General features: G+C 43.5%; 1 protein-coding gene and 1 non-coding gene across 6 annotated transcripts; both read right to left on the bottom strand.

Annotated features, from left to right (window-relative positions):
- Positions 1–1,742: 1,742 nt before the first annotated feature.
- On the bottom strand, positions 1,743–1,814 carry TRNAC-GCA (transfer RNA cysteine (anticodon GCA)). Its single transcript has one exon. It is a non-coding gene; the product is annotated as a tRNA-Cys (tRNA).
- A 13,610-nt stretch (positions 1,815–15,424) lies between these two features.
- On the bottom strand, positions 15,425–35,162 carry PRDM8 (PR/SET domain 8). 5 transcript variants are annotated; one of them, XM_055588896.1, is made up of 6 exons: positions 35,073–35,162; positions 23,185–23,438; positions 22,078–22,214; positions 19,560–19,780; positions 18,179–18,410; positions 15,425–17,803 (listed from the first exon to the last, which is right to left on the bottom strand). In XM_055588896.1, exons 4-6 carry the CDS (start codon positions 19,776–19,778, stop codon positions 16,200–16,202), a joined length of 2,055 nt encoding a protein of 684 aa, XP_055444871.1. In that variant the 5' UTR covers positions 19,779–19,780; positions 22,078–22,214; positions 23,185–23,438; positions 35,073–35,162; the 3' UTR covers positions 15,425–16,199. The 5 variants fall into 5 exon arrangements, with proteins under 5 accessions (XP_055444871.1, XP_055444873.1, XP_055444872.1 ...); XM_055588898.1 differs by lacking the exon at positions 35,073–35,162 and adding an exon at positions 26,472–26,577; XM_055588897.1 differs by lacking the exon at positions 35,073–35,162 and adding an exon at positions 23,727–23,891.
- Positions 35,163–61,584: the final 26,422 nt, after the last annotated feature.

The following is a 61,584-nucleotide window of genomic DNA, read 5'->3' as shown; positions in this document are numbered from 1 at the left end:
TTTCCTTTCTTTCCTCTTTTCAGGGGGTGAGGGTAGGACAGAAAAAAGGAGAAATAAGGGAACTTACTGGTGCTTCCCTAGTGCCTCAGATGGTGAAGAATCTGCCCACAGTGCAGGAGACCTGGGTTCAATTCCTGGGTTGGGAAGATCCCCTGGAGAAGGGAATGGCAACCCATTCTAGTATTCTTGCCTGGAGAATTCCATGGACAGAAATGCCTAGTGGGCTAAAGCCCATGGGGGTCACAAAAAATTGGACATGACTGAGTGACTACTGAGAGAGAGAGAAGGGAAGTACTAGAAATAATATAATTAGCATTTCTGGCTGCCTTTTCTCTGGATAAAGCCTCAAACAAAAGTTTGCTATCAACCACTCGTATGTCTTCTATTTTCTTAAAGCTCATATAAATGCAATTTCTCATAGATATTTAAAAGTTGAATGATTATAGCAAACTATGTATCTGCAGTATTTCACAACACCTACTAAGTTAGCATGCTTATTTCCCGTAGAGAGATTGACATTTGCACAGTAAGTCCATCCCACTTGAAAGAGAAAGACTTTCTACATTAATGCTGTACAGCAAGAAATCATATCCAACAATTTGAGCCAAAACAATTTGATAACTTAAGCTCCCTGAATTACATCACCTGAAATAGGACCTTTTCAGAGAGCATACATACAGTAGGGTTAACCAGTGAAGGACTGTGGCATTCTTGGGACATACCAAGGGCTATTGAAAAAGAAGTATCTTTAAACTCTCCTTGCCTTCCCTGGCCTATGGTAAGAAAGTCTTCGTGCTTATTAAAGGTCAACAACAGTAAATCAGTTACTAGCAACTTCCTAAAACTTCAGGACAGGAAACAATAAAGGATGCTATATCCAAATAGAAGCTCCAAGGATAACTTAGCTGGATAGACTGTAATTCCTGAAGTTAAAATTAGCCAGGTCACCTTACTCTTACGGAAAAAAACCCTGGGGAACCTGGCAACCAAATAAATAGATAGGAACTTCCTTCCCATTAATAAGCTTCTTTCAGTTCTGTGCTGAAACATTACTCCAAAGACATGCACTTACTAACTCGCTAACACTGCTTTCTAAACCAAGTTTGGGCACTGTCCTAATTATTACAAAGATCCTGAGCTTAATAACTATAAATACGTATTATAGAGATATACGCTCAACATATTAGAATTGAAAATGTCTTATAAGTCATGTCACTCAACCTTACTTTTTTTTTTAGATGAGGACAGGGTTCAGAGCTGTGACTTGCCAAAGCTCAGTCAGCTATATTCACACTGGTTGCTTACTATATATTACTGAATTTTTGTGGGTGGTAAATGTTTTTAATATTTAGCTGTAAATGCTTTTGTCACTTTTGCTAAATATCTTTGATAAAAATAAAGTTCAGCTTTACCACTCAGCATTTAGTATATGGATATCAGACATAAGAGACCGGGGTTCAATCCCTGGGTCAGGAAAATTCCCCAGAGGAGGGCACAGCAACCCACTCCAGTATTCTTGCTTGGAGAATCCCATGGACAGAGGAGCCTGGTGGGCTACAGTCCATAGGGTCACAAAAAGTCAGACAGGACTGAAGCGACTTAGCACATAAAATGAGTGAAGTCACTCAGTCGTGTTCGACTCTTTGTGACCCCACAGATTGTAGCCTACCAGGCTCCTCAGTCCATGGAATTTTCCAAGCAAGAGTACTGGAGTGGGTTGCCATTTCCTTCTCCAGAGGATCTTCCCAACCCAGGGATTGAACCCGGGTCTCCTGCATTGCAGGCAGACGCTTTACCATCTGAGCCACCAGGGAAGCACATAAGTAATAACTAAATAAAAGTAAGGAATATATAAAAGTCAGAAATGGTATTGCAGCTGAACTTGGAAAATATCCTTTCACTAACAAAGCAGAATTATTTATGATTCAAAAACATTTAAAAACATTTCTTGTACTAACAATTTTGTAGTTAAAAATCTAAATTACAAGCCAGTGATTCTGCTTATTTTCCACTAGGTGGCAATATATCTTTTTCTTTACAGTTTAAATGTGTTTTCCAGGGTATGATGAAAATACTTCTTGGAGTAGTTTTCCTTCTTAGTTGACCCAACTGAAATGAAGACTTAAAGAAATCCTAAGAAAGAGAGGTAAGAAATTTGGGATGTACTAGGATAGGGGACAGAATTGTCTAATAAAACCCAGAAATAAAATGAATAAATTTTGCTTCACATAGGCTCTTATTAAAATTTAGATTAAATTTATATGACCACATTAAAAATTTGGTAGTGATTTATTGTTACATTGAAATCAGGTTTGTTATTTATTATTAGTAGCAAAAAGCACGAAATTTTCTTAGTCCTGCTTAAAACATCATCTTCAAGATGAGGTCATAGTATTCTCAACTATAATACGTATTTCCATAGCCTATCTCCAATCAAGACTTTGAAAAGAAATACACATTAAGTCACAGTGACTCAGTGGTAAAGGATCCACCTGCCAATGCAGGAGACATAAGAGACGCAGGTTAAATGCCCAGGTCAGGAAGATCTGGGTAGGAAATGGCAACCCACTCCAGCATTCTTGCCTGGAGAATTCCATGGACAGAGGAGCCTGGCGGGCTACAGTCCATGGCATTGCAAAGAGTTGGACACAACCGAGCCACTAACACATGCACACTAGAGATAAGTTGGTTCTGAATGAATAATAAGACAAATACTATTTTCTTTAATTAAAAAAATGTTATTTATTTACTTTTGGCTGTGCTGGGTCTTTGTTGCTGCATAAGGGCTTTGTCTAGTTGCAGTGCATGGGCTTCTCACTGCTGTGGCTTCTCTTTTGCAAAGCACAGGCTCAAGCTCTATGGCATGGCTTCAGTAGTTGTGGGCACAGGCTTAGCTGCCCCATGGCATGTGGAATCTTCATGAACCAGGGACCGAACCTGCCCTGGCAGGTGGATTCTTTACCACTGGACCACCGGGGAAGTCCAATATTTTCTGTAAAGTCATAGAATTTTCAGTAAACTGTTTGACTTTATATATATATATATATAATTTTTTTTTTTTTTTTTTAGCTTTCGAGGGCTATCATAACAAAATACCACAGACTGGAGGAAATTTATTTTCTCTCAGTTCTGGAAGTTAGAAGTCCAAGGTCAAGATGTTGGCAGGGTTGGTCTCGTCTGAGGCTTCTTTCCGTGGCTCCCAGGAAGCAGTCTTCTGTGTCCTCACACGGTTGAATCCCTGTGTTGTGTATGTCTAAGTCTCTTTATACAAGGCCTCCCGTCATGGTGGATTAGAATCCACCCCTAAGATCCTATTTTAATTACCTCTTTAAAGTCTATCTGAAAATACAGGCACATTCTGCGATACTAAGGGTTAGGAACTCAACACATGAATTTCACGGGGGGATGACAATGCAGACCATAAGGACTAGTAAAAGTACACACAGAATGCCCCGTTTTCTAAACTGTGGTGTGGTGGTGGACCCAAAAATCCTAGCTTGGAGGTCTGAGTTCTAGAGCCAAGGAAGGATCTTAGAGATAATCTATTTCACTGATTCTTCACGCTTGCCAGACATAAGAACTTTCAAAGCACACCAACGCCTGATCCCAGACCCAGACATTCTGGTGAATTAATTTGGGATGGCACCAGTCATGAACATTTTAAAAAACTTCCCAATTATTTCTGAGACCTGAGCAGAGAATCACTAATTTAAAATGCTTATTTATAATATTTATTTGGCTGTATCAGGTCCTTGTTGTGGCATTCCAGCTCTAGTTCTCGGATCAGGGATGGAACCCAGACCCCCTACATTGGGAACGTGGAGTCATAATCACTGGGCCACCTGGGAAGTCCCAAGAATCACTGATTTTAGATAAATATTTCCCAGAAGTGATTAGAGAATCACCCAATAGGTTTATGAACATGGAAATTCCTATACATGGGCCATTGCTGCCTTCATTCTGAATCTCCAGAAATGGAGCCAAGTCCATTTATCAAGTGCCCTAGGAATTATTATGAACCCCAAAGTCTGAGAAGCTCTGAACTAGTTTTCACCCTCTCATCTTACAGGTCAAAGGGCTGAGGCTCCGTGAAGTTAGTTTATCCAAGGTCACCCAGCTAGAGAAAGGCAGAACCAGAAGGAGATTAGATGTTAGATCTCTTGAAACCTAATCTAATTTTTTTAGCTGGATTCTCTGTGCTGGTAAAGCACTGTGTGGACGTTAAAACGATCTTGCAGCTCTGGTCCCAGTCCTAAACTGCAGCTACCCTTGAATTCAGGCATGTTCTGACAAATCTGGAAGCCCAATAGGATCATTACAGTGATATTTCCATTAAAAAGGTTCCAGGAGCCTGTATTGTGTTCAGGGACAATGGGCAGCATCAGCACTGATGGGTTATTGTGAATTCAGCCTTCTACCCTGCTGCCAGGCCCCGCTGGCCTCACCTCCTCAGATGCAGGCCTGAGTCCTGGGTGGCAAATTCAGGGAGGTGAAGCCAGTGGAGGAGACTGTTGCCCTGGCACCAGCGGTAGCAGCAGGAGTTGGTGGCTTAGAATCACTCGCCGTCAGAAAGCAGCAGTCTCTTTTCAGTCATCGGCTGGCAGAGGAGCAGCAGTTGTTGACGGGTGAGCTGGAACAGCAGCTCAAGAGATTTTCAATTCTGTTGCTACAATCCATCCAAAATCCATGGGCAAAGAGAGCTCTTAGGAGCTTGGTGTCAGGCTGTGAGCTGGTGGAGGCTGTGGACACACATACAAATAAGTTGTGACATGATTTTAGACAACCTAATGTATCAGAATCCAAAAAATAAGCATCAAATCCCTCAAGAGGTGATAATCCATGTATATTGAATTCTTTTCCATAAAGATGTAGCTTGAAGGTTTTGTTTAACAGAGGCTTTCTTATGCATTTAGGGGCTTCCGGGTGGCGCTAGGGGTAAAGAACCTGCCTGCCAATGCAGAAGATGTAAGAGATGCGGGTTCAATCCCTGGGTCTGGAAGATCCCCTGGAGGAGGGCATGGCAACCCACTCCAATATTCTTGCCTTGAAAATCCCATGGACAGAGGAGCCTGATGGGCTACAGTCCATAGAGTTGCACAGAGTCGGACACGACTGAAGAGACTTAGCATGTGCTCTTATGCATTTATATTTTGTTGTTACTGTTCAGAATAACCAGACTTGAAAGAGAAAAGAACAACAAAATGTTGACATGTTATGAAACACCAGAAATGGGGGGCGGGTATGGATCTGAAACTAAGATAGACGTCACTGAAGAGTTTTTTAATTTAGTGTATAATTCAGTTTAGCCTCAGTATTTCAGTACGGTTCAGTCGCTCAGTCGTGTCCAACTCTTTGCAACCCCATGGACTGCAGCACACCAGGCCTCCCTGTCCATCACCAACTCCCAGAAAAAACTCAAACTCATGTCCATCCAGCTGGTGATGCCATCCAACCATCTCATCCTCTGTTGTCCCCTTCTCCTCCTGCCTTCAATCTTTCCCAGCATCAGGGTCTTTTCAAATGAGTCAATTCTTTGCATCAGGTGGCCAAAGTATTGAAGTTTCAGCTTCAGCATCAGTCCTTCCAAAGAATATTCAGGACTGATTTCCTTTAGGATGGACTGGTTGGATCTCCTTGCAGTCCAAGGGACTCTCAAGGGTCTTCTCCAACATCACAGTTCAAAAGCATCAATTCTTCAGTGCTTGGCTTCCTTTATAGTCTAACTCTCACGTTCATACATGACTACTGGAAAAACCATAGCTTTAACTGGATGGAACTTTGTTGGCAAAGTAATGTATCTGCTTTTTAATATGCTGTCTAGGTTGGTCATAACTTTTCTTCCAAGGAGTAAGTGTCTTTTAATTTCATGGCTGTAGTCACCATCTGCAGTGATTTTGGAGCCCAGAAAAATAAAGTCTATCACTGTTTCCACTGCTTCCCCATCTATTTGCCATGAAGTAATGGGACCAGATGCCATGATCTACGTTTTCTGAATGTTGAATTTTAAGCCAAGCTTTCACTCTCCTCTTTCACTTTCGTAAAAAAGCTCTTTAATTCTTCTTTACTTTCTGCCATAAGGGTGGTGTTATCTGCATATCTGAGGTTATTGATATTTCTCCCTGCAGTCTTGATTCCAGCTTGTGCTTCATCCAGCCCAGCATTTCTCATGATGTACTCTACATATAAGTTAAATAAGCAGGATGACAATATACAGCCTTGATGTACTCCTTTCCCTATTTGGAACCAGTCTGTTGTTCCATGTCCAGTTCTAACTGTTGCTTCCTGACCTGCATAAAGATTTCTCAAGAGGCAGGTCAAGTGGTCTGGTATTCCCAACTCACAAAATGTGGTCCACTAGAGAAGGGAATGGCAAACCACTTCAGTATTCTTGCCTTGAGAACCCCACGAACAGTATTTCAGAGACATAGCAATTTTCTAGACTGAGGACACATCTGTTTTAATTTAAGTTTCTATAGGACTGGTTGCTGTTCTAACCCTGCAGTGTGTTTCTCAAAGTGTGGATCCAGAACCACCTGCTCTAGAATTACCTAATGATTATCTACAATGCAAGATTCTCATGCTTGTTGTTGCTGTTGTTCAGTCACTAGGTCAGGTCCAACTCTGCAACTCCATGGGCTGCAGCAGGTCAGGTCCCTTTGTTCTCCACTATCTCCCAGAGTTTGCGCAAATTCATGTCCATTGAGTCTATGATGCTATCTAAACATCTCATCCTCTGCAGCTCCTTCTCATGAAATCTACCCAATTTCTAGAGATGAGTTTGAGAATCTGCATTTTTCACAGCTACCTAGGTGATTTAATGAGATCACTCCTTCTAGGGTGTCTATAATGTCTGAAGTTATTACAGAAGTTGTTACCTGAGGTCCCCTTTTCCTCAGTATCCTTACCTGATTTTTCCAGTTGACCGTGCTCTTGGGTCCCTGAGTTCAGTTCAGTTCAGCTCAGTTCCTCAGTCGAGTTCGACTCTTTGTGACCCCATGGACTGCAGCACATCAGGCTTCCCTAACCATCACCAACTCTGGGGGCCTACTCAAACTCATGTCCATCATGCTGGTGATGCCATCCAACCATCTCATCCTCTGTCATCCTCTTTTCCTTCTGCCTTCAATCTTTCTCAGAATCAGGGTCTTTTCCAATGAATCTGTTCTTTGCATCAGGTGGCCAAAGTATTGGTCCCTGAGTAGGCTGTCATAAATAGTTGATATGACAAAGACTCTGAAACGGTACTTATTAAAATTTAAATTTTTTATTCTGCAGTGTGTTCAAAGAAAAGCCACCATCCCCAAAAAGAGAGAGATTTGTGCTATCTGCAGTCCCAAGCCCCTGTTTTTGAGCTGTTATAAAATTGGCTTAATACCAAAGAAGATGTGTTTTGACTATTGGAAAGATTTAAGAAATTCAGATGTGAGCTTCTGGCAATCATGTAACTTGATGAAACTTGTCTTATACCATGTCATTCCCTTTACTATGCACAGAGTTAGTTTTTTGCCATTCCCTTTACTATGCATGGAGTTAGATGTTTGAAAGGTAGGTTTTCTAAATATTTCCCTGGTTTTAAGTTTAGGCATGTTTGGAGGCTTATAATATGCACTTTCGAGTGCAGTCTCAAAATCAGAGATCTCTAATTTGAAAGCAGTTTCAGGCATTATCACCCCCAGAAGGGGAGTACCTCTACATACCAATGCCTCATCTTTCCTTAGGTTGTTCCAAAATTAGAAATTAAGTCCCCAAATGCAAATGAGGTAAAAGAAAATGCTTTCAAATAAATTCAAACTTTTTTGTCTTACTACTGATTCATACTGGTGGGAATTTTCTATACCATCTCTTTGCTGGAGGGGAAAGGACTAAGGGAGATCTGACAAAGTCAAATGGCAGAAGCAACTGAGGATGAAGCGTTCTGAGATGGAATTCAGAGAGCAGATTATATGTTCATGAAGATAAACTTCATGGCATTCACTATTGACTTCTATCCAGCCCTGCTAAAGTAAACAGTTTAACTTATACTTTCTCCAAAATATTTTAATGTAGAAGTCTAAGTGACTCTTCTTTCTAGGAGAGACCCTGCAGAGATATTCCTTTCCTTTTCTTTTCTCCACCTTCATTTGCCTCCTACACTGGAACCTCTGAACCTAGAGGAGCCTATGGATACTTGGATTTTTCTAACTGTGATTTGCATCATTTTGGGGGCTGGGTGTCGCTGTTTGGCTATGTTTTCCTTTTTCAAAGACCCAGTGAAATCTGGCCAGAGGGGAAAACAGATCTTAACTCAATTGTTTTGAAGGGGAAAAGCCATCAAATGCTTTTTTTTTTTTTTTAAGTTTCACACTTCACCAAAAAATTACTAAACACAGAAAAAGCTACTTTGAGTTCTACAAGCAATGGTGTAACACAGGCACACCCAATAGAGATGAATCCCTAAAGAAAAGTATAATCATGCTACACTTTTCCAGATTCCAACCCCCACAGCTGATGTGCTCTGGGATGTTGCTCAAGGGTGGGACTGTTTTCTGGATTTCTCCCCTAAAATCCACATCCCTGCCTTTCTTCAGGAAAAAAAAAAAAAGCAAAAACAAAACATGATGGGGACAAAAGAAATTTGGAATCAATGGCTAGACATCTGAAGTGAAGGGCTGAAGATCTGATAGAGTTAGTCTCTTTCTTCCTGTGGTTTTTTCCCTTCCAAATCTCATTCCTATTCTTGGTTTACAAAGGCTCTTAATATTTCCTTGAAAAATTTACTCCCTGGAGAATTTGAGAAAGAGAAGATAGCATAGGCATCCATCCTTCAAGTGTCCATTTTAACAGAGGGGAAATGCACAATTAAATAATGCATTCTAGCTCAAAATACATTTTAAAACACTGAACAACATAAGCTGGAGTCAGTTGTTCAATTGCTAAGTCACGTCCGACCTTTTGCTACTCCAAGAACTGCAGCACTCCAGGCTTCTCTGTCTTTGACCAGTTCCCAGAGTTTGCTCAGACTCATGTCCACTGAGTTGGTGACGCCAACCAATTTAATTCTCTGTCATCCTCTTCTCCTCTTCTCTTCAATCTTTCCCAGCATCAGGGTCTCATATCCAATGAATCAGCTCTTTTTATTAGGTGGCCAAAGTATTGGAGCTTCAGCTTCAGCATCAGTCCAAAACATGAGCTGGAGTCAGAGTTCCCCTCCAAGATATTGACTCATGGATTAGTATCATTCATGGATCTCCATGATCTGCAGACCCAGAGTTGTCTTCATTAAGCACTAAGACATCTTTCTAAGCAAGATGCCATTTGTTACATGGTACTCAGGAAGAGAAATGGGCTACTGTTCTGCGTTTTGTTCATCTTTTCTACAGCAAGGGAAATGATAACTAGCCCTCCTCTTACAGCCATTTTCACTCCTGGTGTTTTGCTTACACGTAACTTTTAAGTACTGGGAACATACTGTACTTACCATTTAAGATTATTCTGGCTAAGACAATTAAAACTACATACCCCTGGATGGATCTGTAAGCTTGCTTGATTTTACTTCTTGAATATTTTTCCAGTGACCCTTCTGTAATTTTAGGACATAGGAAGAAACATTGAGTAGTTAAATACACATCCACAAAACCAAACCAGCTGTTACTCCCACCTCTGCTTACAAATGAACAAAGATCATTAAAGAAAGTCAAGGCCACAAAAGACTTGTTATAGAGGAAGGTACCTGAGGATTTCTTATAGAAGTTCCTGACCATCTGAGGAAGATAAGTTGAGGCTAATTTCTTTCTCCAACTGGGAAGTCTATCGTGTGTGATAGTATGAAAAGCTTCTACATGAATGATTTTATTTGCTTTTCAAGACACATCTATATGATAAGCTCACAGGTAGAATTATTCACAAGCTCAAGTAAACTGAGATGCATAGATGGAAAGGCCACAGAACTCCAAGCAAGCTTTCTGACTTAGGAGGCACTATTCTTTCCATTACTTTATGGTATTGAATCTCAGCTTTCTGTTCCTAGATGACAGTCATACCAACCACACAGTTTTAAAACTTGATGGAGTAGAATCCTTACTAGGCTTCTTCCTGGGTAGGTTGTGAGAATTATACCAAGTCAATATGTGAAAAGTACTTAGAATAGTGTCTACCAGTTCTGTGTCTACGTGTGTACTAGAATGGATATGTACATTTGTATATATAATACACGTGTGTACATAATATATACATATATAAGTGTAAATATATATTATGTGTGCAAACATGTACACACATACATTCTAGTACATACACACAACTTGACAACAGATGCACACGTGCGTGCTAAGTTGCTTTAGTCATGTCTGACTCTCTGCGGCCCTATGAACTGTAGCCCTGCAGGCTCCTCTGTCCATAGGATTCTCAGGCAAGAATACTGGAGTGGGTTGCCATTCCCTCCTTCAAGGGATCTTCCAGACCCAGGGATTGAACCCACACCTCTTATGTCTCCTGCATTGGTAGGTGGGTTCTTTACCACTAGTGGCACCTGAGAATCCCTGAAAAGGCATATGTAAATAACAATTATAACCAGATTAGCTATTCAAGTAGAACAGCTTACCAGATCTCTAACCCTCAGTTTAGTTCAGTTCAGTTGCTCAGTTGTGTCCAAATCTTTGTGACCCCATGGACTGCAGCACGCCAGGCCTCCCTGTCCATCACCGACTCCTGGAGTTTACTCAAACTCATGTCCATTGAGTCGGTGATGCCATACAACCATCTCTTCCTCAGTTGTCCCCTTCTCCTCCCTCCTTCAATCTTTTCCAGCATCAGGGTCTTTTCAGATGAGTCAGTTCTTCACATCAAGTGGCCGAAGTATTGGAGTTTCAGCTTCAGCATCAGTCCTTCCAGTGAACACCTAGGACTGATCTCCTTTAGGACTGGGTGGATCTCCTTGCAGTCCAAGGGGCTCTTAAGAGTCTTCTCCAACACCACAGTTCAAAAGCATCAATTCTTCAGCACTCAGATTTCTTTATAGTCCAACTCTCACATCCATACATGACTACTGGGAAAACCATAGCTTTGACTAGACGGACCTTTGTTGGCCCTAGAGAGTTTTAAAAAATAAAAATTTAAAAGAACTTTCTCTTTAGTTTCTTCATCCTCTTGCTCTGGAGAATAGCTATGTTTCTAAAAGTTTTAAGTCCAATTTAAAGTTTTTAAAAAAAGTAAAATTTGCCTTAGGAATAGGATCTGTGAAGCCGAGAGGCTGAGAACACCCCTTCTGCCCACCTAGGCCGGTCACAGTCAGCAGGCATTCTGCCTCAATATTCTAGGCTCCTGGCCCACCTGTCAGCCAAAACGCATTTAGAAGAGGAAAAGGAGGTAGGCCAGCTCCTCATTCTATTCCCAGTTCAGCTTCCGGGCAGGCTTAATTTTCTCCATCCCTTGGAGCTACTTTCGCACCTTCAAGGAAAGACAGCATTTCAAAGCAAAGACACAAGCACATCAGTATAAGGACAGAAGAACATCAGACTGACTGCTTCCTCTCCTAGGAGGAATTTTTCGGGAGGTGACACACATGAGTGTTTGTTCGTATATGGGGGCGGAGGGAGTGTCTGTTTTGCCGGGGGGGGGGGGGGAGGGGGGGCGGGGACTGGCATTTGCTCATCTCTTTGATGAGCAAGGTAGGGTGTGCAGTAGTCCTTAAGGCTCATTCAATCAAATCGACTAAGCAGTCTCCCCTTGGGCTGGGGCAACCAGCTTAGGAGTCGGTTGCCTGAATGGTTGAGAATCATCCGGCGGGGGAGGTTTCCTAATAAAACTCGAGGAATGATCTCAAATCTCCAGAAGTACTTAAGAGACGGAATAGAGTGTGAAAGTGATGGAGGGGTGGAGGGAAGGGAAAACGGGAGATATCAAAGAATGAGCGAAACCGATTCCAGCACACGGGATTGGGCGAAGGTAAGGGGCGTGGGGAGGAAGGAAAATCTAAAAGCTCAGGGCGGATCCTTGGCCGTCGCGCTTGCCTGCTGTCCCTCGCTGGGTCCTTGGTGGTTCCCTTATGTGCCCTGTCTCCGCACTGCAGAGCGCTGAAGGCTTCGGACTCGGACGCGTGTGCCTTGCCAAGCGCACCTGGCCCGGCACTCCAATCGTGGACTCTTCCACTCGAGCCAGCTGCACCGGCCTGGTTGGTGGAGCGGAGTCTGGGCCGATAGTGCGTGGAGAAACCCCTGACTCACGGGGCGAGGCCGCTTTCGGGGTCCTCGGAATCCGGGAGGAGAGGTTGCTCTTCCCAGTCGTTTTCTGGGTACGGGTGGTCCCGGGTGTTCCAGGTTTCGGCGCTGGGATGATGCTCACTAAGAGACAAGCTGCAGGGAGGGTAAACTTAATAGAAGACAAGAAGCGGGTGCTACACAGAGGTTCAGACGCGGGTGTGAGGGGGAAAGGCTCAACCCTGTTGGACCCACTCCCTCCATTCCCACCGCCGCGCCAGGCGGCGGCGACACGTCTATGTTGGCTGGCGCGCCGGTGTGACGGCTACACTGGTAGTCTGGGCCTCAGAGAGCCGCAGAGCGTAGAAGTGGGCCCAGGACTCAGGCCCAGGACCCTGGGAACTATCCCCGGTGGGTCCGGTTTCAGTTTTGGCTCCCCAGTGCCTGAGAACTGGTGCAGAGATGCGCGTGCATTCTTTCCCCAGCCCTCCGGTTCCCGCACGCCGGTGAGATTCGGCTACACCCTGTAAACTCATCTTGGGAAATAGACGCGTTCCCCTCCTACTCACAAACGCCAGAAGACGAGAGGGGTTCGCGATCCACGCAGAGAGCGCGCTCGGAGATTCCAGACACTAGGAGCCGGGTCATTTCCAAGCAATCTGCCCTTGACTGGGGACACAGCAAATGCTCGTGCGGCAGCCGCTTGAGTTGCCTTTTCCCCAGTCCGTAGGACCTGGCAGGCACTCGGAGCGCAGGCCACCTGCCTGGACTTCATGGCACCAGCCTACTCCAAGCCTGCATGACCCTATGACCTTGTTTCCCCCGCAGCTGTGTGTAGACATTTACGCCAATGGCTTCAGCCGGCAACCTCAGCTAGCTTGGCAGATGGGTGGGATTATGGAATTTTAGAAACTCTCATCCGAGAAAGTTGATACATCCAAACGCTTGAAAATGCAACATTAAAACATTTCTCAGTTTGCCTTGGCTGAAGGCAAAACTAGCTTTGGGCATCCTTCCCCTACTGCTTCCCGCCCAAAAAACGTCTCCTAGGTAGATTGTTCAGCAAAACTGCCCAGCCCTAAAGTGTCTGCCACTCACACAGCTACCTGATCGCCTGGGCATTGGCTCAGTCAAGGTTCAGTTTTCTTCCTGAGTGAGTGTTTAATTACCATACAAAAGAAAACACAGGAGAAGCTCCAAAGTGTCTACACGTATCCTTAAAAAAAAAAAAAAAAGATTCTAGACTATGCTGCTGCTACTGCTGCTAAGTCGCTTCAGTTGTGTCAGACTCTGTGTGAGCCCATAGACGGCAGCCTTAGACTATGGAGAAGTCCTTTTCAAGAAGCAGTATTTACTTACTGTTTCTTTAGATTTGAGTTCACCTTTGACTACCCAACAGGTAATCTAGCCACCATAGTGAAAGGAAGATTCTGGAAGGGTGGGATAGAAATGAAGGTGCATTCAAGGTTTGTGTTTGTTATTGGGTTTTTGTTTTTAAAGTTAGGCCCCAGGCAACCTTGATTGGTTGACTTGGTGGTTGGTTGGCTTGTTTTTAAGAAACTTTTGATCTAGGAATTCACTAGTGTTCTAGGCATGGATAATTTGGTCAGTCTCTTGAGCGTTGTGATTTAAGGATCTTTGAGGTCCACCTTCTATTTGTTCCCAAATATCTTTCTGATTTCTTGCCATCAAATTTGCTCCAAACCAATCTTGCTTTTTTCTCTAGAAAGTCTTCTTTAGATTTAATTGGAGCCTGATTAGCCTGTTAGAAAAAGCAACTCCCCAGTGCTAAAAGTACTTTAAAGATAGCAGAACCTGTATCACTCATTGCACAGATAAGAAAAGCAAAATGCAGATAAAGTAATGATACCAACAATAATGATGCAAGTCCTACTAATCATGCAGAGCAGAAACAGAACAGGAATTTTGGACTGTTCTTCTCATCACATCTTGCTGGGGATTAGTGTTTCAGATAATCAGACTGTTGCTTAGGAAAAACTGAGAGCAGGTCTCAAAGAAATGTAGCACAAAAAGTACTTGGGTAATCTTAAGAAGTCAACCTATTTTTTCACCCATCTCAGTGGTCACACTATGGATCCATCTCTGCCCTACCCCTAGTCTCTGTTTACCTAATTGTAACTTGCTATGTAGTCCCCTTAAGATAATGAAGTCTTTAAAATCCTTTTAGGGAAGGCCATTGAAGGTCTGCAATAAGACCTTGTACAAGTCTCCCATTTCAGAACTTTTCACAAATACTCTCCTTCTGACATAGGGGAGGGTTGGCAAGACATGAAGGAATTAAAAATGGGAAGGAACACCTCCTCTGATATACATAAACCAGTGTAGTATTGGTTACTAGAGCATCTGTAGAATGACTACTCTGAAGATGCCCATGGATTAAGTGCATGCTACCCTGAGACTTAAAGGACCATTTGGTTTTGATCTACTGATTTCTACATACCACATACACTTACATACATACACTATTTAAGAACTATTATCAATATATGAAGAGTACAGAGGGATTTTTCATAAGACGAAGGGCAGGGAGAAGAGGAAATTTATTAGGTCTGTATTGTAATACTTCAGGGCTAGTTTTTTCCAGAGGCTGTGCAGCTATTCAGAACTTTAGAGGGCCTTGCAATACATAGACTACCATGGTCATTTCACCTTAGTTTCTGGAGAAACTCTCCCAAGGGTCTCTTAATGACTAATGACAGAAAGCCAAAGGGTTCTAGAGCACAAGATACCCCTCCATGCAAGCATCACTAGTAAGAACCAAAAGTGGGCTTTTCACCTGTTGTCCCTGATCCAGGTCTGAAAATCGTTTGTCTTTTGGCCACTTGTGAAGATGCTACTTATCCTGCTGCTGAAAAGAATGTTGACATCCCAGACACTGGTTAGCTTCATGGCAGGCATCTTAGTTTAAATGATTTGTGCTTTGATCAAGAAGTGCAACACTTTCCAGATAAAGATTTCCCAAGTAATAATCACCTTGTGTTCTCACTTTTAGGCTCAAAATTGGCTTAGAGTAAATAATACAAGTAGGGCAGGGTTTATCATTCCTCTCTTTTGCAGTTTCTTCTTTTCAGGGGCTCAATGAAAATACATGGTATCTACTCAGAGTATAATCCCATGGACAGAGGAACCATAGGGTTGGAAAGAGTCAGACACTACTAAGCAACTGAGCACGCACTCAAAAGTGTAGCCTTTAGCTACAAAAAACATTTTAAAACACTTTCCCAATAATTGCTTTGAGGAAAATAGTCATTTATTGTCAAAGCATCCAACATACCCAGATAATCTATAAAGTTTAATAAATCTTTCCAGGGATAAAAGAAACACATAACTATTCAGACTCCATTTCACTGGCACAAAATTACACTTTGTATTAAAAGAAAATACATATTTACATAATGATGACATTCTTCATTGAAGTCCATAATCATTTCATGATACATGCACTTCCCCCTGGAAACTTAAACTGAATGGTTACCTCCTTTTTATTTGTTTTGCTTATTTTTGTAAGAACACAAACTGTAATCAAGAAACGCAGGAAGCATCTCACCCTCCTCCTTTACTTTATATCTAAAATAAATTTTGCCCTTACATATAATTATTACATCTAAACCGTAAGTGCTTAATAATTTAAGTAGAAACGTATGACAAATGCATCAATATGTTGCAATATATGACATTTTAAAAAATGTACCTTTGCTTTTGGGAAAGTGAAAATGCGTGCATTCAAAAGAAAACCCTTCAAACAACCCACCCGATCAAAAATCCACCATCCTGTCTCGTGTGTGTGTGTGTGTGTGTGTGTGTGTGTGTGTGTGGTGTAGGTCACAGGTAAACATCTGGATGTAAGGGTTGCAGGAGACCACGTGTGTGTGCCTATGTGTGTGTGAGTGTCTCCGGGTGTGATGTTTTCAGTCACAATGAGGTGGTGGATGTCCTCGCATGTTTGTTCCTCCAGGTGGTTTGACTGTGCGTGCGCGCGCGCGGAAAGCGGAGGTCCTTTCCGTGTCAATTATGCGAGGTCATGTGCCTGGAGAGGTGGTGGCGCTCCCTGAAGGACTCGTTGCAAATGGGGCACTTGAGTTTCTCCTCCCGCCTCCGCTTCACCAAGGGCTCCATGGCGTACTCCTTTTTGTGATGCGACCTCATGTGGTACACTAGGTCGGAGGTCATGCGGAAGGAGGCATTGCACTTGGCGCACCAGTTCTGCGCGGGCAGACACAGCGAGGTGAACGAGGGCGGCAGCAGCGTGAGCGCCGACGGCAGCTGCAACTGCAGGGGCCCCGCAGCCGCCGCCGCTGCAGCCGCCGCGGCGGCGGAGCTCTTGGGCCAGAAGGCGGTGGCATAGAGGAACGGGCTCTGCTTGGGCAGCCCGCCGCCGCCGCCGCCGTTCGGCAGGGCCCCGCAACCTCCGTTCAGCTCCGCCGCTCCCTGGAGCTTCACGGCCAGGGGGTCGGAGGCGGCGGGGTACAGTCTGGTGTGGCCCACCCCGTCGCCGGGGTGGCAAGGCTCGAGAGCGCCTAGCTTCTGGCCCAGCACCAGCGGGGACAGCTGCGAGAAGGAGCGCGCCGGCTGCGAGAAGGCGCTCTTGCGCTCGTCAGCCGCTGCGCCCTGGCCCCCGCCCGCCCCGCCCGCGCCGCCCCCAGCGCCCGCGCCGCCGCCCGCGCCGCCGCCGCCCGCACCGCCCAGCTGCGGCACCGAGGTGAAGGCGCTGCCCCGCGCCGGGCTGCCGCCCTCCAGTCGGCCTGGCAGCGCGCCCCCAGGCCGCGGGGCCAGCAGCTTCTCGGTGCCGGCCGGGGACGCGGCCACAGGCGTGGAAGAGGAGCCGCCGCCGCTGCCCGCGTCCTGCTCCTCGGCGGCCGCGCCCCCGCCGTCGGCGGCCGCCTCCTCCGGCCCCCCGGCCGCCCGGGCCGCCTTCTTCACCTCCACGAAGGCGCTGCGCTTCGCCTCTCCCGTCTCGGGACTGGGAGGCGCGAAGAGGCGGCCGTTCTCCTCCAGGCTGAAGTAGCTGCCCGAGTTGCGGTACTGCTGCGGCGTGCACACCAGGTCCTCCTTGGAGGCGGGCAGGGCCCGCTCGGCGAAGCGGCCCCGGCCCCCCACCAGGCCCGCGCCGCCGCCCTCGGTCGCCTCCTCCGGGAACTTCCTCTTCCCTTTGCCCATGCCCGCGGCGTTGCCGTCGGGACTCAGCTCCGCCTCCTGGTGGCCGCTGCCGCCGCCGAGGCTCCGCACCGGGGAGCAGCTGCTGGCGCCCCCGGAGTTCTCCAGCTCCCGCGCCAGGTTGTGAAAGTCCGTGGACGGCTTCGCGCCGCTGCCGCCACCAGCCGCCGGCGGGTTACCGCTCTCGGGGGAGGGGGCCGGGTAGTGGTGGACCGGACCGGCTTTGCAGAACTTCGGGCCAGGACCCAAGGGTGCCTCCTGCGACTGCTGTTGGTCCTTGCCACCGCCGCCGCCGCCTCCGTGATCCTTGGTACCCACGCCGCCGCCTTGCTCCTCTCGGGGGCTCAGATCAGTGCCGTGAAGTCTCTTGGGGCAGCGGAAGCGCAGATGCGCTACATAGGGGAACTCAAACTGGAAACGTTGGCTGCACTCCAGGCATGTGTAAGGGGACGACCCTGCTTAGTGAGCAAACAGCACACACACACACACACATGATTACTCAGCATCGTCTCTAGGCCAGTTTGCCATCACCCCCTCCACAAATCCTCTTTGACCTCTCAGGGTCTGAGTCCCTGAAAACAAGAACATCGGACAAGACCTGGTCTAACTTTCCCTCCAGATTTGAGGAGAGTGCAGGAATTAAGCCTAGCGTGTCCCGATTCATCCTCACCTAGCTGTCCCAGCTTCACCCCAGACTATATCTCAGAAGCTCTCTACAAGGAACCCCAAGGGAGGGAAGGCTCGCCCAGGCGCCAGAGTGACCCCGCCGCTCCCCACCCTCCGCCCCTCCGCTAGCTAAGGGCCCGGACGCAGGTCTTGAGCCAACCTACCATTCATTTTGCTGTGGGATCTAGAGGGGCAGAGCAAGAGTAACTCGGTCAGTTCTTTCCCGTACCAAACTAGTAACTCCTCATCTTTGGCAATCCTGCGGAGAGAGCGGTAAAACAGCTGTCCGTTTTTAATATAGGCTTCAAGGTTCTGCTCTTCTTTATCTCTGGCTGATTGGACCAGACGCAGCCACATGAGACCTTCCGAGGAACCATTAGCCGCTGAAGTGTCTACCTACAGTTTAGAGAAAACAAAGAATACAAGAAGGAAGGGAATGAGGGAGGGAGACTCTTGTGAGGGAATGAAGTCAAAGGAGCCAGGGCCATTTCCGCTGTTATTATTTCTCTAAGAATTATTATCTGAGATCAAGCTTCCAAAAACTTGACCCGACTTAATACCCATCCTCATGTTTGCAGCTGGCAGGCAAGATAACATCCCTGGCAAGTTGCATTAATTATACAGATTATTTAAGTCGTCAGGCTTGTGTGTGTGTGTGTGTGTGTGTGTGTGTGTGTGTTTTAGCCAAAGGGGCAGTGGGGTCTTAGTTGCCAGACTAGGGATCAAACCTGTGTCCCTGTTTTGAAAGGGCGGAGCCTTAACCACTGGACCACCAGAAAAGTCCTGTCTTTTTATATATTGGATGAATACCAAATTAGCAAATTTTTTTTTACAATTCAAATTAGTGCTAAGCTCTTGAGAACTGATTTCTAGATTATCTCACATTGCAAAAGTATGTGGAATTTTGTCTGTTTTAGAAGTGAAAAGCAAACTTAGATTTTAGAAATTATTTTGTGACTTTTGCTCATCTTCCTTATTTTGGCTTAAACAACTAATGGTTCTTTGTAAAGAAAGAATAGGAAGTGACAGGACTTTTCACACTCAAACATATGGCTGGAATGATGTTGTATTGTCAAAACACCAACACTTTTATTTAAATACAAACTCTAGACACTAGCTAGCTTAACCAGAAAGAGTAATATTCCAGGGAACAGAAGGCCTCTGGGATTGGAAGGTGAGTGTACCTAATATTTACAGAAAAGTACTTATAGGAAATACTTAGCCTGCAAATAGCCTCAATCCTAGTGAAATTTCCCACAGAGTTAAGGAAGTGGTGTTCATCTTCAGGAAAGCCCAGAATCCAGGCATTGATTTAGATACATCAGGCATTCAAAATCTAATTTTGTCACTTATTCCCGAAAATCAGTTGACAATACTCTGGAGTTTAATTTTCCTTTTCTCATTTCTGGTGTGTAAAATAGAATTGCATGTATCACTGCATTTTCTATATGTAGAACCTGTCTCAGTTTGTTATTAGAATGATTCTTAGTCTGTTTTTAAGAGGATATTACCCTCATATCCTACAGAACATAAACCAAGACTTACCCGGAAGATATAAGGGACCGTTCTCTTGTCTGTGGACTTGAGAGCTATGAAAGCTATGCTGTCGTACAGGGAAGTATGGCTCAGGACGCAGGGACCAAATATAGCATTCTCAGGGATGTCGCAGGTGGTGTAAACGCTGGTAAAAATATCTGTCAGACACTGCTGGACAGCCTTGGCATCTCCCTCCCAGATGCCTCGCTGGATGCCTGAATCCTCCATCACTGGAGACAGATACATAGGACAGTTGAAGCGAATTTACATTCCTCCTTTTGCCTTTCTGAATCCAGGCAGAATGTTCTGACTACTAGACAGATTTTTCTTGAATTTGCTTGGTTTTTGCATCGATCTTATTTCAAAAATAAAGCCGATGGCAGATTAAATCTGGCATATGACAAAGATGCCAAGGAAGAGTACTTTCTTTTCCTTTAAAAATGTAAAGAGAATTGTGATGGGGGAGCTCAGAGTGGACTGACTGCTAGAAAGAAAGACAAGCGGGGCTAGGAAAGAGGAAATGTTTTCTGACTTACCTTGGGGGAGGATGAGACAGGATTGGGGGGGAGGGGGAGAGAAGTGGAGAACAAAAGGATTTTTTTTTGCTAGCCTATAGACTTTCTAGATGGAAAGAAACTTCTAACCTTTAGGGGAAAGCTCCTCTCTTTTACTCTTGTGTATTGAGTTGGGTGTCCGGGAGCTGGTTTTTATCTTATTTTTCTTCCAAAGAGGGGAGCAGCACTAGTGAGCAGGCAGAGACAGCGGAGCATGGCGAATGGATTTCAAGTGGAGTGTCAGGGCCACTGATTCCGTGTCAGCTAACCTTTCTCTGCAGCCTACAAGAGGGGACGTGTGTCTGCTCATTACCATAATCCAACACTGTCCCTCCGAGGCTTTAATTAAAAGCAGCAAGCAGAGGTAATTATTTTCTTCTCGACATGCTTATTTATGGATGAGGGTGAATCCCAGTTACCTTGTTATACAAGGGGGTGGGTAGAGTCGCATGTGCCTCATGAAGTGAGCAGGTACAGAGCAGGACTGAAGTGTCCCCTGTCTGAAATACTGCGTGTGTAATGACTGGTGAATGTTCGCTCCCCTAGATCGGACCTTGTCTGGGCAAGAGGGGGCAGCCCCGCTTGAGTAGACCTCAGTAGGCTCTCCAGCTGTTTAATCTGCAGCAATTCAGAAAGTAATGCCCCGGTGGTGGGCTCTCTTATTATTAAGCTGTCATAAAGACACATTTTCCTTCCTTTGCCATTGGACACCCTCCCCCCCCCCCCCGCCCCACTACAAGACTTATTGTCAAAAAAACAAACAAAACATATGTAAAATTTAAAGCAGCTTTGAACTAATTGCATTGTTCACTTTCGCTGACTGATTAGAAGATTCCTCCAAGTTGATTTTTCCTCAATAATGTTGCTATTGGCAGATATTTAAGTATATTTTGTACAATTTAAGTAGCAGGAAAGGGAAACCCAATTCTTTTCCTAAGAAGCTGTTCTTTCTGGAACAATATTGGTAATGTCCATTTTTATCTTAATGTCTATTAACCAGTTAATCTTGCAAATGTCATTAGAAGGTAGTGCTTTCCCCCCCTTTTCCATCTAACAGAGCAGGAAACTTTGGTCAGCCTCTTTTCCATTCATTCTGCTATCTCCTCCAAATATCAAGTATGGGCTGTATCTGCCAGAGAGGAATCAGAGAAAATATCCGTAAAGTAGAAACTCCCTTTATTATTCTACAGCATTTACCTCTGGGCATTTTACCCCACCCAAGGTAGCCTTTTTGATCTCCAACTGCACATTTAAATACATTTTTTGAAATCTCTCAGCATCTCTCAGAACCTCCTTTTCAACGGAATTATATTCTCTCCTTTTCAGTTTCCTCAATTCAGCGTTTTATGCCCCAATTTTTCTCTTCCATTTAAAAGTCTCTTTCACACAAACGGCTCATTGTGCCAAGAGGTCGCCCCGTCACTTCGGGCAACAGCAGGGACGCAGTCATTAAAATGCAGTCCTACCTAACAATACGGTGAAAAGCTCCTCGCTACGCCGCGCTAATAGGGGTTCGCGTCGCCGCGGCGGCCGCCACGAGCCTCCCGCCGCTCACAATAAGCGCTGGGAGAGAGCCTGGGCTCTGCCGCCCGCGGGCGGTCGCTTTCGCCGCCCAGCCTTTCGCAGCTCTGCATCCTCCGCTAGGCCCGGGTTCCCAGCCGCCCGGAGCATCTTCCCAGAGCCGGCCCGGCTCGCCGAAAGCCGTCGCTGCTGCCGACCGCTCGCCCTCCCCCGTAGGCAGGCATTGTCTGGCGGCCGCGCGCGCCCCAGTCTCTGGCTTTTTCTTGGGCAAAGTGCTCTCCACCCGCCCCTCCCTTTGTATAACCCTGTTGGCAGTAGCAAGCCCCTCCACAATTATTTCCTCCCCCTCTTCTGGATAATGAGAAGACGGAGGACAGAATTCTCCACTCATCCCACCAAACCTGTCTTCCTCCCCCCGCCTCCCCCACCCCCATCAAGGCAAAAAGACTTACCAGGAATAAGGTCAGGATCAAACCGCCCTAATAAGGCCACCTGGAACCGGGAGATGCAGACGAGTGTTTCTTTTGCCTATTGTATCAGTGTATTTCCATGTCGAGAGGTGTTGGTGTTGCTGTCAAGTAGGCTCTGCCTAAAGGGAGGAGAGATGGAGAGACGCAGAGAGAAAAACCAGGGAGAGTAGGGAGAGGAGAGAGAAGAGAGAGTTGTACAGATGGGCCCGATGCAGTGACTGACTGGCACGCAGACACACACTTTTTGTTTGCTGCACATAATCTGCCCAATGACGCGTGACAGCCCACGTCCCCTCCCTTTAACTCTTTGCTGGGCTGGGCGCTCCCTCCGGCGGCGCCGCCTGCCTGGAAGCTGTCTCGCCGGCCTGCCCGCGCCCCACGCAGCCCCTGAGCTCTTTCCCCATGTGGCAACGCCTCTCGGAGCTCGGCCCGGCTCAACTCCTCCCAAAGCCTGGGCCCTCTGGTTGGGGGGGTGATCAGCTTGGGGGTCGGAAAGGGAAGTACCAAAAAGACCTGGAGAGGGCCTTTCCCCGTTTCTCTTGGCACTTGGAGAACCCCTGGCAAACGGTTGTTCACTCAGAGCGAGCAAGGACCCCGCGCGCATTTCCCCCGAGTCTGAGTTTTCTGGAGGGGAAAGGGGGATTGTGGATTAGCCCCTCCAGCCGCAGCTGATACGCGCAGCTAGTTGCCCAGGGGGTTGACAAACCCTCACCAGCGCTCTCCAGGAGCGCTCACACTACCAAGCCCTTAGGAGCAAGACTCAAAAAGGATGCGCTTTGGTGAAAACTTGGCTCAGTCCTTCCTTGAACACGGTGTTGGGTAAGAGGGATGGAGTAGAGACGCCGCCAGCCCTCCGAAGGGGATTTACAGGGGTCTTTTGGTCCCAGTACACAAGTACCGGGCGGGAGAAGGGCTGAGGAGGAGACGGGTGGGAAAGAAAACCCAGATTGGGAGACGCAAGCTCTTCTGCGCTTCCGCCCTCAGCCTGGCGCGTTCCGCCTAGTCCCCAAGGGGGTCCCCTGCCAGGGGAGGCCGGTATTCTAAGACCCCCGGGGGTGGGGAAGGTGAGTTAAAAGTAAAAATTATTACCGAGGTGGGCTCCGGAGAGCTTTTCACGTCCAGCAGGTGGTGGAAGAGTGGATGGAGTGGCCGAGGCCGTCTCGGGAGCCTCGTTTGTGCGCTAAGCCACTTAGAGGCGCTGGCTTGCCCCTTTAGTGCAGCAGCTGATGCTAATGACTGGAAGTCTTTAACACCCTGAAAGTCGACTCCTTCTGCAGGATTCCGCCACACATTTTCGCTGGGGGATCTCGGGGTTCTTTTTCGACATTCAACTCTCTCTGCTCCTAAGGGAAGAAAGACTTTTTGAGTGGTATAGACAGTCCTACTCCTTCAGCCCCACCCACACCACCACTACATTGAAGAGGGCAATCCATTAGCTTTAGGATAAATCGGACGAGTAGCCAGTTAAAGTGGCCAGAACTTGAGACAGCCTAGTTTGTATCCTGTGTTCAAACAAGGTAAGTGGATTGGGGGTTGGCGAAGAGCAGCTTAAAAGGAAAAGGTGTGTGCTTTGATGCTCTGAGACCTCCCTCCGGAACCCAGTGAAGCAACCAGGCACGGAGCATCTTTACCCCTGGCTCCCACAGTACTAGGAGGCCTGGAAAGAATTCTGCAGAGGAGAAATTAAAAAACAGTGCGAGGAATTTCCCACTGAGTTTTCCTGTCACCCCCGCTCCTCCCCTCTCTTTTCATCCAGCCCTGGCCAGCCGCCGCGCTCCCCCCTCTCCCGCTCCCTGCCCCCCACACATAAATTCGGAATCCTTCTGATTAGACAGGGCCCATTGCCTAAGCTGACTTGAAGAAAGAAAAGTTGCAAAATCTCCATATACTAGAAAGTAAAGGGAGAATTCGCCCTTAATTTTCAGGTTAGTTATCAACTTTTCAAAGAAACCTCAAACTGCAGTTGCCTTCCATCTGAACGTATCTTTTCTCTTATACTTGTCCACACTTTAAAATAGTTTGGCTAAGGGCAACTCATGTAATGACCAAGGCTTAATGCTGAGAGTTTTCATATGTGTCTATATAAAAATCTGCAAAGTTATAAGCCAAAGTCACCATTTGGCTTATAATTGGATGCTCCATTCATTATTCCCCTCATCTCATTCACACACACACACACACACACACACACACACAAGCATCCCTCATCACTTGTTTAAAGAAAGGGTGATGGGATTAGAAATGTCAAAAGAATTATCTCAAACATCTGAAAAATAACTTGCAGTGTTTTAGAATTCACTTAAGTGAATTCAGAGAAGGAAGAAGGTGTAAACAACAGCATATTAAGATAAAGAAGTAGCCATAAGAGGGTTGTGGTCCCTAAGAAACTACAGCAAAAATGTGGGGGGGGGGGGCAGGGGGAGGTGGCAAGGGATGGGGAATTGGGGTGGGGGAGTGCAGTGTTTTCAAACTTAATTCCCAAACTGTAGAACAAAACACTCCTCAGGGCCTTCTTTTACTGTTTTTGTTTGTTTTTTAAGAGAATAGGAAGTTTGCTTTTCCCAGGAAAAGTCATCTGTCCATGCAAACCACTTTAAAAAAAATCTTACATATTGTAAGTATAAAAAGATCTACCCCAGAATAAAAGCATTCTGGAAAACCTTAGAATCTAAATGGCAGAAAGCATTTTTCTTTTCCCTGGCCTTTCCTTTCTTAAATATAAAGGGCATTTGGACTATGTCTTCTTTGAGGTACTGAAACCTAGACTCCAATCTGTATAAAATAATAAATGTTTTTGGCACTGAAATTGGGGGTGAGGGAGCTTGGCTTTCCAAATGTCAGGCTAGAAAATAACTAAGATTCTACACATCAAAGAGGAGAGAGATGTATTGAGAATCAGCCATCTGATTCTCTCAATCTCACTTATCTTGCCCCCTAATTAGATTTCCCCTACTGATTTTAGATAAAAGTCCCCAAATTAAAAAAAATTCCTACATTTTATGAATCCAACCAACTCTTTGTCTTATGTATTAGATGGATCACACAACAACAACAAACCCCACAAATATAGGTAAGAGTAAGTTTGAAATTCCTATTTTGAGGGTTTTCTAGTATTTTAAGTAAAGCATATTTTGCTAGGTAGTATAAGTGACCTAAGTGAAAACTGTTAATTGGAGGTAAAGAAAATCTACAACTTACTTTAATTTCTCTAGAAATCTATGGGCTAAAATAGTGCATAAACCACTTTGAAATCATCCTGAATTATTACTTACTGGAATTCACTGATACTAAATGAAGGGTTGAGGCATTTATTCAGCCTCAAACAATACTATAAAAATATATCTCGGTCAATACTTTTTATCTAATTCACATGGAACAATGGGTTTATGCATATATTTAGAGCTCTCTTCCTTCGGATTTTATTTCCAATTAACTTATTAGAGGGATGGCAGTAAGAGTGAGGGTATTTGCCTTGCTCCACTTTAACAAGTCTTCTTGGAGTTATGGCAGAAAATACATGTGTAGACAACTGCAGTATTGTTTTGGAAGAGAAGGCTGGAGAGAGGTTGATGAATGATTCCTGAGATGGTGCCTTTTATGACCTAAGTGAGAGGGTGGAGAAAGGGTAAGAAAGGAAATCTGATACTTGAGAGTGTTACAATGGAAATGTCCTTTTTCCTCCCAGGGTAGAGAAAGAGGGCCTCAAATATCTCAACTTGTGTGATAGGAGGCAGGTAAAGTCTGCAAGAATAACTCACTCAGAAGGATTATTACTTTATAAGAATGAAACACATTATTTTTCTTTCTCTCTCCCTTTCCAAGTCCTGGCTCATCTCCCTCCAATCATATCTCCAAATCACTACACCAGCAAAGACTTAGTTTGAAATATATAGGTATATAATATTATATATTTTCACACTGGAAGACAAGATGATGCCAAAGAAGCAGATAGATGGTGGAGACTTTTTCCTAAACTTATTAGTTTCCTACAGGGAGGTATCTGGAAGGAGCTATGGGGAGATTGGGGGGGACAGATTATGGAATTTCATGGAGGGGTACTGCACTGCCCTAGCCTTACCAAGGAGGATAAAGAACTTTCTAAGGGATAAGTTAGAGGCAAGAAGAGGCAATTAGCTGAACTGGATAAAGGTTTACAGGAATGGGGAGGGGGCACTTTGCTTTATATAAATATTCATGGCAAAATTAGTCTGGGTCTGTTCCTCACCAAGGGTTACAGCAGATTCAATAGGTTATAAATGAATTAATGTTTCCTAGGCTCATTCTAGGACAGCCAGAGACTCAAAGGATGGATAATTTTGTAGCCTGTGAAGAGGGACTCCAGCTTCCAACTGCAGGGATCATTACTCCTCACTCACATTTTTCTCTCTTTGGCTCTTCCTCTTTCTCAATAGATGGTAACTGTTCTTAATCCTGTTGCTACAACTGCAATCATCATTACAGCTGTAAAACCTTCTCTCTGAGGGATCTCAAGTTCCATTTGCCCTTCCTTCTGTTGGAGTTCAGCTTAGAGATGGATAGCCTTTGTGCAATTCACTTTCTCTCCTGGATCTAAATTGTAGTCAGCTGGCTTAAGGGCTTCTGAAAATGACTTCCAGCAGAGCAAGGAAACTGTGGTGATCCTGAAGGCAGCCACTATATGAATTGAATGCCTCATGCTCACCTGTGTGACTGTAACCTGTGAATCAGATCTACTATCCAGTATCCTGGCCCCCTGCATTCTCCCAGATTTTATACCCCTCCCAGGTGACTATCTAGAGATCTAGCAAGGAATATTCCGTCTAATCCTCAGGTTACAAAGTCCTCCCCAGAATCATACATACGGTCCTTGAATATACCTTAGTAGATGGAGTAGGGTTGTTGTTTACCTGCTAAGTAGTGTCAGACTCTTTTGCAACTCCATGGACTGTAGCCACTCACCAGATTCCTCTGTCCATGGGATTTTCCAGGCAAGAATACTGGAATGGGTGGCCATTTCCTTCTCCAAGGTGGAGTAGGGTAGGAGGAAGAAAATGTAGACAGGGCCATAGTCAGCCCCTCCTTATCCTCTGGGTCAGGGTTTCCAGACAGATAGGGGACCAAGGGGTGTCCAGCAGTGTCAGATTGGAGGGATCATCAGATTTTGAGAAGACTGACTCTAGGCCTTAGGAATGCCACCAAGTTGAGAGGCTCTACATCAAATTTCTTTACACAGCCAAGACAAGGGAATTATCCCAATACTCAGCACCTGACTTCTACCTCTCTTCCCCTTTATTTTAGGCTTCCCAGGTGGTGCAGTTGGCAAAGAATCCACCTTACCAATGCAGGAGCCTCAAGAGACAAGACTCCAGTTTGACCCCTAGGTTAAAAGAGATGCTTACTGAAATAGTGGGTTCATACTAGGCAGATTTGACTCCCTGGCACCTGATCACAGCTAACCTTTGAGCAGCATATAACATTCCTCTCCTGGGAAGGGGGTCTTGTCAGAATGCATGCACACCCAGGACTTTCTAGCTAAGAATCTGTCCATGGCATACTTTTCTGAAGCCTGAGGAGACATCTGATTTTCTCTAACAAAAAGGGAGGCAAAAAAGAAAAAGAATGAAAAGGATAGGGGCAATAGATATCCATCACTCACCACAACAGGGACGACTCACATTACTTTGTTAGAGCCTTGGAAATAGTTTAATTTTTTCACAAACTATGTCCTCATACACAAACTGCTTCCCTGGTCATCTTGCAAATTGGATTGTTTGAGTGAAAATTATCTTTCATGATTTCAAATGAGTTGCATGTATTTCATAATTTAATCTGGGGTATTAATCTAGCACCACAGGGGGAATGTCTCCCAAAATAGTAGATGGAAGGCCTAGAGCTTTTTTCATCAGCACTAAAAAATGATCAGTGTAGGTCACGAACAATAGTAATATCATCACTACTATAAGCAATATTGCATATACATTACAAAGTGGCAGAAATGATAGGCAGGGGAACTGAAACTTGTATTTGTTCTCTTGTATAATACTTTCTTACTGAAAAGCCAACTTCCACATTGATTTGCTAGTCTTCTGGTGATGTAATATAAAGGTAACCAAGATATAATTCATAATGTCCTCTAGAGTTTTAAAGAAAACCCATACTTTAAAATAAATACTATCCAGAATTGTGAAAAAAAAATTCACAAATTCCTAAGAAGAATAAATACACTGAATTTAAAGATCTGAATGTTGAGTTTCCTGAAGACCTAGAATCCAATTCTGTCTGAACAGTTTTATACCTGATCAGACATGGTCATGTATATGTGTGTGTGGGGGGGGGGGGGGGGCGAGGGGAAAGGAGAGATTTTTCTTGGCTGCTTGTCTACAAAGTAGTCACTTCTTGTTGCATGTTTTCATGTAAGATGGTTTTGAGAAAATATGTGACATCATACAGGAAAGCAATTGCTCCCAGAGAAGCAAAACAATAGAGTTCTGAAGAATGTGTTTTATATATATCACTCAAGTATCTAGTATATGTAATCAGGTGCATCTACATTCTAGAGTCAGTTTACCTGACTGACGTACTAGGAAGTTTCCAAGGAGCTTCTGAACTTGTGAAAATGTCCTGGGGAAAGTCAATGCTCTGAAAGTGCAGCCAGTTCCATTTCTTATCTGGGGGACTCAATTAGTTTTTCTATCCCTAAAGCCACTCACAGCTGAGTTAGACCAGACATTTGGGCCTCAAGGCTAGGCAGGGAAATGTTTGCTAGCCTGAGACAATTCTTGATTATCTGGATTCTCCGCAGCAGTCTGCAGGTCTCAGTAAAGGGGAACAGAGCTACGAATGCAGAGAAAGCCGAATGACAGAGATGCACTTGGTGGGCTAAGGAGGTCTCCTCACGATGGACCCAAAGAGAGCATTACCCGGACAGTACACAGAGGGCAGACAACACTCCCATCCCATTTGGAGTGACACTGGGCAGAACCAGACAAGCTTTCAGTGGAGGGTTACTCTTTCAGAAGCAGCGCTAGCAAGCCGGCCACATTGAGCAAGAAGAAGACACGCAGCGCTCCCAGTGCGGGGACAGACACACCCCGGCCTAAGGTGGGAGGAAGTGCAGTTAAGCCCCCTCCCCTCCAAGTGTTCCGCGTCCTCCAGTCTCCTACCGCCTCCATGGAATTAGCTCCAACTCTGGCCTCCTGCTAAGCGGCTAGTTTCCCTGTGGTAAGGCTTCAGGAGCGCTGGGCTTTTGGGTACCGCAGCTCCCCCCACTCCCACACGCCCCTCTGGGCGGTCCTCACACGGCATCCCCATCCCCTTTTTCAGATCTTTTACTAGCTGAGCTGCCCGTGACCTCTCCCAGCCTTGGATTTTCTCCTCGGGCAAACTAAGGCTGGCCAGAGCTGCCTCCGGGGTCGCGGCGAGGACTCAGTGAGGAAACCAGGGCAAGCGCGCTTTGGAAAGCCAGTTGCTGAGCAGATGGTAAGGGATTACTTCCAAGAGCCGGAGTTAGTTTCATTTCAGCCTTGGCCGTCCCAGAGAGGTCTCAATGCCTTCATAAAGGAACGTTCTTTTCAGACATCTAGAGAACTGACCCGAGAAGGGCCACCAACAACTCAAGTTTAGGCCAGGACTCTATCAGAGCAACTATCTACTTCTGTTCGAATCCTGGCCCCTGACGCGTGGCAGGAATTTAACCCGTCCGTGCTTTAGGCCTTCTTCTGTGAACCAAGGGTAATAAAGACAGCTCTTTTTATGAAGTTACTGTGAGGGCTGAGTTGATATTTAGCAAGCGCAGAGAAAAATGCCTAACACACATTAAACACCTATTTCAGTGCTGGCTACTCTTACTGATAGTAACACTGCCTTGGCTTCCCTTTCAGAAAATTTAAGAATTGTACTGTGCCCCCGCTTTCAAAGCCACTCAGTGAAGGCTGAGGATTTCTCGATGTTTCTAACAGGAAGGAAGTCCTGGAGGATAAAGTAAGAAGGTATGAGGGATGTGTCCAGGTGTTCAGGGATCCCCAAGGGCCCAAACACAGACTTTACGGTAGAACGAGCGGTTTTTCGGCCGGGATCCTGGGAGATTGGACTTCTATCCCTCATTCCGGCCTGAGTCTTTTCTTTAGACCTGGCAGCGTCGCACGTTGGAAACACGAGCAAGTCCGGGCAGCGCGACCCCGTGGGGTGATGAGCCTGGGAACTCAGCGCTGACCGACTCAAGTGCCGTGGCCAGAATGCCAGAGCCGGGCGGGGCAGAAGAACCTGAAGCCCCGGCCGCCGGCCCCGACCGGGACTCAGGGCCTGGGAGCCCCGCGGCCCTTTCTCTTCCACAAAGGGCTGAGGCGCGACCGTGGGGCTCAGGAGCAGGTGGCCCTGAGACCGGGTGGGCATTCCTGGACCTCCCCTACACACGGTAGCGTTTATAGCAGCCGGACCTGCACTACAGCCGGGCCTCAGCCACGTGGTCGCACCCTAGCCCCGCCCCCGACGTCCACACGCGGTCTGCGCGGGGCCTTGTGGGCTGCACGGCGCCCCCTAGTCCCAGGCCAGGGCTTGGGGCAAAGCCTCCTTGCCCCGCCCGGTCCCTGCTGCTTTCGGGCCTCTGCAGTCGCAGTGCCTTTGCCCCAGGCCTACATCTCATGAACCCTCCTGCCTGGGCAGGGACAGGTAGCAGAGGTCAGTGTGGGCTCTTTCTTCTGAAGGGTCCTGGAACCATTGGACCAAAAGTTGGGATCCTAAACACTTAGATTTGAACCCCGAGTCTGCAGTCTACTATCTGTGTGACTTTGAGCACACACTTAACTTCTCTGAGGTCTAATTTCCTAGTTTGGAAAATAGCAGAAACACCATTGGTCTCAGAGTCACTTTGACTATTGTAAAAGCAAGCCTGGGTTCAGAACCCAGCTGGCCCAGTTGCTTGGGTTAGCTTCTCTGTTCTCCTGTTTCCTGTGAAGGAAGGGGATCTGTGAACTAGGGTTGATAATCCTTAACTCAAAGGGTTGTAAGAATTAAAGGTGATAAGCCTGTTGGGGGCATTTAGTCTAGCACATGGTAAGAGCCTAAACAGTTAATTATTTAAAGCATCTCAGTGTCTGCCTTTGAAATGCTGGGTAAATACAGTTTTTAAATCTTAGTTCTCCTAATCTTTTTATCTTCTTCAGAAAGAAACAATGTAAAGGTGCATGTGGCCATGTTGAGTGGTAGTGCACACCACCGGGAAGAGGCAGCTTGTGGCAGTAAATTAGGTGACACTTCTGAAAGCTACATGCCTTTCCTTCTGGCTCTTCCTCTTTAGTTTCTAGGGACAAAGTAAAAGAATAGGAAAGGCAGGGAAGAGGAACTTAGAACATGGAAAATGCTCAACAAATGTGTCTTGAATAGAGAATGGCATTTTGAATATTGAGACAAAGGGTCTGTTGGGAATGGAATAGGAGACCCAGAATTGGGGTTGGCCTCCATCTCTCTGCACCTGGCTGCCAGTAGGCATGTTAAGAGCATTTCTGTGTGACATTCTGTTTTTGGCTTCTGGGAGGGGAAGATACAGGGGTGAAATATCTTAGGGGTGAATGAGGCCTTTAATGGAGGGATGGGATCTATATATTTTCCAAAGCTTAAAAAATTCAATTTAGAGCCCAGGAGCTTACATTCATAGGCATCCCTTAGTCGTCTTTAAGGCTCAGACCCTTTCAGAGGAGGAAAGCACACCTGTATCACCATATGCTTTATCACTTGCCTCATCCTCTCAATACCAGGGTCCTCTGATTTTTCAGATGGGATTACTGATATGTTTTTTTTGTTCTCCATAGATAATAGGATAATGGAGGATAATGCTGTACCGGGAACTAACAATCCATCAGGGGAAACATGGCCCCAAACAGCATTCAAGTCCATACCCTTCTGCTTTATTCTTAAGGGCAGAAAATACTGATGCAGCAACAGCAATCTAAGGTATTTCATAAACTTCTGGCTCTTCCTCTGCTCTCCTCTAAGACCTTGACTAAAAAGCATTGGAATAGAAAGGAGAATGAAATGAAATAAAACCATATCCTCAGTGTTTCACTGCCCCCACCCCACCAACCCCATTCCAGGGCAAAGGCAACAACTGGTGAGAAGGAGCTGCAACTTAGAAAAGATTTATTTTTCCTGGCCATAAATCTCATCCCCTTGTTCCTCTGCCCAACGAAGCATGCTAAAGTCCTTTTCCATAAAGTATTCAGTATTAGAGCCACAAAGCTCCCCCAATCAGTAGCCATCTGCTTCTACCATAACTGCTGCTCCAGAAGCAGGGAGAGCAGCAGCAGAGAAAGGGCACCACTGTTAGGCTGCTGGACAAATGAGGAGACTGAATAGCTTTGGTTTGCCTTGTGTATCTGTATCTATAGAGACAGGAGAAGAAAGGCGGCATTATATTGATACAACAATTGTAAAACAAAACACGGAAGAGGCATCTAAAGGGCAATATCGCATGCATCAGGGGTCTCCAGATAAAAGGGGAACTAACAGATTTATAGAAACCTTTAATTGGTTTTCAATTGAAAGCTAAAGAGGCTGGGACGAAGCTGTGAAGAGTGGCAAAGTGCCCCCCTTCAGCCGTCTGGGAGGCGTGATCGATTTCGCGGAGGGCGAAAAGAAGAATCCGGAACCCGCCGGGTGCCTGGGAGAGGGCCGGGAACAGCTCCACGTGAGGAGCTTTGCTCTGGGGCCAGGGAGTGACTGATTTGATCTTAATAACAGAATCTCTCAATCTCTTTCTCTCTCTCCTTCCCTTGCTTCTTCCCTTCCTCTCACCCTCTTTCAGACCAGTAGGCAAATGGAGAGGGAAGGAAAGGATGCAAGAGTAAATCTAAGTTTCCATCTCCGGAAGAAATAGACCCCCAACCTGAAAACACCAAATTCTGCCGCTAGAAAAGAGGCGTCTTTGGAAGAATTTGGGAGTCCCGCCCTCACCCTATCCCAGTCTTGTCCTCTCTCTCTCTCTAGACCCAAACAGGAAAAGCTAAACATCACTGGCGACTGTGCACTCGGGAGAAGTCTTTCCTCGCGCCCACTGGGCAGGTTTCCGAGCGGGTCTCTCCTATCTGCAGGCACCGCGCGCCTTCGCTTAACCCCTTCCTGTCCGACCGGCGCCATAGCCACCCCCGCCCCGCAACCGCCTCCGCGGACGGTGCCCACCCACACAGCAGTCCCAGACGTCCGTCAGTCGGCTCCTGAGGCTAATTTATTGGCCCGACCCTCCATTATCTTTTTCGATTTCCTAATTAATCAAAGATAAAAAGCAATGGTGCAAATTACGATTATGAGGGAACTAGAAGACGGTTTTGAATAAAACGGGAGACGGGAAACGTGATTGATTGAACGACAGAAGGGTGGAGAGGGACATCTCAAGTGTGAGGAACAGGCCTCAGGGGCTGAAACCTTGACCCCCTCCGTCTAGCGAGCTGACCCCCTCTGCCTGCCCTAGCGCCGTTGCCACGGGTTAGCCCCAGAGGAGGTCACTTGTGTCCGAAGGCTTCGGAGGAAGGAGAACGGGATTTCCTCTGGGCTCCAACCCCCCCGGACGCCTGCCGCTTAGCTCACTCGACCTTCCCCACACCGGCCCACTCCGCAACCGCCTCTACAGGAATTTCAGGGCTCCGGGCCGGCGATCCCACTCTACGGCAGGAGCACCTCCGGACTGACATGCACCCCCATTATTGCGATGCTGTGTCGCGTCGCCAGTCTCTCACGGTTTTCTGTCTGTCTTTGGGTATTCCTCTGGCGAAGCGAGGCCAACTCTTCGTGAAATTGCAGGAAAACAAGTCTAGTAGGTCAGAGATTGCATTTGCTCGTGTAAGGGATTAATAGAGCCCCTGTCTGATGCTGCCTTGCAGAATTACGTTCGGGATTAAAAGGCAGACACGGCGCGGGCACACATTTTGCATTTTCTGGTGGTTGTGATTAATATTTCCGAGGGGATTTGTACTGGGAGCTTACGGGACGCACTCTCGGGAGGTCTAATGCCAGACGGTCGCGCGCAGGGACCAGCAGGGGGCCTGTGGGCAAGCGCGCAAGCCCTGGGGGAATTAGAGGGGACGCCAGGCGCCTTCTGAGCACCTTTTAGCGCCTTCCCCCCTCTACCCTGATACCGACACAATTTCTATGGAAGACCGCAGGGAGGACTGTCCGGGGAGGCGGACTTTAAAGTCTTATCGGGCTTTCTATACGGGAAAATGCCCTCGAAGGGTCCTGACTCTAGGGTGCGAGAAAAGAGCTCAGTGCCAGGCCGCTGAACTTCACACATTCGTCCAGTAAAGAGAATTCCGAAGTCCGTGTTCAGGGGAAGCACTGCTCCTAAACGCATCACTCTCCTCCCCAAGTGAGTCAACGGACCCAAGTCAGGAAGAGGGAGATCTCAACCCTTTCGAACCGCCATTCTCAGAGCTGCTTTCGGGGGACCCACCAGGATGCACCTGCGGAGGGGAGCTAGCGCCTAGGCAGTAAATACACCCCCCTTCCCATCGCCCCAGGAGGCGGACAAACCCTGACCGCGCGGGTGAAGGGACCGGGAAAGGAGAGGAAAGGTCCAGGATGCGCAGGCGGGGAGACGGAAGGGAACCTGGCAAGCGAGAAGGGAGAAAAAAGGCAAATAGGAAGCGAGAGAGAAGAGTGGAGAAAAGTGAGGAAGCGGGTGGTCGCAGTTGGTGGGCATTACCGCTCTCCGGCAGAAGGGGGCACCTCTCGGGCCGGGACAGCCTTCCACAAGGGCTGGGGCGGGATGTCCGGACGGAATCCGCCCTCGGGCAGGGGCTCCGGGGTGCTGGGCGCCCCCTCCTGGCGGCTGCGCGGCGCTCACCTCCGCGGTCCCGCGGGTGCTGGGGTCCCGCGCCGGCTCGGCCCGCGGCGCCGGGGACCGGGAGGTGGTGCGACGGAGGGAAGTCGGGAGACGGAGGCGTTGTGAGGGTGTCAGGGTGGCGGGCAGGCTCCCTCCCCTCCCGCGCTCTACCCCGCGCGCTCCTCACCTGGGGCCTGCGGGGCTCCTTCCCCGCGGGCACAGCCCCGGCGCGCCCCTCGGCGGCCCGGCTCCTACCCCAAGCCGATCCGGCGGAGGAACCCGCCCTCCTTGCCGAGCAGTCGCCGTCTCCGCAGCCGCAGCAGCTGGGAGGGAGGGAGCGACCGGCGGCTGCTGCCGGGCGGCGTCTGGGGGCCGCGAGCCGAGCGCGAGGAGCCGCCATCTGGAGCCTCGACTGCGGGCGGGGGTGCGGGTGCCAGGAAAGGGGCCGGGCGACTGGGCCCGGGGCGCGCGGGGGGCTGGGGTCCGAGCGGCGTGGGAGCGGAGGCCTGGGGATGTGATGGGAAATGTGCGGGAGGGGGGTCTGGCCCCTGGGGAGGGGGATCAGAGGCCTGCCCCCTTTCGAGCCCCCCTTGAATCCCGGGGCAGTCCCGACCCGGAGTTCTAGCGAACGAGCGAGGCACCCGCGTGGCAGTCCCTCCCCCTCGCGGGGTGGAGAGCTGAGGGGGAGAGGGCGGTGTGGGGACCAAAACACTCTTACACGCTCACACACCCGCTGCCCATCAGAAGTGGTTTTCTCATTTCCCTTTCCTCCCACCTTGTCCATCCCACTCCAGGAAACAGTCCCTTCCACACGGCGTGGATTTTTGGACACCTCCACATCACTCCAGAGAACTTTTTCAGCCAGAAGGTGGGACAGACACTGACAAGATACCATCCTTGGGGATAAATACCATCTAGTTTCCGGTGGACGGTGGAAAAGGAAGGGGGTGGTGGGGTGGGGGAGCGCATTCTTGCACTTTTAGCGTAGGGTGGAGGGGGGCGCGGAGGATAGGGAACGTCATTTCTCCCCTCTCCTTTTTTTTTTTTTTTTTTTTTTTGGTATTTCAGCTTCAATGTTTTTATATCTTTAACTTAAAAAATCCTCTGTCCTAAATTTGGATGGGGGCGGGGAGAAGAAACTCAAGGAAGAAGAAAGGCGACGAATGCGGGAGAGAGCCAACGAACTCCAGCCCTCCTGCTTCCGGGCTGTCTCTGAGGAAGATGCCCTCAGCCATAGGTTTTAGCTCAGTGAGGGGGAACTGATTGGGTGTATGGGTGGTGGCGGGAAGTCCGGATTAAAAAAAAGAAGAAGCCATGCTCACTCCCACCCCAAGGCATTAAAAGACACTCCCTTCCCCAGCTGTCTCGTGTCCGGCAGAATGGCATTATGTAAAAGATCTGGCATGTCACCCAGTGGCACATCTGGTAGGTGTAGATGACATTCATTAGCACAGGGCTTCTACTCCGCAGCATGCCAAAGCCCTGACAGAGATGCCCGCTGCCAATCATTCATTCGCTGCCAATCCCAGAGCGAGGCCGGGCGGGATGGCTCCCTTCCACCCTGGCACAAGGACTGGAGGAAACAATGTGCTGAGATACGAAGAGATGAAAGCGGGGCTGAGGATGCAAGGCACCCAACAGATGTATCCCGTGAGGAGATAACGGGGCGAAGAGTCATTTAGCAACCAAGCATATGCAGGGTCTCGGGAGGGAGGCTTGGGCAGGGGTCTGCCTAGGGATGCGCTGAGGGAGGAGCAGGGGAAGCCCTTCAAAACCTCAAAGTTGGAGCTGCTTCTCTAAAAATACATGAAGATCAACCCCCTCCCACATTACCTGTAAGACCACTCTCTCTCTCCTACCCTCTCTCTTTCTCTCTCCCCCTATCCCTGCCCCACCCTGTATGTACCTCTGTGTCCCTAACTAGCTCTGAAAAGATGCACTTCTCTTGCCCTCTTCAAGCTTTCTGGTCACCGATATAAGGAACACCTTCCTGTTTTTAATGTTCCACCGCAGTCTTTGCCTTGTAATTTGAGGAGGAAGGGAGTCTGTCAGGCTACCTTTACTGCATTTGAAAAAGTAAAGTGTGTTTGGGGACTAAGTGTTGCATATATTAACAACTTAAGTGAAAAAAAGGGAAATGTTTCAATTTCTAGCCTGTCAAAGGGCATAGAGATGAACAAGGGAAAGCAAGAGAATTTTTAAAACAGCAAGGGATGGATAAATGTAAAATGCAGGATAGAAGTTTCTTCTGAGGGTTTTTTTGGGGTTGTGGTTACCTAGGTGGACAGCATATTGTTTTTTTTGTTTTTTTGTTTTTTTTTTTTATGTCAGGCACATATTTTATAGATATTCTTTTTGTCCTTTCCATATTTAATAAAACAACAACAAAACTCAGAGGCTTTAGGGCTTGTGGAACTCAGTATTTAAGTTGAGTATAACAGCTTGTTATTGAATATATGTATACATATTATGTATAAAATTATAATACTCTTTTTAGTGTAAATATGAAATATTTGGGTCATTCTTATACTGGCTCGTGATCACAAGATGACTGCCATAATTCCAGGCATCACACCATTAAGAAAGGGAAGGGCAAAGAAAAGTAGTTCTTTCCTTTTATGTGAAGGAAATACTTTTGGTTTTTATTTATTCCCTGGCCACAGATACTTGCAAAGTCTGGGAGAACCAACCTTTAAAATGTAAAAAGATAGAGATAAGGATATTGGGAGTGGTTGTGAGTTGCAACCAAAGGCGTCTGGCAAAAAGCTCAGGGCAAAGAAGACTTAATGCTAGCTAGCATCAGGCAAGAGCAGATTATCACACTTATTATTTTAAATAAAAGTCTTTTGTTCTCATTATTGTCATTAAAACTTATCAGTCAGGGATACTGTACTTGAATTTAGCAACTTCTTTGTGAGTTTCATCAAATTCTATTTCAAAATAAAGGCTCAAGCTTACTCAACATGTTTATAAGACAGAGACATAAACTCTGACTTATATCTGAATAAAATTAGTCTTGGGGGAAAAAATATAAATAGAACTAACTTGTTTACAAACCTAAATGAAACAAGGAAAATGACTCCTGTTAGAAGGACTAGAGTTTTAATCCCAACTCTGTTAACTCACTAGATGTGTGACTTTGGATATTTTTTCTGGTTTAAGTCTATATCCTTATCTGTAGCTATGGCTTCCCTTGTAGCTCAGTTGGTAAAGAATCTGCTTGCAATGCAGGAGACCTGGGTTCGATTCCTGGGTCTGGAAGATCCCCTGGAGGAGGAAATGGTAACCCACTTCAGTATTCTTGCCTGGAGAATCCCATGGACAGAGGAGCCTGGCAGGCTGTAATCCATGGGGTCGCAAAGAATCGGACACGACTAAGCGACTAAACCACCACCATCACCTTATCTGTAAATTGGTTAATAATGTATTAACCTTGCAGGGTTATGGTAAGACTTAGAAATATTGACATGTTTTAAAATGTAGTAATTGTTAGGGACCCAGTAGAAATCAGAATTCAGCCAAGTGGGTCAAAGGAAAAGATTACTTAAAAAGAGGTGGGCACAGCTGTGGGAACAAATGAGAAAATGAAATGCACAGAAACAGCACCACAAGAAGCTCTTAGGAGAGGAATTAGAGTTTCTATAACCCAGTAAGGACTGGAACCTTGGAGGAGAGCTCAGGAGTACAAGCTACTGCCAGAGAGGTCATGACATAGCAAGGAGAGAGAAGGGATGCAACACCCTAGTCTTTCTCATCTCACATCTTTCAATTTCATGTTAATATCCTCTGTTGGCCTGACCCAACTGGGAACTAGTTGGCAATGTACTGGAACATGAGGCTGGATCTACATGGGTCAGCTTTTGAGGACCTCAAGTCAGGCTTAGAAGGCTGGAGAATAGATCTTGGGGAGAATAATCAGCAAGTAACTATTATTATTCATCAAAAAGTTTGTCTGAGAACTCTCTCTGCAAACCTCTTTGAAGCACAATTCCAACTGGAAGTAAAAACTTAACAGGCTTTAAGTAAACCTAACCATCCAAGTTTTTAAGAGTCATCTCTCAGAGCCCTTTGGCTGCAAGTTCCTACTAGCACTGATTTCCAGAGGTCTTGGCAGGCTGTGTAAGCCAAGACCTGGAAGAATTTTAGAGTACACCCTATTGACTTCCTTTGGGCATCCCTAGGTCTCTCATCATTTTGTGGTTTCCTGTGTCGGCCTCAGTCTTGCTAGACCTGGTTAGTCACTTGCTGACTGTTGCTTTCAAGAAAGTCAGCCAAGATTCAGCAAAAAGTGACTACTTCATAACAAATCAACCCCGCAGCAACAGCAAATCCTACTAACACATTTTCTTGAGTTCAAAGTCTGTGTGGACTTCAGATTGAAGTAACTTTTCCTCTTCCTGATTTTGCCAGCCCTATCCTCTCCTCCTATACCTGAACTAACCCATAGGCAAAATGATGAAAAACAGTGGTAAAGAAACATGTTCTTTTTTCTAATTTTATATAAAATTATAGCTTGAATCTTGATAAATCTCTATAAATCTAGAACTAGATCAGAATCTTGAGTGTTCACACTACACATTAGTACAATAAAAAGCCACATTTTTTAATTTCCTAGGCACTGAGTTTAAAAATTTGTGAGGCCTGATACAAAATTAAAAGTCACTGTTTAAATGGAGAGAAACATTATAGAAATATAGAATATGAAGAGTGAGATGCAAAGATGAATAATTTGGAAGTACTATATACAACTAAACAATGAATCAAAATGAATACTCAGAAGTGTTTAAATGCAGACATAGAGATCAATAGAACAGAATAGAGAGCCCCAAAATAAACTCACACACTGTCGATTAATTTATGACAAAGGAGGCAAGAATATACAAAGGAGGCAAGAATATACAATGGAGAAAAAACAAGTCTTTTCAGCAAGCAGTGTTGGAAACACTGAACAGCTACATGTAAATTAATGACATTAGAACACTCCCTCATACCATATACAAAAGTAAATTCAAAATGGTTTGAAGACCTAAATGTAAGACATGATACCATAAAACTTCTAGAAAAGGACACGGGCAAAACACTTTCTGACGTAAATTGTAGTAGTATTTTCTTAGATCAGTTTCCCAAGGCAAAAGAAATAAAAGCCAATGAGGCCTAATCAAACTTAAAAGCTTTTGTACAGCAAAGGAAATCATCAACAGAACGAAAAGACAACCTATGAAGTGGGAGAAAATATTTGCAAATTATGAGACCAATAAGGGATTCATATCCAAAAATATACAAATAGCTCATACAACTCAATCAGTATATATACTAACAATGAATAATTAGATACCAAATATTTTCTGTATTACTAAAGCTCCTGATAAAAGAGGGAAATACCTATGAGTCTAACTAAATTGTGTAGGATCTATATGCTGCAAACTAAAAAGTGCTTACTAAAGAAATTAAAGAACATTTAAATGATGGAAATATATATCTCACTCATGGTTTGCAATACTCAATATAGGAAATAAATAATAAAAAAGAGATACAAATACAGCTTTTATTTTAGATTTTTTGGCAAAGGTGCAAAAATAATTAAATGGAAAAATGAATAGATTTTTCAATAGATGTTATTGCAACAATTGGACATCCATATGCCAAAGCAGAAGCAAATAATAAAATCTCACACTTATTACATCAATATTAATACACAATAAATATATCATAGATCTAAATCTAAAACCTAAATCTTATAGAACTTTTAGAAGAAAACAGAAGTAAGTCTTTATGACTTGGGGTTAGGCAAACTTTATGACTTGGGGATATCAAAAGCATGACTGAAAAAAGGAAAAATATAACTTGGACTTAATAAAAATTTAAAACTTCTCTCTGAAAGCCTCTGTTAAGAGAATGGATAAACAAGCTCAGGCCAGGAGAACACATTTGTAAATCATATATCTAACAAAAGACTTGTATCCAAAATAGAAAAAGAACCCTTGAAACTCAAACATAAGAAAATAAAGAGCTCAATTAAAATATGGGTAAAGGGTTTAAACAGATACTCACCCATCAGAATGTATCGATCAAATTAAGACATGAAATGATGTTCAACATCTTTAGATACTACAGATATGAAAATAAAACTACAGTGATTTTCAATATTTGAATGGTTTAAAAGAATATTGCTAATACCAAGTATAAGTGCATTAGTCTGCTTGGGCTGCTGTTACCAGAATACACTAGGCCTGGTAGCTTAGACAACAGGAATTTCTCACAGTTCTGGGGACTGAAAATCCAAAATCAGGATCCTCACATGGCTGGGTTCTGATGAAAACCCTTTTCCTGTTTTGCAAATACTACTTTCTTGCTGTATTCTCATGTAGTAGAAGGAGAGATCATTTTTATCCAGTCTTTTCTTATGTGGGCACTAATCCCATTCACAAGGGCTCTACTCTCATGACCTGGGGCTTTTCTGGTGGCTCAGTGGTACAGAATCTGCCCACCAATGCAGGAGACACAGGAGACATGATTTTGATCCCTAGGTCAGAAAGAGCTGTGGAGGAGGAAATGGCAACCCACTTCACTGTTCTTGCCTGGGAAATCCCATGGACAGAGGAGCCTGATTGGCTACAGTCCATGGGGTTGCAAAGACTCAGACAGGACTAAGCAATTGCACACACAGGCTCATGACCTGATTACTTCCCAGAGTCTCTACCTCCAAACACCTTCACACTGGGGATTACAGCATCAGCATATGAATTATGGAAGGAACACAGACATTTAGTCCTTAGTAACTAACAAAGATACAGAGGAAATAGAACTCTAAAATACTATGGGAACCTGAAATCTTCCTGTCACTCTGAAAAGTTTGATAGTTCTTCTAAAAATAGAGTTAAAATACTTATGTGACCCAGAAATCTCATTGTTTGAGTGTTTATCCTAAAGAAATTAAACTGATATTTACAAAATCTTATTCACTAACATTGATAACAGCTGTATTCACAATATGGAAAAAAAACCCAAAATGTCTTTCAGTGGGTGAATGAATAAACCACTTTCATATATACATACAATGGAAAGTACTTGGAGAAAAAGGAATGAACTCTTGATATATAGAAAAACTTGGATGATACCCAAAGGCATTACACTGAGTGAAAAAAGCTAATCTGAAAATGTTGTTGTTGTTTAGTCACTAAGTCGAGTCCCACTCTTTTGTGACCCCTTGGACTATAGTCCACCAGGCTCCTCTGTCCATGGGATTTCCCAGGCAATAATACTAGAGTGGGTTGCCATTTTCTTTTCCAGGAAATCTTTCTGACCCAGCGATCGAACCCAAGTCTCCTACTTTGGCAGGCAGATTCTTCACCACTGATCCACCAGGAAAGCCCCCTACAAGGTTATATGAACTGCTGTTTTTATTTATGTTACATTCTCCAAAAGACAGAACTATAGTCCTGAGAGGTGGAGTGTTGCTGTAACATATAACAAAAGATGTGAAAATGGCTATCTTAGCCTTATCAATACTCTAGGGGTTTGAGATATTTAGAGGCTGATCTTGGGGAAAAATATGATCATGAGGTGGTAGTTCCACAAACAGGCTTTATTTGGGTAACACTTTGATGGATTTGCATGTTAGGTGGAATCTCTCACACCAGGAAATTGTCCAGAGGGACAGTTGTCCCTCTGGTGGTAATTGTTTTACCACCAAGAAAGGTAGCAAGACAAGGGAATTCTGAGAGAAAGGTGTGAGAGGTGATGTTGCTCTTTAGCCCAACAGGGAGTCTCTGTGTTTTGAAGGGTAGCAGTAGTTTAGGGTCTTTACAGCTCTTGAGTTTGTCTTAACTATCGCTAGCAGATGTTGTGTGTAGGTTTATGGGGCATGCAAAGCAGATGGACTTTACATGGCTAAAAATCCATTTGTTTGGGGTGTGTTTAAAACAACTGGGGGTGTGAAAATTTGAGTTTGACACTGATGAAGTTGATGGTAGAGATTTGATGTAAATATCCTAGAGGCCAATATACAGAGGCTAACTTTGACTCATTTATATAACAATAGAGTAAGGGGTAGAGGTTGGAAGAAATTTGAGCACAAAAAGTTTGCCTTGAAAAGGCTGTTGGGAGGAACATGAATGTTAAAGGCAATTCTAGTAAGGATGCAGAAGGGAAAGAGGAACAGTTTATTGGAAGATGAAGGAATTTTAAGTATAACTGGAAAAATTGTTATAGTGGCAGAAAACTTGGCTTCATTGTGTTCTACAATTGTGGAGAGAGAAGAAATTGTAAATGATGAAATTGGATATGTTACTGAAGAGATTTCCAAGCAAAGTATTAAAAGGGCAATCTGTTTTCTTTTTCTTTCTTTCTTTCTTTTTTTTTTTTTGCTTAGTAAAATGCAGGAGGAAAGAGATAAATTGAAAAAGGAATTGTTAAGCAAAAAAAGAAGCGGTGCTTGATGATTTGGGAGCTTATTGGCCAATCTATATTTCAAAGGATGTTAATACTAGGAGACTGACTAGGGAAGTGTGTTCTGGAGAGAAGGCCAAGTGTATAGCTGGATAACATTTGCTGGATCAGTTAGGCATGTGACTCATGAATCCACTCAATTGTCTTAGGAGAAGGCAGGAATAGAGACAGAGTTATTCTGGAAATATTTCTGGGGGATTCTTTTGTCTAATGGTATGGACCCTTGTGACATAAGGGAGACCCACAAGGTTTTTGAGAATGTTATATCAGCAGAAACACTGCCTGCTTGGACTGAAAGGGGTAGCAGCGGGACAAAATGAGAAAGCTGTTGGGCTTCCAAATTACTCAAGCAGGACACTGCTACAGCAAACGTATGCTACCCTTCAAGAAAAAGTAACAATGACTCCAAGGATGCAGCCACTGAAGGTTGTAAGAGACCTATGGAGTCTCAGAGGCAGAGCATTAAAACACAGAGTATTACTCATAGACGTTGAAACTTAATGGAATTTTCCTTTATGTATTTCTAACTTACCTGAAACTGGTGACCCCTATATTACTTCCAATTTCTCCCTTTTGGAATAGGAGTATCTATCCTGTCTATATCTAATATCTATGCCTATCACACCATTGTATTTTGGAAGCAAGTAACTTGTTTCCTTGTTTTAGATGTCCACAAAATAGAAACTTTTGTTCCAGGATGGATCAGGCTCAGACTCTAACCCATACCTGACATAAATGATAAGTTTTGGGACTTTTGAGCTGACGATATTTTGATGAAATTTTAGATTTGAGAGTTGATGCTGTAATGAGTTAAGATTTTGGAGGATGTTGGGATAATGAGAATATACTTTACACATGAGACAGTTGTGAACTTTGGGGGGCTAGACAGTGGACTTTGGTAGGTTGAATGGCATTATCCTCCAAAGATATTTTGTTCTTGTTCAGTCACTCAGTTGTGTCTGACTCTTTGTGACCCCATGAACAGCAGCATGCCAGGCTTCCCTGTCCAAAGATATGGTGGCCATATTCTAATCCCTAGAATCTGAGAATGTGATCTTATTTGGAAAAATAGTCTTTGCAGATGTAATTGTTAGGATTTTAAGATTAGCTTGCCTGTGCTATGCTTAGTTGCTCAGTTGTGTCCAACTCTGCGACCCCATGTATGGTGGCCCATTAGGCTACTCTGTCCATGGGGATTCTCCAGGCAAGAATATTAGAGTGAGTTGCCATGCCCTTCTCCAGGGGAACTTCCTAACCCAGGGATTGAACCCAGGTCTCCTGCATTGCAGCAGATTCTTTATCGTCTGAGTCACCAGAGAAACCATGGACTCTAAACCCAATGACAAGTGACCTTATAAGAGACACACAGAAGAAAGACACAGAGGAAGATGAGAAGACTATGGGAAAACAGAGACAGGGATTGGAGTTATACAGTCATAAGCCAATGAATGCCTGAAACCATTGGAAGTTGGAAAAGTCAAGAAATTTTTCTCTCTTAGAGACTTCAGAGAGACTTACACCTTGACTTTGGACTTCTGGTCTCCTCCAGAACTATGAGAGAATTATTTTCTATTGTTTTTAAGTCACAGAGTTTGTCATTAATTTGTTATGAAAACCCTAGGAAACAAATATACCTACCTTGTTACGTTTTTGGATTTAGAACTCTGTTAGGAGAGAGTCACATTAGCATTATAAAAGAGCCTTCATATGGTTTTAATTTTTTTGTATAAGTTTGGGAGCCTGAGATTTTTGGTTCTGGAGATGATTTGTCATTGTTCAGTTGCTAAGTTGTGTTCAACTCCTTGTGACCCCATGGATGGTTGCTGCCAGGCTCCTTTGTCCATGTGATTTTCTAGGCAAGAATATTGGATTGGGTTGCCATTTCCTTTTCCTGGGGACCTTCCTGACCCAGGGATCGTATCTGCACCTCCCATGTCTCCTGCATTGGCATGTGGGTTCTTTACTACTGACCCACCAGGAAAGCCCCTTTTGGGGTGATTGGGACAAAGACAATACAATAAGTTTATACAGACATCTTTACAGGTCTCTTGCACAGACTTCTATGCAGAGCAAACTTTTAGGAAAAGCTTAGGATTCTGTATCACCTATATTTTTGTGTCTTATTTGGAAATATGCAATTCCTCTGGGAAAGTATATATAATTTTTTTTTAAGTATATTGTTTTTAACTTGTGGTGTATTACTTCTAGAATGGGATGTAATTCCAACATATAGTTAAGACATAAGGACAAGAGGACAACCTTTCTGAGCTGGTTTTCTCATCTCTGAAATGGGAAAGCACTAATATCCAATCTGCAGAATTGCTTATTTTTTTCTTTTGGGAAAGAATATGAATATGCTTTTAAAGGTGTAAAGTACTACTTGTGATGGTTAATTTTGGCCATGGGGTGCCTAGGTTAAATACTATTTCTGAGTGCATCTGAAGATGCTTCTGGGTGAGATTAGCATATGAATTGGTGGACTCAGTAAAGTAGATTGTCTTCCTGGATGGGGGTGGACAGCATCTGGTCTGCTGAGGTCCTGAATAGGACAAAAAGCAGAGGGTGAGAAGATTCATCCCCTTCTTGCCTGCCTGCTTCTGCTGGGAAATTGGTTTATTTCCCTGCTCTTGGACTAGAATGTATACCATTGGCTTCCCTGGTTCTCAGGCCTTCAGATTAGGATTGGAATTACCACTGGCTTCCCTAGGTCTTCAGTTTGCAGATGGCAGATTGTGGAATTTATCAGCCTCATAATTATGTAAGTCAATTCCTTATAATAAATCTATCTACCTATCTGTTTATCTTGGTTCTAGTTCTGTGTTGGTTCTGTTTCTGACAAAAACACACACAAATCTACTTTAAAACTATTAATATTATTGGATGATTTTAAGTCAAACCATTATAACTTTTAAGCTTTACCTTGTGTGGTTTTCTTTTGTTTTTCCTCTCACTCCTTACTCCATTAAGTTCATTCATTCAACCAGGATATATCAACCAGTCAAGTATACTAACTTTTTATTAATTTGTACAAATTTGGATGACTTGTCTATCTCAGATCATTTTCAGACTAAGAATTTTATTTCTAATTTTTGGAGACTGTTAAAATCATAAACTGTTTTTAGAAAATTGTGAATAAGTGGTTTTCTCCTAGGATTAATATATTCACCAAGTTATTCCCATTCGGCTGTCACTTACCTGTTACATACTAGAGGTATTCAGCTATTTTGATGTCTTTCTTATTGGTAAAGGTTGGTCTTTTTGGTCCCTGGACCCAATATTCACCCACCAGCAGAAGATAACATTGGATTCCACAGGTAAAGGGCTCAATCCAAGACCACCCTACACTTCAGATGCCAGTCACAAGTCCCTGTGACTTCTGAAAGAGATGGGAATATCAGACCACCTGACCTGCCTCTTGAGAAATCTGTGTGCAGATCAGGAAGGAATAGTTAGAACTGGACATGGAACTACAGACTGGTTCCAAATAGGAAAAATAGTACATCAAGGCTGTATATTGTCACCCTGCTTATTTAACTTATATGCTGAGTGCATCATGAGAAATGCTGGGCTTGATGAAGGACAAGCTAGAAACAAGATTGCCAGGAGAGTATCAATAACCTCAGATATGCAGATGATACCACCCTTATGACAGAAATTGAAGAGAACTAAAGAGCTAACATTACTTTGCCAACAAAGGTCTGTCTAGTCAAGGCTATAGTTTTTCCAGTAGTCATGTATGGATGTGAGAGTTGGACTATAAAGAAAGCTGAGCAGCAAAGAATTGATGCTTTTGAACTATGGTGTTGGAGAAGACTCTTGAGAGTCCCTTGGAATTCAAGGAGATCCAACCAGTCCATCCTAAAGATCAGTCCTGAGTGTTCTTTGGAAGAACTGATACTGAAGCTGAAACTCCAATACTTTGGCCACCTGATGCAAAGAGCTGACTCGTTTGAAAAGACCCTGATGCTGGGAAAGATTGAAAGTGAGAGGAGAAGGGGACAACAGAGGATGAGATGGTTGGATGGTATCACCGACTCAATGGACATGAGTTTGGGTGGACTCCAGGAGTTGGTGATGGACAGGGAGGCCTGGTGTGCTGCAGTCCATGAGGTCTCAAAGAGTTGGACACGACTGCGCTACTGAAATGAACTGAACTGAATTTGCTAGAACAGCTTACAGCTTACAAAAGTCAGAGAAACATTTTACTTGCTGCTGCTGCTGCTGCTGCTAAGTCGCTTCAGTCGTGTCCGACTCTGTGCGACCCCATAGATGGCAGCCCATCAGACTCCCTCGCCCCTGGGATTCTCCAGGCAAGAACACTGGAGTGGGTTGCCATTTCCTTCTCTAGTGCATAAAAGTGAAAAACGAAAGGGAAGTCGCTCGTCGTGTCCGACTCTTAGCGACCCTATGGACTGCAGCCTACCAGGCTCCTCCGTCCATGGGATTTTCCAGGCAAGAGTACTGCAGTGGGGTGCCATTGCCTTCTCCAATTACCATTTTATTACAAAGAATATTAAAAGACACAAAACAACAACCAGATGAAGAGACACATAGTGCAAGTTTCCAAACAAAGGGGCTTCCATCCTCCTGGAGCCTGGGGCCTGGAACAAGTAGCATGTGGAAGCGTTCTGGTTCCCCAACCTTGGAAGCTCTCCAAACTTTCTTTGGGTTTTTAGAGTGGCTTCATTACATAAGTATGATTGATTAACTCACTGTCCATTGGTGATTGACTCAATCTCTAGCCCCTTTCCCCTCTCTGGAAATCATGGGGGTGGCACTGAAAGTTCCAACCCTCTATTCATGGTTGATTACCCTGTGGCCAAAAGTCACGTTCATGAACATAAATTCACTTGTGGGGGGAGGGGCTTGTTATGAATAACAAGACACCTATTTCACCTTTCATGGCTCTGAAGCATTTTCAGGAACTAGGGACAAGAGATGAAATATTATTTAGTATAGCAAAAGAATCTCCTATTGCTGTTATCACTCAGAAAATTTAAAGGAATTTGGGAGCTGTGAGCTAGTAACTGTGAATGAAGACCAAATATACATGAGAAATATATTTTGGTCATCTGAATGACCAAATATATGTATTCCTTATAAATCACAAAGTTGCAGTTGGCTATAGAATTTTTGTTTGTTTCTCTATTTGAGAGAGCCAAATATTCAATTATACTGATTTTAACTTTAGAGTCTTCTTATGTCTCAGAACAAAAACCAAAAAAGCCTCTAGATGTTAGCTGAAAAGCTCAGTCAAAAATCTAAATAAATATTGCAAAATCATTCCTTGTATTTGAGTTTTTCTGTTTTAACCTGGATTTTAGATGTCCCTGACTGTAGCCTTCATTTTAATTAACTTCAATCAAATGCAGACTGATTTTAGAAAGAAATGTCAGGAAGAATAAGATAAGAAAAATATGTCAACGCTCACTCTTCATGTTGCAGCCTTTAACTCCAAAAAAAAAAAATAGTTAAAAGGCTATCTAAATTTTATTCATGCAAAACAATTACTTCCCGTATCTGATTCATTACCATGTAGCCATGTTAACTCATGGTAGATTCATTTCCTTTATTTGCTTTCTCTGAAGGCATTTTTTTTCACTTCACTGTTTACTGCTTGTCCAATATTTTGTTTTTTCTACTATTCTTTGTTCAAACTGCAAAAATCTGAAATAAAAATATAATATAGAAGTATAGGCATCAGCTAACATTTTCTATGGCATATGGTACTTCAGATGCCATATGTACCAGTGTTTAGTGATTCTGGCAAAGAGGCATAGAATGGTGAAATCCAACTGCCAGGATTGCTGAAAACAAATATGTAAATGCTCCAGGGCTTTTGTTATTCATAACATACCTCTAACACAGCACATACAATATGCTGTTCATTCTGTAACTAGTGTAACTAATAAACCACATTTTTCTGTCTTATTTTTTAAGGCTTCTCCAAGTTTGTATGGTCTTCTGCCTCTAACCTTGAATCTCACTACTGAACTCTGTATTTCAGGAAGCTCATATTAATGAAAGAGGCCTAGGGGAATACAGTTTTCTCTTTCCAAGGGCTCTTATTTATTTTTCAAATTAAAATCCAAAGTCTTCTACAGGCCTCTTCTATGAAACAAAGAAAACACTGGGCATGTTCTCTAGACAGCAGGAGTTAGGGGAAGGCAGCTAACACCAGGAAAGGCAAATTTGGGCAGGAGAACAGAAGGGACTTTATTAGGAGGCTAGTCAGTGGTTTTCCCAACAGTGGAGTTCTATAGGAAGTCACAAGAGAGGAGACTACAGATATAATTGCTTTGAAAAAGGGAAATGATCATTTTAATAATGTTTAAGCCCACATAAAATGATCACAGTTTAGAGAATAAAAGTTGACCTTGTTTTTTTGTTGTTGTTATTTTTCTGCTGGTTTAGTTATAGCTAATGGGAAGCACACCTAATCTCCTTCTTTCTGTTTCATAGATAGGAAATCCACACAAAGTGGACAGAACAGTAGACCAGCAGCTAGAATACTTAGAGATCATTACTTTCCATTTGTCCTCAGACAAGCTGTTTAACCTCTTTGAGCCTGTTTCCATATGTATGATGAGGATAATATCTTCTCTGGGGATATTACTGTGAGGATAATATGATATAATCTTTGTGGAAGTGCACTTATCTAGCATTATTATTATTAAAAAGAAAGCATCTGTAGATTTGCTGATAGTTTAGAGACTTAAGGAGGCTCGTACTACTTCTGAGTATTTTTCTGTACGCATATAAACCTAGAAGGAATATTGGAAATAGAAAGTTGTGAAATGTGCCAGTAACACTGTCAGCAATGAAAGTGTCTTCCTCTAGGTTTAATTCTTTTAGGCGAAAATCAAGTGAAACTGACATTTTATAGGTCAAAAATGGTCTACTGTAAGAAATTTTACTTGTTCCCCTTTATCTCTTCCCCAGAATTCCAATGATCTCTCCCTCACTCTCACTCTCTCACACACACACTCATACCCTTTCCTTTCAAGCAGTAACTGGTAACTAGAAGAACAGTCTGCTTTCCATTTCTGTTTAATAGCCTCTTCCCTTTCTGTTTAATATCATCCCAAATTAATCCCCAGATTATTTTGCTTGTAAGCAAGTGTGTATGTTAGTCACTCAGTCGTGACTAAGTGACTAACCATGGACTGTAGCCTCCCTGGTTCCTCTGTCCACGGAATTCTCCAGGCAAGAACATTGGAGTGGGTGTGCCTCTAAAATGTGAACCTCTCATTTTCATTGCTGTGCTTCAGTCCAGGTCCTCCTGTCTTATTTGTATTATTGAATTACTCTTCTACCTAATATTCAACCTAATAATTCTGTGGTGGCAGCAACAGTAATCTGAAAGCCTTGGGAGTGAGTTCAGAGTCTGTAGGATCAAGAAACTCTCTCCAGATTTAGTCTGAAATTCAAGGTATAATCTTGAAGAGATATCAAGGACATTAGTAGAAGGCTGGGAGGAGAAGTTAAATGCCTAGGAAACAGGTGCTAAGAGTCATTCCAAAGAGGAAGATAAGGTCAAGAATCAGGGAGCTCTAGGATAAGGTAACAGAACTCCCATTAGAGTTTTTTCGGTTTTCCTCTTCTTTCTCTCCTATTAGAATATAACCTCCTTGATGGTTGAGACTGTCATATTTATATTCCATCTCCAGTGTCTGTTTCTAGGATATTGAGTTAATTAATTCAATGATTGATATGTATTCCCATTAAAGCAGTTATTGGAATTGCAGGCAAGTTCTGCTTCCCTGGTGGCTCAGAGGTTAAAGCGTCTGCCTGCAATGAGGGAGAGCTGGGTTCGATCCCTGAGTTGGGAAGATCCCCTGGAGAAGGAAATGGCAACCCACTCTAGTATTCTTGCCTGGAGAATCCCATAGATGGAGAAGCCTGGTGGGCTACAGTCCACAGGGTCGCAAAGAGTCAGACATGACTGAGCGACTTCACTTTCTTTCTTTCTGTTGTCTCATTGTCAGACATTGGGACTGAAGATAAACCTCTTCTTACCTATAGGTGAAAATAGTCTAGAAGGATTGTTTCTCTGGGAAACTTGAGGACAGACTTTCTAAAGGAAAAGGAGATGGAGTTATGTTGCAGAGACCTATAGAAAAATCCCAAGTGGGCCCGAGTTCCCTAGTATGCTACCGTGTAATATTAAATTTTCCTTTCCTTGAAAACAGATTAAAACTGGTACATTCCAACTATTTTTTCTTAAACAAGGTGTCTCAAGATTGTTGGGCTCCTTTTTGAAAAATTCCAACACTGAATTGAAAGAAAAATGAATCCCTTTTTAAAAAGCTCTTTTGCTTAGGAATTATACTTCATTAATATTTTGATATGTGTAAATCCACATATAAAATAGGGAAAACCTTGTCTCTGAATTCCAAGGAAGATAAAAGGATGTTACAGTGAGTTTCATTAGAGGTGAATTCCAAATTTCTGCCTGGAAAAAAAATACTAAATGTAAGAACACTATTTCTCCTTCCAGCTATGGCATATTGGACAAACACGCAGAGAATCAGCAATTAGGAATAAGCAATCCCTCTATCATTGGGGTCCAATTACTGGGAAAATAATATCAATTCTGGGACCATTAACAGTTAAAATTTTTTATCCTGAGACAGAGATGTCTAGCTTAGGAAAGCATCCTCAAATGTAGCAGAAACTGTGACATATTGTTACCCTAGTTTTATTATTGACCTAGCGTTTGTTAGATATATCTGCTCTACTAGAGAAGCCCTTCAGTAAGAAAAAAATAATAGTGGTGATGAAAGCTCAAAATAGCTTGTCTCTGATCATTAGAAGGAACCAATGTAACACAGACATACTCCAGAGAATAGTATCAACAACCATCAATCAAAATTCTCAGGTGAGACTAGGTCACAGTGCTAGCTTAGCATTTTGGATGAAGAAGTTCAGACTACCCTCCTGAACTTCCAATGAATACATTTTGAAAAATTCAGAAAGGACAGAGAAAAGTGCTTTGTTACAAAGCAGGGCTCCCAAGAACAGTAGACATGCCAACCCAGGGCAGATGTATCAGTCAATCAATTAACAGCTCAGTATCCTAGAAGTAGATTTTATAAGAGACACTAGGGATGGAATATAAATATGATACAGTCTCAACCATCAAGGAGGTTATATTCTAGTAGAAGAAAAAGAAGAGAAAAACCAAAAAACCATGAGAGCCTCACAGCCGTGGTATGAAGTAGGATGGTCCATTGTGTTCAGGTTGGTCAGAGCAAGCTTCACTGCTCTGGAGGATTATCAGAGATTGATCAGGAGGAGGATTATCTGAGATTGATCTTGGTGAGGGAGAAAACTCTTGAGAGTCCCTTGGACATCAGGGAGATCAAACCAGCCAATTTTAAAGGAAATCAATCCTGAATATTCATTGGAAGGACTTATGCTAAACCTGAAGCTCCAATACTTTGGCCACATGATGTGAAGAGCTGACTCATCGGAAAAGACCTTGATGCTGCAAAAGATTGAGGGCAGGAGAAGAAGTGTATGACAGAGGATGAGATGGTTAGATAGCATCACAGACTCAGTGGAGATGAATCTGAGCAAATTCTGGGAGACAGTGAAGGCCAGGAAAGCCTGGTGTGCTGCAGTCCACGGGGTCACACAGAGTCGGACATGACTTTGCAGCTGAACAACAACATACAGGGAGAGAAGGCATCATAGGCAGAATGAACCGCACATAGTGGAATTTAGAAGGCCAAGAGAATCATACTGGAAAAACAAGAAATACAAGATTGGGACTTGCAGAAAATATGGGTTACAGAAAAGATAAACTAGGGCGATGAAGAAAAAAGTGGAGATTCGGGAACTTGAAAATACAGTGCATGTGCGAAGTCCCTTCAGTCATGTCCAACTCTTTGTGACTCTATGTACTGTAGCTAGCCAGGCTCCTCTGTCCGTGGGATTTTCCTGGCACGAATACTGGAGTGGGTAGCCATTTTCACCTCCAGGAGTTCCTCCCAGCCTAGGGATGGAACCTCTGTCTCCTGCGTCCCCTGCATTGGCAGGCGAATTCTTTACCATTGTACCACCAGGGAATGCATACATTGGCTTAAAATTGGCATAAGATGGGCACACTTCCAAATGACGACAGGTAGTCAGTATGTCTATAATTCTGGATTTTCACATCTCCTTGTCTTTCATTCCCTTTTCCTCACCCCTCACTTTGCTAGAGATCTCTGTAGCTGGTCTACAGGGCACTGTGGCATGGTTAAACAGCCGGGGCTTTGAGAGAGCAACTGGTGTTAATCACATGTCGTACATGACTTCAGGACTTACACCAAAGACAATCCTTGGATGCCCCAAAGCTGCTGGTCATGCTCTTACTCCAGCCTGATCTTGCCCGTTCTTGAAGTGACCAAAAGGAGTAAATCTGCTGGTGAATTCTAGTCAAGGAAAAATTGGAAAAAGAAGAGTATTGGTAATATTACTTTAGATGCAGAGAGAGAAATGGATTGAGTAAACCTTTTGTCATCTACAGAAACAATAGAACTTATTAGTAGTCTTATACTTTAAAACATTCTCTGATTACACAATGACTATGCCTATTCTCATGGATCACCTAAGACATACAGAGTTGATGCTGAAAAGTGCATTCTAAATAGAGATAAATGCTGTAGTGAGGAGGTAGAGCTCAGCTTTATTCCATAAACATGATGTATTTCCTAAGTAAATAATTGTTTATCATTATAAAAATTATTATCATAATAGCTCATGTACAAATGTTGCCATTAAAGAATGAAGAAAATATCTCTATATAACCTCCATGTTATATATTTTATAGAATATTTATACATGTATTTGCACATATGTGCACATGCCCACATGCACACACACACACACACACACACACACACACAGAACATACTTTAGAAAAGAGCCAAACCCCTTTATCACAAATTTTCCAACAGAATAAACAATCTTGAATATAATACAGAGCTTGCCAAGTCCTGTCAGAAAGCTCTTGTGGCTGAACACAATTCTCGGATGGCAAAGAACCACTAAAATAACCCCTTCACTCAGACTCTTGTGATTCCCTGCAGGGAGCTTTCATTGCAGTTGTCAGTGTGAAAAAGCAATCAATTTTAATATATAGATACAGGAGGTGAAGGCTTTTGAGTATATGTGTGTGCGTGTGCCTGTGTGTGTGTGTGTGCTCCCTCGATATGTATATAGAGGGACAGTTAAGGTCTTTGTTCTAATAAAACATACATGATTAATTGGGAGAAATGGTCTGTTAGGATTTTGGTGTCTTCTTTTTCACTCTAATAGAGTTCAAAACAATTTTTATTAGAGCTAATGAAGATTTCTGTATATAAGGACGATTTCTGTAATATAACCTATTTCTGTATAGGTTATATTAATGCATTTTTAGTGTACATTCTATAGGATGAAATAGGCATACTTCCCTTGTGGCTCAGCTGGTAAAGAATCTGCCTGCAATGTGGGAGACCTGGGTTTGATCTCTGAGTTGGGAAGATCCCCTGGAGAAGGAAAAGGTTACCCACTTCAGTATTCTGGTCTGGAGACTTCTACGGACTGTATAGTCATGGGGTTGCAAAAGAGTTGGACAGGAAAGAGCGACTTTCAAATGATAGGATGTAATTTATTAGATTATGAAGTAAATTGAGAATTGTGACCAGCATTTTACAAAATGAAGTGGAATAGAACAGCAAACTATGAGAAACTATATTTAGTGTATGGTAAGTGTGAGTAGTATTTTGTGAAACGTTTGTCTGAGTATGTGTATGTGTATATTAGACCATAATTTCCACTTACAATGTGGGCTTTTTTAAAGTAACATTTTTTAAATGTTAAAATTTTCTGACGTATTAGTTGGCCTTGGCTGACATAACAAAATACCCTCAACTGGGTGGTTTAAACAACATAAGTTAATTTTCCTACAGTGCTAGAGGCTGGAAGTCAGAGATCAGAGCGCTGGCATTGTTGAATCCTGATGAGAACTCTCTCTGGCTTGCAGACAGCTGCCTTCTTCACATGGTGAGCAAAGAGAGTAAGCTCTTTGGTATCTTTTTAGAAGAGTACTAATTCTATCATGAGAGCTCTATTCCCAGGACCTTATATAAACCTCATTACCTCCCAAGGCCTCTTCTCCAAAAGCCATCATATTGGGATTAGGGCTTCAGCACAAAAAAATTTGGAAGGACACAATGCTTTTGAATTGTGGTGCCAAAGACTCTTCACAGTCCACTGGACAGAGAGAAGATGCAACTGTTAGGGGAAGCACACTGATTGAAACCGCCCACCCTGGCCAGGCACCGTAGTAACCATTTGCATGAGTTGTTTTATGACAGGAGATCCTGATAAGGAATATGGAACTAATAAGCCACCACCAACAGGAAGAGTTCGGGAAAGGTTAAAAGGAGACACCGCGTGTCCGTCCACTTCCCAGAATCCCTCTCGCTAGCATCCATCTTGGATAAGCGATGCGTGTGCCAACAGGAAAGACTCTGAATTAGAATGATTGGCCAAAGACCACCCGGAAACTAATCCCATCACCATAAAACTCGAGACTGTGAGCCACGTGGCAGAGCAGTTCTCCTGGGTTCCCTTACCCTACTGCTCTCCCCCCGGGTGCCCTTTCCCAATAAAATCTCTTGCTTTGTCAGCACATGTGTCTCCTCAGACAATTCATTTCCATGTGTTAGACAAGAGCCCAGTTTCAGGCCCTGGAAGGGGTCCGCCTTCCTACAACAGAACCAGTCAATTCTAAAGGAAATCAACCCTGAATATTCATTTGAAGTACTGTTGCTGAAGCTCCAATTCTTTGGCCATCTAATGTGAAGAGCTGACTCATTGGAAAAGACCACATTGCTGGAAAAGATTGAGGGCAGGAGGAGAAGGTGACAGAGGATGAGATGGTTAGATAGCATCACTGACTCAATGGACATGATTTTGATTAAACTCTGGGAGATAGGAGAGGACAGAGGAGCCTGGTGTGCTGCAGTCCATGGGGTAGCAGAGTCAGACACGACTTAGCAACTGAACAACAACAACAAAATTCAGTCCACAGCACTAACATAGAGTTTATACCTTAAATCTTCAGTTTACAGTGTTCTCAAACTGGAGACAGTGAACTCAAAGGGAAGTATTGGATGTATTTTATCTTTATACCCTCCATAGCCCCAGGAGTGTCATACACTTACTGGAAGATTACAAAATAGTTATCAAACTAATGTTGAGCGGTCCAGATGCTTGCATATAAAAGGATAATAAAACTAATAATTTGCATGGATATAGTAGTTACTACTTTTCAGAGTGCTTTCCATCAGTGATCTCAGTGATAATTCAGAACAATTTTTTTGGAAGGAAGCATGCAGAATGTTGCATTAGTAAGTTTAATTATTTCTTAAGCTTGCTCCACATTACAATGGTACACAAATAAGATATTATTTAAATAGACCCTAACATTTGTGTTAGGGAAGGACCCAGGTTTTATGGGGCCTGGGGCTTGCAGAATTTTGGAAAATTTCATTAAGAGCAAGAATACAAAATGTTGGGTAGAAAGCTAAGTGCAACAGTGAATATTTATTTAAAAGGAAAAAATAAATTGCAAAACTTAAAAATTGACAAATACATAGTTTCCAAATGTGTACTAATAAAATATTGGAATAAAATGGGTATTTGTAGATTAACCTGTATCCTGTGATTTTGCTTAGCTTACTTATTATAATAGAGCTAGTATTTTTTTTTTTTTGGTAGATTCCTTAGGATTTTCTACATATACCAGATATGTTTTTTGAAAAAAAAAAAAAAAAAAAAAAAAACAAAAAAGAGAGAATTAAAAAAAATTATTTTTTCCCAACATGAGTGACTTTTAAATTATTATTATTATTTTGCCTTGTTTCACTGGCTAGGATTTTCAGGGAAATAATGAATAAATGTGCTGAAAGTGCCATATTCTAAATAATTTGCCTTATTCCAAAATTACAGGTAAAATAGCCAGTTATTTTACTCACCACTCACCACTGAGTATTCTACTGGTGATTTTTTTTTTTTTTTTTTTTTTGCAGATAATCTTTTAGGTTGAAGAAATTCATTTATATCTATAGTTTGTGGAGAGTTCCATCAGAAATAGATATGGAACTTAGCCATTCATTTTTTTTATTTATTGAATTTATCATTTCAGCAATTTGATTATTATGTGTCTTGACATGTTTTTTCTTCAAGTTTCTCCTGTTTGGGACTCATTGAGTTAGATTGTGAGTTTAGTATTTTAATCAAATTTGGAAAGTTTTCATCCATTATTTTTTCAAATGCTGTGTTCAGTCTCTACCTCATTTTCAGTATTTTCTTCCCTTTTGTCTTTCATTTGGAAAGTTCGTATTGTTATGTCTTCAATTCACTGATATTTTCTTCTCCAATGTCTAATTTGCTGTTGATCCCATTTCATGTCTTTTTCCCCTTACAGATACAGTTTCACCTCTCTAGACATATAACGTTTTATATAACTTCCATTTATTTCCTCATAATGGTCATGATTTTATGTTCTTAAATATAAAGAGTTTATTTATATTAACTGTTTTAATATTCCTGTCTGTTAATTTCATGTATGGAATTTTTCTGTGCATTTCTATAGTTTGCTTTTTCTTCTGGTTATGAGTGATATTTTATTGTTTATGTTCATGTCTTGCAATCTTTTATTAGATACCTGGCATTGTGAATTTAGGTTGTTGGTTGATGGATTTTGATTATCTTTTAATGTTAGATTTTGTTCAGACCTGCAGTTAATCAATTATACTTTCTCAAGGTTTGATCTTTGTTTATTGGCATAGAGAACTCTTTAGTCTGAAACTAATTTAACTCTACTACCAAGATGATGCCCTTCTCAGAATTCCACCTTATGACCATATATTTTGAGCTCTTTCTACTCTGACTGATGTGAAGACAAACTATTTCCAGGCTTGTGTGAGCTCCACCAGAATTGTTTTGTCTATTCCTCTTTGGTATTTCCCCCCTGACCTCACATATTTTTTTCTTAGATATGTACTGACCAATACTCAGCTAAAGACTCAGTGGGATTCATCTGCAGAGCTACAAAGCTCTTTCTATATAGAGCTCCCTCTTTTTCATTACTTTGCTCTACAATTTATAGATGCCTTGAATGCTATCTCAGTCTTCTCAACTAGGCAACACTGATGATCTGTATTTGAGTTCTTCCTACTTGTTCCATGAACTGGAAACTGCCTCCTAGCAGTAAGCTGATGAAAATGCAGGGCTCACCTTGTTTGTTTCTGATCTCTCAGGGATCCCACAGTTCTATGCTGCTTGTTGTCCCAAGTCTGAAAACTGTTTGTTCGTATATCTGTCCATGTGTATCTGTCCATGTGTTAAAATTGGCAGAGTTGATCTAGTCTCTGTTATTTCATCTAGTAAGAATTTGAAGTCTACATATTTAACATGTTCATAGTATTCCATTTTATCAATACCATAATTTAATTAGTTACCTGTTGTTAGATATTTACTTTTTTTAATCATAAAAATTATGCATAAATATTATGAAAATTATTATGCATACATATTTATGCCTTTGTTTAAATTATTTTAGGTGAAATTTCTGGGTCAAAGGATATAAAAACAAAGACTTTTGTGAAAATTGTATAACTCTTACTTATTTAATTTAAAATAAGTGCTGAGATTCCTTAGAAACTAAGTAGCAGTCTTTTTCAATATTCAGATTTTAAATAAACTTATATATAATACAAAGGAATGCAGTAGGCCAAAATAGAACCTTGTTGCCCAAAGAAGGTAAGTCAAATCATGTGAAAGCTAAATGAGCCTATAACTGAGCCCAGGGTTAGTAGAATGCACAGGTACAGATAATGCTGGACCAGGGGGAAGCTTCACTATAGGGACAGAGTTTGTCTCTGAGGGAGTAGTAGGTGACATGTTCCCAGTGGAATATCATTGGCTACAGGTTCCCATGAAGGAGCAGGAAGGAACTGAGCCAACAATACTCCAGTTCATTGTTCCCAAAGCGACCAATAAGTCATTCCATTTCCTGGGCCAGATAAAATTGTGTAAAAAACACCAACAGTTACACTAATTAAGGCTTCTCAATATAGAATAAAGTAAAGGAGTAAGAAATGTTTCTCATTAACAATGAGTTAATAGTTATCAGTAACTTACTATCCGGAGAAGGCAATGGCACCCCACTCCAGAACTCTTGCCTGGAAAATCCCATGGACGGAGGAGCCTGGTAGGCTGCAGTCCATGGGGTCACGAAGTCAGACACAACTGAACGACTTCACTTTCACTTTTCACTTTCATGCACTGGAGAAGGAAATGGCAACCCACTCCAGTGTTCTTGCCTGGAGAATCCCAAGGACAGAGGAGCCTGGTGGGCTGCCATCTATGGGGTCGCACAGAGTCGGACACGACTGAAGCGACTTGGCAGCTTAGCAGTAACTTACTATACACCAAATAACATGTTTCACTAAATCCTCATCTTTAACCCTAAGCAGCAGGTACCATTTTATACGGTAAGCTGAAGATCTGTACAGAGGAGGACCTAGACTTTAAGTAGAGTTCACAGTATTTCTCAGAGTGTGGTTTGCAGGCCACTTGAATCAGAACTTACGTAGCTTTTTAAACTGTAGTAGGCGTACAACTTCCAATATGTGTGGGAAAGTTTAACTTTTATAAGATTTTCATATAATTGGATTTAATTTCTGCTGAGAGCCATTGTTCCTGGTGATGACACAAGAATTAATCTACTGACCTTGGAATTCATGGATTATCCTGTCATTGTACCTTTTAGTTTACTCAGAGTTCTGTTCCACCTCCTTTTCCTGAAACTGTACCTAAGTTCCAAAGTTATTAATGGTTTCAGGGCATCAGAGGTTTGGACTAAGTTGTCCTCCAAGCGCCTTGATCTTTGCTGACCAGGAATTTCACATTCACACCTAATTCTGCTGTCTGGCTTAGGGCTCCTTTACCTCTAGCTGGGTAAGCTGCATCTTTTCTTGGACTCAGGTTGGGTGGGAAAATGGGATGTTATCTGATTCTTCCTCAAATCTATTGCCTATGGTATGGGTCACATATTTCGACATTCACCATACACCTTTTTTCTCCTTTCAAAATTGTAGGCTCAGTGGAATTAAAAGTTGACTCTAAAATTTTCTTTTGAAAGTTTGCTTTGAAAAGCAATTTCTAATAATAAGACATTTGTTTTTATTATTTTTTGTCCTGAGGTCATGCAGCTTCTGACTGAACAAGAGAAAAGCAAAAACAAAATTTCGTAATCAGATGAAAAACAGGGAGAGAAACCTCAGTTCTTATCTTAAAACATTAGTCTCTTTTGTGAAAATACAGAAGAATATTTTGAATCAAAACCTCTGGACCTGGCGCCCGGGAATTAACATTGTAGCTTGTTCCCCAGTTTGGACACTGATCTCAGATGGATTCCAGAGGATTTTGAGGAGACTGGAGATGACCTAGTAGAGTCCCCTGCCATGACAACTCGGCTGCTCAGACTAGACATAAAATTTGGGTTTGTTAGAATGCATGTGGTAGAAAAGCAAGGTGCCTTCCATAAAGTTATTTTGTTTTTCACTCTTATTTCTGCAATTTTTCCTGGAGCTTTGCTTTCTTCCTCTGTATATTCAGTCTCATTTACCCAAGATGCCACCTCTTCCTTCTCTTAAATGTGGGTAGTGGGTGTGAATGGGGTGGAAAAATGAATAGTTATTGGACATCGATGATGTTCCTGAAACTTTATATGGTCTCAGTTAATCTGCATAACATCCAGTTAATTCTCAGAAAGGTTAAATAAATTGCTCAAGATTGCACAGGTAGCAGGTGGCAGATCTGGGATTAAAATCTGAGCCCATCTGGTATCAAAACTGGGCTTTAATTACTTTACTTTGCTGTTCTCCTTGACAGAGGTGTTAGTGATTCCCCTGATTCCCTCATCATCAACATCTCTCCTACTTCCCAGCCATATGGAAGGCCTAATCCTCACTTTTTCTTTTTCCTGTACTAATTATCAGACTGATCTGTAAAAGAAATTTTATATGATGAATAGATTCAAAGGATTTGATCCAGTAGACAGAGTGCCTGAAGAATTATGAACGGAGGTTCATAACACTGTACAGGAGGCAGTGACCAAAGCCATCCCCAAGAAAAAGAAATGCAAGAAGGCAAAGTGGTTGTCTGAGGAGGCTTTACAAATATCTGAGGAAAGAAGAAAAGTG

This window comes from Bubalus kerabau, chromosome 7, assembly GCF_029407905.1.
Source record: "Bubalus kerabau isolate K-KA32 ecotype Philippines breed swamp buffalo chromosome 7, PCC_UOA_SB_1v2, whole genome shotgun sequence".
In the NCBI taxonomy this organism is placed as follows: domain Eukaryota; kingdom Metazoa; phylum Chordata; class Mammalia; order Artiodactyla; family Bovidae; genus Bubalus; species Bubalus kerabau.
Note: the sequence above shows the minus strand (reverse complement) of the source record. Positions and strands in the feature narration are given on the sequence as shown.

Coding starts and splice junctions, on each gene's coding strand:
- PRDM8 (XM_055588896.1), bottom strand. CDS start 19,778: ATGGAGGATTCAGGCATCCAGCGAGGCATCTGGGAGGGAGATGCCAAG. Junction 18,411..19,559: donor CGGTCCCTTATATCTTCCGG/GTAAGTCTTGGT, acceptor TCTAAACTGTAG/GTAGACACTTCAGCGGCTAA. Junction 17,804..18,178: donor ATCCCACAGCAAAATGAATG/GTAGGTTGGCTC, acceptor CTCACTAAGCAG/GGTCGTCCCCTTACACATGC.